Source organism: Rutidosis leptorrhynchoides, chromosome 1, assembly GCF_046630445.1.
Source record: "Rutidosis leptorrhynchoides isolate AG116_Rl617_1_P2 chromosome 1, CSIRO_AGI_Rlap_v1, whole genome shotgun sequence".
Taxonomy (NCBI): domain Eukaryota; kingdom Viridiplantae; phylum Streptophyta; class Magnoliopsida; order Asterales; family Asteraceae; genus Rutidosis; species Rutidosis leptorrhynchoides.
Window position 1 is genome coordinate 525969022 of NC_092333.1, and position 72089 is coordinate 526041110.

The following is a 72089-nucleotide window of genomic DNA, read 5'->3' on the forward strand; positions in this document are numbered from 1 at the left end:
ATGATACATGGCATTGGAGATGGTCCCGTATTCCTCCTTGTTCATGCAACTTACTTCTCCTGCTTCAAGATTTGAGAGGTGTTTCTCTTAATGACTCACCTTATTTTTGGAAATGGATGATTGAAGACGATGGTCTTTTTTTCAATTTGTGGCACTCGTAAACACCTCGACGATCATTATCTTCCCACATCTTCGACTTCTACAAGATGGAATAAGCTCCTTCCCAGTTCCCATTAAAGTTAACGTCTTTATTTGGCATTTGCTTTTGGATCGTCTTCCAACACGGGTTAACCTCATCTTTCGTGTCATAGATATTGACTCAATTATATGTTTAAATTGTGGTGTTGCTGGTGATTCTAATGATCACATCTTCTTATTTTATCATACTACCGCTCTCTCTGGAGGCGAATAGGTACATGGATCAATATTGATTTCCCTATCTTCGTTACGGTCAGCGATCTTATGGAATGAGTTGATAATTATCGCGCATCGACTTCAAGCAAGAACATTCTGTATTGCATTGTGGCAACAACTCTTTAGTGCCTTTGGAGGCTTAACAACAATATCTTAAATGATTAGTTTCTTTTTCATAAATTTGATTTATTTGATAACATTAGATTTTTTATTTTTTCTTGGATTACGGCTAAGAGGTAAAATTGGCCTTAGCTGAAAATCTTGGCTCGCTAATCCTTTATAAATTTTTGTTAGTAGATTAAGCTTCTTGCTTGGCCCTTTTATTTAATAAATTTTACCGTTAAAAAAAACTAATATTAATAAATATAAAGACCTAAAGGGAGGTGATTCGCATACATCACTTATTGATTTATGTACACTTGTCACATAAATTTTCAGTTATGCACTTAGATTAATCTAGGGAATTGATCTTATATTATTATTGTAATTGTAATTAAGGATAAAATAGTTAAGTTTACATGAATAGGTGTGTGAGAATCACTTACGAATGCTAAATAAATAATAATAAATAATAAATAAAAGAACAATAATCCATTTTTGACATTTAATACCATTCCAACAAATAGAAAATAGACACCTGCATAATCTTTTCACCTCCTATGCTCACCTCCACCTTCACCTCCGACAAAGATTCATTAGATCACGGCAACTTTATTTATAAACATCAAAATCCCAACATAAATCCTCAATAGATCCGACTCCAAATCCAAATATTTTTTTTCTCACTTCCCTAGTGACCCATCTTCCTTAACAGATCCAAATAAAAAACCCCACAAAAAAAGATGTCATTTTTATCATCCTTTACATCATCAGAATTTTTATTTATTTCATCACTTATATTCTTATGGTACTCATCAAACATTGGTGTTATTCTTCTCAACAAATTATTACTCTCAAACTATGAATTCAAATTCCCAATTTTTTTAACAATGTGTCATATGTCAGCATGTGCAATCTTGAGCTACATATCAATTGTTTGGCTTAAAGTTGCGCCTTTACAAAAGATCAAATCAAAAGGACAGTTTTTAAGGATTGCTACTCTTAGTTTTGTGTTTTGTGGGTCTGTTGTTGGTGGGAATATTTCATTAAGATATTTGCCTGTTTCTTTTAATCAAGCTGTTGGTGCAACGACACCGTTTTTCACTGCAATGTTTGCTTACTTCATGACTTTAAAAAGAGAAGCTTGGGTTACTTATGCTGCTCTTATTCCTGTTGTTACTGGTGTTATGATTGCCAGTGGGGTATGTTTCTTATTGATTTATTTACTTTTTTTTCCTTTAAAAAGTTAAGATTAGATTTAAGGCTCTACATTTATTGATATTAATTTTGTTGTACTTTTTGTAATTAAGTGAGAAATCATGAATTTTGATTGAAATATTTATGTTAGAAGTTACCTATTTGCACATTGGTGTCCATAAATAGTATTGATGTTATTGGTTTATATTGATTTGATAAAGGGTAACTTAATGTGAAATCCTTCAAACAAGGTCTGGCAATTCGTGTCTGGTTTGGGTGTATGGGTCGATATGTTCAGAGGTTCATATATCCCAACCCTAACCCAATTCGATTCGTTTATGTTTTGAGAATCCAACCCTGACCCCATTAAACCGTAAACTACATCTGTATGTCTACTCATGTTTGTTCATAATTGCTATGTTTATTAAGTTTTGATGTTAATTAAATAAAGGAGAACTAAATAGTTATATGATCTGTGTGTCAGGGTGAGCCGAGTTTTCATTTATTTGGATTTATTATGTGTATAAGTGCGACTGCTGCTAGAGCTTTCAAGTCGGTTCTTCAAGGCGTCTTACTTTCTTCGGAAGGGTAATATCACAACTCTTACTCTAAAGGAAAAACGCATCGTTCATTATGCAATTTAACGTTCGCATCTTACAGATATATACAACATATACTTTTATTATCCATACAACACAGGATCATTTAATGCAAGATCTTATTTAGGAAAGAACTGCTTTAATACAATGACCTATCAAATTTGTTACAAACATATAGATTTGTATTAATGTATTCATTTTACTCTGACAATATCATTGTGTTTGCTTATTATTAACATATAGCATGTGACTTAAAATGTATTGCAGGGAAAAATTGAATTCCATGAACCTGTTGCTATATATGTCCCCGATTGCCATTGTTTTTTTATTACCGGCTGCACTCATGATGGAACCAGATGTGATAGATGTTACTGTTTCTCTGACGTTGAAACATAGGTACATGTGGTTGTTGTTGTTGATTAATTCAACAATGGCTTATGCAGCCAACTTGACCAACTTCTTGGTGACCAAGAACACGAGTGCGTTGACTCTCCAGGTCTGTGTTTCACACTCTCGAATCTTTTTGCACTTTCTGATATTAGAGTTGGCAAACTTGTGGGTTGGGTAATGGATCAGAATGGGTAAATTTGTGCCGGTCAAAATGGGTAATTAATGAGGTAAAATATGGCCACGAATACGATAATTGAGCTTGATCAAATTGTTGAAATAAATTAAAAACACTTGACTTGACTTTTGACCTTGATCTTTTTCGGTGTATTTGACCTGTTTCTTGTGGCAATTTTTTCTCTTTTGCTCATATGACCTCTTTTTGATATTATAAACCCAGAAATGACCCATTTTGGTGTTAATGAGTTGAAATAGTCACTTACACTCAGATCTATATCGCTTGGATGATTAACTTCCTTAATTGCAAAATTAGGCCTTCCTATCAATGTATTCTCATAATTGAAACCTGAAACCTCTTAAATCAAAGAAAGGATATGAAATGTAGTAACTTTTAAAGGTCAAACCTAGAATATATATGGATTTTGATTGAAAACATTTTTTTAGGGCAAATTCCATAAAAAGGTAACATATTTATCTATTTTCCTATTTTCGGTAATCTATTTCATTTGGGTATAAAAAAAGGAGTCTTTTTCAAAAGTTAATCAAAAAGAGGGGTGTCGTTAATTTTGTTTGTTAACTTGTATCATGTGCCATACATGTGAGGGTATTTTCGTCTTTATATCACCTCTTTTATGTGCACAAACAGATCCTGAATCAGATGCAGTTCATATTCATCTTTGTTCTTCACTAAAAAATTTGGGGTTTTTGATTCTGTGAAGGAAACGAGTTCCGAGACCAGATTTAAACTCCTAAACATAAATCTAATTCTCGTCAACAATCAGATCCGTTTAACAATTGCAAAATCATCTTAGATCTGAGGTCAAACTTTATGCTCATATGGTCAACAGATCAATTTAGACGAATCTGTGAGCTTCAGTTATTTATACCGGTTGTCGAGTGTTAATATAGTGATTTCGAGCAACTTACTTGTTAAAATCACCAACTGAAGTGGCCTGAATCACGAATTAAGATTTGAAGTTCATGAAAAAACCCCTTGCTGTTCATCATCGATTATGAAAGTTGGTGCTGTTTTGATGCTCAATTTCACAAAAGTGGTTTAATTCTATTGAATATCATATGTTTTACGTATAATGGATTTATGATTAATCATAAATTTGTGTTAAAGTTGGAAATTTGTGGCTAGATTTTACGAAGCATTTTTCTTTCCAACCCTATTCAATCTTGTCGAGTGTCAATTGGTCATATGAACTAACTAGTGAAGATAATATGTTAAATTTGTTAACTAACTAATCCTATGATGTTACTTGAAAGATTATGTACTTAATTGAATTAAATGTAATACTGTGTAAAACAAATCAAGTAATATTATGTAACGGAAATGGAACATTACACCTGGTGTGGGAAATTAATTTTGTTTGTGTTTTTGTATTTTTGGTGAAAGAAAGAGAAAGATGAAGGAAAATAGTAAAATGACGAAAATACCCTCACATGTATACCACATGATATAACTTAACAAAAAAAGTTAACGACACTCCTCTTTTTAATTAACTTTTGAAAAAGACTCCTTTTTTTTTATACCCGAATAAAATAGATTACCGAAAATAGGAAAACATGTAAAATAGGTCACCTTTTAATGTAATTTGCCCTTTTTTTTCATGAAGCTTGACTCATGTTCAAAGTTTTTTGTTAAAGTGTATGAGCATCTTGTTTTGTTTGAAGTTGAATCATTAGTCCAGTTGACCCAAAACCACCAAATTCAATAAATTTACCAACCTTGTTAAAGTGCATTTGTATATTTCATTTAAGAACCAAACAATGAAGAAATTGTTTTCTTTAACTTGGTTTAAGGTTTATTAAAAGGAAATGTAAGCTCCCATGCATGATCAGATTGTATCATGTATAAGGATTTGACACACACACAGAATTACAGGAGCGAACACTTAATAATAACATAGCCTTAGGGCTATGCTTAAGGTTTTAGGACATGCATTATTTATTTGTACTTTGTTAATAACTAACTCGCTAACTTCAGTGTACCATTCTTAATGCTTAAACTATTTTCTATAAATAAGTAGTTTGTTTGACTAAAAGGTCAACTGTTTACAAAAGCACTTTAATTAGTAAAACGCTTTACAAAAGCACCATATTTGCCTATCGACTGAACTTCGTAAATATTGATCAGGTACTCGGAAATGCAAAAGGGGCCGTAGCTGTTGTCATCTCGATACTTCTTTTTAGAAACCCTGTAACATTTATAGGTATAGCTGGTTACACGATGACTGTTATGGGAGTGGTTGCTTATGGAGAATCGAAGCGCAGATACCAATAATGTTTGCCCGCACGCACTCTACTTATGAACCAAATATTAGAAGTGGCATTTTGAGGAAATCATATTTTTTTAATCAGATTTAATTAATGATCATATAAGAGAAAAAGTATGTCTACACGCAGCTTCCACGCCACTATCAGATGTAACCATAGATCGCCTCTGGGTTAAGGTTTGAATTCGTTTTGTGCCATGTAGTCGTTTACTATTAACTTGGATTGTTTTAAATTTGATATTGTTACAAAGTACATGAATCGTTCCTGTTCTTAGATTTAAGCTGCAGAATCATGTGTTCACTTCTATTCGATCTTCTATTACAAACCAGCTATTTTTTAAATAATTTTAATATATTGTGTGGCCATATCACAAGAGGTTCACAAGGAACCAACATAAGTCTGCCATTACCCGTCTACTTTAGGCCATGTGTACCGCTAAAAGATTGTGTATCTTCGTCGCCCAAAGTATCCATAATCAGATTGACCCAAAGCAATTGCACAGCCGTAAGAGGGGCATACCCTGATGTTTTTTCATAAAAAAAAAGGTGTAAACTTTTTCGTATAATCTTGACAAACATTGTATATGTACATACAATTAGACCAACGCACCTTTGATGCATGCAGAAACAAAGTTAATCGTCAGCGCTACAATATTGACTGTTAACTGGAACTGTACGCAGCTCGACCCCATCTGGCAACTTTTACTATTGTTGCAAAATCGTCATCCATCACAGTGACATCAGCTTGTTCTTTGGGGACCTGCAAAATTGCTAGAAATTAAGGTACGACAAACATATACACAAATTCTTGATTCCAAGATTGTGGTAAAATATTTAAAAAAATATATATACCGAGAGTTACACACCTCTGTTCCCGCGATACCCATGGCAAATCCAATATCAGACTCATGCAAAGCAGGAGCGTCATTTGTGCCATCACCCGTAACTGCAACAACTTCACCCATGCCTCTCAGAAGCTTTACAAGATCATGCTCATCTGTCGGGAATGATCAAGCTCAGATTCATCAGAGACTTCGTCCACTAGGTCGGATGCTCGTAGTCATGCTAGTCGTTAATTACTCGTGTGTTTCTTTAATAGTTTCGCCCACTATGTCGGATGCTCGTAGTTGAAATGTTTATTTAATAATTCTCATAACTATGTATTACATTCGATGCTTTTATCGAATATGTTATAATTAAAATAAATTTGTTAGAAAAATAAATTTGTTAGAAATGAAATAAACTTAACGTTTTCATTCAACTAATAGCAAATACAACATTGCACAAACGGAAACTGAAAATAGCTTAACAATTCCATTCATGTATGTTGTTCTAAATAATATAGAATCTGTAAATGACCTTTTGCGGAGCACTATTTGCGGCGACATGCTTCGATACGGGCAATTACAGAGGGAAAAACTAGCGGGAACTAGATTGGAGGGTAAATTTTAGCGCGCAAAATACTACGGCGTCTATTTGCGGCGACATAAGGCGTCGCAAATGCATTTTCAATGTTTGACCAGAATTTAACGAGAAATAAAATGAAAAAGAAAATACATTATTCTATTTGCGGGGACATGGTAAAAAAGTATGGCCGCAATTGTGTGGTGGACCCAGTTGCTAGTCAAAAGGTGAAATATTTTTCGTGTAGCGAACCTATTTGCGGCGAGGTAGCGTCGCCGCAAATGCCATCGTCATCCGTTCTCTATTTTCTTGTAGTGCGTTTTGTTGTATATTGTTTCAGCTCCTCTTGTACTTGATGCTACTAGTACTTCAAGCGACTAAAGTTTACCCTATTAAAGTTATCCAAATGTAATGAGACAAAGTATATTTACTTATATGTCTTACGTCCCAACTGTATTACCCCTTAGGGTATCAGATGACAACCAACCATCCATCTTGTGATAGTTTGCTAATAAGACCATACACATCGGGGTGTGAATTGGATCCGGCGACGGTGAAGTGGAGATTTTAACGCCCGAAGACGCATGTAGCGGCGCATCAAATGAAACGCCGGGAAGGCGTCAGTTAGGAAAGCAACGCGCGGAGGAGAGAAGTTTGGTTATATGGCGTTTGGGATTGCTTTTGAGACAGTTGTTTTTTCAAAAATGATATTCTTAGAGAATGTGTTCAAATTTATTATTTTTAAACTCCGTTTAATGACAAAATACACACAATCACTTTTATAGAAAACATTTTTATTGAAGATATACATACACAATAATTAGATAATCGTATGCATATCACGTTTAGACCTGGAAGATGGTGGCATGATCCGTCCAGGCGTGTAAATCTGAATAAAAAGTATTTGTCCTCCACAGATAACTCGAATAGAAAAACTTCATGTGTTCCATTAAAAAAAAAAATCTCTGAGTTTAAGTTAATCAATCCTTTAACCAATTTAGTTGAGACCAAGTACCAATAAAACACACATAAATGATAAATTAAAGGGTTAACACTTCTCAAGAAATAACTAAAAATTACAATCTTAACTTTAAGGTATAGCAAATTAGCAATATGCAAGTTATTATTCAATACATCATATATCATATCATATAGGCATATAGATGTTTAGGGATGCATACATAAAAATAAAACAATCCTTTAGGAGAATGCTCACAATACAGAACAATTTAGAATTCACACGCTAACACAATAAAGACTGCTTATCCTACAAGTATTTAAAAAGAACTCAACTATGCATTCTAATCTCCAACAACCATTTTGTTGCTGCTTCATTGTTCCCATATGAGCATATATCAAAACTATTAACAGATTACAGGTTTAGAGGAAAAAAAGGTCGGAGTTTTAGTATCACGTTTCACTTATCTAATCAATACATAAATTTCTAGTAGCAAGATTTTTTAAGTGTTGAGGCACAAAGTGCTGCTTTATGAAAAAGATCATGATAAAACGCCTGGGAATCGCTACCAGTATCAGTTACTTAACTTATACAACAAAGTAGTGCACGTTTGACTTTTGAGGTCAAATATGCTGACCAATTTTTGAAAATTCCAAAACTTGCATGAAAGCATTATTAGTACCATCAGTCTATAATACAACTTAATGTAGAACTAACTCGTCTTTGTCATCAATATATTTATTAGTAATTAAGAAAAAGAGATTGAATATCGGAATACGCTAGACAGCTATATCAAGATAAACCAAAATTCCAACTTTCATTTTTGTATTAATGACAGCAAAATATGTACGTTCTTATTCGGGTTTATTTTTATTTTTTTACAAACCTGTAGAGAACCTATCACAAAGTAATTTTCAATGTAACCTGTAGAGACATATACAAAAAGAAACAATTTTTTTAGCAAACTATTCGCAATATAAAAATCTTAAACTCTTCATCTACTATGGAAAAGTATTGTAGCTCGTTCCAACCTTCACATGCTAAGAGTCCTGCAAATGGTTTATTTGTACTCTGATTAAGTCCTTCCTCCGGTTCATGATCAACTTCTTCCCAACATTCATTATCTTTAAGTAGATTTTCTGGTGGGAACTCGATTTCTTCAAATTGCTCAACATAATCTTGGTCCTTTTCTTGACCTTTTGATTTAACGGGTGACGCTTTGCTGACTTTTTGATCTTAATCTGCTTTAACCGGTGATTCCGTGTTGACAACATAACCTTCTGAACTAGCAGCTAACTCTTCCTTGATATCATGACCTTTTGATTCAACGGTAATTCTAGTGGCTTCGTGGGTTCAACTTTTGTTTTGCTAATGTTTTCGGACATACTTGATGTACCTTTGTTTGTAACTTTCGTGCTTACTAAAGGCCCTGAACTTCTTCTGACTAGATTCGCGCGTATCGGACCAGTGGGTGGTTTGGTTTCTACAGATGAAAGATAAAACGTGAGAAAAAAAAAGAAAAGATTGTTACTGATGTATGAGACATAATGGAAATTTTGATAGATAATATAATTCACCGTTGTGCCATTAGAATCAGAGATTAAAGCCAAACAGATAGCACATCTAAGTAAGAAACACTGAGCTCGTTATTGATACTCAATAGAGTGACTTTTATACATCCATTTCCAATTAAGTTTCGAGATAAGATGAAGTTTAATGGCACATTTAGTTGCATAAACTCTGATTTATACTTTTCAACTAGTTTATTTTCTAAGGATAGAATACTTACACGATCTGTTTTCTAAACTGGAAAATAAAAGAATTTGAGCAAGCTTTCAAGAACTTAAGGTTTTCAGATATTAAAAACAAACACATCGCGTTTGGTAGAAAAATGTAGATGGTAAATAACTGACTAATCCCCCACTAGACACTTTTACAACCTTAATTAAGCACACTATAAGGTTTTGGCTATCAATATCAAGTTACGTCGAATAAAACACATTAACCTCAAAAGTCAAACATAAGATTAAATTTCAAAATTCATAAGATACCTTGATATATGGTACCAATTTGGTCGTAGGCTCGTTGTTAAACTCTGAGAATAACAAAGCTTTAAACACCAAATTTTTCTTAAAAACTCAAGCTCTGCTATATGTCTTTCCCGAATTTGTACACCAAATAATAAAAATCAAAACCTTAAGATGATAAAAGTTTCAATTTTCAAATGACTGGACAAAATTAAGATCTAACACCACTTTCTATGTGCGGCTTTTTCCTCTAACTGAGAATAAAACTCCTTTCTCTTTTTCAGCACAATTAGAAGAAAAACTAGAAAATGATGAACTGTGAGGCCTACTTTTAACTAAATTAGTGTTCTTTGAATGTGGTTCTTGAGTAAGAACCATTTTCCCCTATTTTTTTCGCATTCGTATATTTATTTGCAACACCACGTTTAGGACTCTCATTTCGAACCATCGTAATTAATCAATCAATGAACAAACTAAACACAAATTTAACTAAATCTGGGCCAAGAAACTTATTAGTCATGTCATAACAGTCATATACAATGTATGATCTCTTAGCTCTTGGACTTCAGTTCCAAAAAAAAAAAGAAAATACTAACAAAAAAAGTTTATCAAACAATACCCAGATTAGAATTTCACATTTTAAAAATGTGAATTTTAATTAACTCCGAAAAATGAATAACATAACCGAAATAACAGCATATAAGCATTTAAAGAACTTAATAAAGTTACAAGATTGAACCAAACCCATATGTCAAAACCGTCAAAAATGATGAAATTGAAGACTTTTTCTTGAAAATCTGAAGACATTAGAGAACCTTTCTAGAAGAATGATGAACTAGAAAGGAATAACAGGTGTACATGTGAGTTTCTGGTTTACTAAGCGTCGTAAAGAATGATTTTTTGTGATAGAAATTTAAATGAGAGAAAACTTTTCTCAGACTAAAAAGGAGCGTGGAAGACGAGTCTGAAAGGGAAAATATATATACAGTGGCCTTAGGCCTATTTTGAGGGGGATTATCACCAAAAAAAACCCATTTTTTTGAACTTGTTTGCGTGAGAGCCCATAAAAAAAAAGTTTGACAATTTGCCCTCGCAAGGAGCAAGAAGCCTCTTGCTCCCTTGCGCCTTGCGTCCTTGCGACCTTAGTCACACTTGAGAGCAAGGAGCAAGGAGCAAGGTGCCTCTTGCTCCCTTGCTCCCAGGTGGACGCAAGGTGCATCTTGCTCCCTTGCTCCCAGGTGGAAGCAAGGACGCAAGGTGCCTCTTGCTCCCTTGCTCCCAGATGGAAGCAAGGACGCAAGGTGCATCTTGCTCCCTTGCTTCCACCTGGGAGCAAGGGAGCAAGAGGCACCTTGCTCCCAGGTGGAAGCAAGGGAGCAAGATGCATCTTGCGTCCTTGCTTCCACCTGGGAACAAGGGAGCAAGAGGCACCTTGCTCCTTGCTCTCAAGTGTGACTAAGGTCGCAAGGACGCAAGGCGCAAGGGAGCAAGATGCATCTTGCTCCTTGCGAGGGCAAATTGTCAAACTTTTTTTTTATGGGCTCTCACGCAAATAAGTTCAAAAAAATGGGCTTTTTGGTGATAATCCCCTATTTGAGGTGTGCCTTGCACAAGGCCCAATATTCATCAAGACCCATAACATCTAACCCAGCAGTATATACACTATAGTCCATTGATAGCTTTAATATGATTAAAAATGCAAGCAGTCGCGTATCATTAATCATTAATTTAAGTAATAAAATTAAAATAAACCGTAATAGTATAGAATAAATATAGTCTGACACATGTCACATACTTATCTCAATAAGCTCACGTGCGGCACTTAGTCTCTACTAAGTCAGCCTTCATATAAGGATTCAAGTAATCAAAAGAGAAAATAATATAGAACACGTGGAATTGAAGAAAATACTTATATTGTTTGAGAATGTTTTACAAAAGAGAATATAAGATTTTTGAGATGTGTTGTGCTAAATGAGACCACCCCTATTTATAGTACACCTCCTACAAAATGAATGGCTATGATTACATTATATCAATGGCTAAGATTAATCTACTAATCCTTCAAGTATGTACATCATTCTAGAGTTATCCATGGAGCTTGAAATGCCCCGTTCATATTGATTATAAACGTTCCATATTAATTGATTTCGTTGCGAGGTTTTGACCTCTATATGAGACGTTTTTCAAAGACTGCATTCGTTTTTAAAAACAAACCATAACCTTTATTTTATCGACAAGGTTAAAAGGACACCACTTAGATTATCAGAAATGATAATCTAAAAAATATCACAATTACACACTACCAATACATATTGGTTTACAATATTAATATGTTACAACAAAGTAAATTTCGAATGCAGTTTTAAACAATATTATACAAGCATGCTGACTCCAAATCTTGTCCATATATTAGCATGCAACAGCGGAAGCTCTTAATAATCACCTGAGAATAAACATGCTTTAAACGTCAACAAAAATGTTGGTGAGTTATAGGTTTAACCTATATATTTATCAAATCGTAATAATAGACCACAAGATTTCATATTTCAATATACATCCCATACATAGAGATAAAAATCATTCATATGGTGAACACCTGGTAACCGACATTAACAAGATGCATATAAGAATATCCCCATCATTCCGGGACATCCATCGGACATGATATAAAACTCGAAGTACTAAAGCATCCGGTACTTTGGATGGGGTTCGTTAGGCCCAATAGATCTATCTTTAGGATTCGCGTCAATTAGGCGTGCACTAATTCTCAAAATTAGTGATGTTCCCTAATTCTTAGGCTACCAAGCAAAAGGGGCATATTCGGCTTCGATCATTCAACCATAGAAAGTAGTTTCATGTACTTGTGTCTATTTTGTAAAATATTTATAAAGCTGCATGTATTCAAATCCCAAAAATATTAGATTTTAAAAGTGGGACTGTAACTCACTTTCACATATTTTTACTTCGTCGGGAAGTAAGACTTGGCCACTGGTCGATTCACGAACCTATAACAAATATGTACATATATATCAAAGTATGTTCAAAATATATTTACAACATTTTTAATACGTTTTAATGTTTTAAATATTTTCAGTCAGCTGTCCTCGTTATTAACCTACAACTAGTTGTCCATAGTTAGATGTACAGAAATAAATTGATATATATTATCTTGACCCAATCCACGACCCAGTGTATACACGTCTCAGACTAGATCACAACTCAAAGTATATATATTTTTAGAATCAACCTCAACCCTGTATAGCTAACTCCAACATTACTGCATATAGAGTGTCTATGGTTGTTCCAAATAATATATATATATATATATATATATATATATATATATATATATATATATATATATATATATATATATATATATATATATATATATATATATATATATATATATATATATATATATATATGGGTCGATATGATATGTCAAAACATTTGCATACGTGTCTATGGTATCCCAAGATTACATAATATATTAGAATACATGTATAATACAATATAAGTTAGCTAGGATATGATTTGTATAGAATTGTTACAATATTTTCCGTAGCTACAACAATAAAAAAATATCCAATCTTGTTTTACCCATAACTTCTTCGTTTTAAATCCGTTTTGAGTGAATCAAATTGCTATGGTTTCATATTGAACTCTATTTTATGAATCTAAACAGAAAAAGTATAGGTTTATAGTCGAAAATATAAGTTACAAGTCGTTTTTGTAAGAGGTAGTCATTTCAGTCGAAAGAACGACGTCTTGATGACCATTTTGAAAAACATACTTCCACTTTGAGTTTAACCATGATTTTTGGATATAGTTTCATGTTCATAAGAAAAATCATTTTCCCAGAAGAACAACTTTTAAATCAAAGTTTATCATAGTTTTTAATTATCAAACCCAAAACAGCCCGCGATGTTACTACGACGGTGTATGTCCGGTTTTACAGTGTTTTTCGTGTTTCCAGGTTTTAAATCATTAAGTTAGCATATCATATAGATATAGAACATGTGTTTAGTTGATTTTAAAAGTCAAGTTAGAAGGATTAACTTTTGTTTGCGAACAAGTTTAGAATTAACTAAACTATGTTCTAGTGGTTCCAAGTTTAAACCTTCGAATAAGGTAGTTTTATATATATGAATCGAATGATGTTATGAACATCATTACTACCTCAGGTTTTGTGGATAAACCTACTGGAAATGAGAAAAATAGATCTAGCTTCAAAGGATCCTTGGATGGCTTGAAAGTTCTTGAAGCAGAATCATGACACGAAAACAAGTTCAAGTAAGATTTTCACTCGAAATATGATTGTTATAGTTATAGAAATTGAATCAAAGTTTGAATATGAGTATTACCTTGTATTAGAAAGATATCTTACTGTAAATAAGAAGGATTTCTTGAGGTTGGATGATCACTTTACAAGATTGGAAGTAAGCTAGCAAACTTGGAAGTATTCATGATTTTATGAAACTAGAACTTATAGAATTTATGAAGAACACTTAGAACTTGAAGATAGAACTTGAGAGAGATCAATTAGATGAAGAAAATTGAAGAATGAAAGTGTTTGTATGTGTTTTTGGTCGTTGGTATATGGATTAGATATAAAAGATGTGTAATTTTGTTTACATGTAAATAAGTCATGAATGATTACTAATATTTTTGTAATTTTATGAGATATTTCATGCTAGTTGTCAAATGATGGTTCCCACATGTGTTAGGTGACTCACATGGACTGCTAAGAGCTGATCATTGGAGTGTATATACCAATAGTACATACATCTAAAAGCTGTGTATTGTACGAGTACAAATACGGGTGCATACGAGTAGAATTGTTGATGAAACTGAACGAGAATGTAATTGTAAGCATTTGTGTTAAGTAGAAGTATTTTGATAAGTGTCTTGAAGTCTTTCAAAAGTGTATGAATACATATTAAAACATTACATGTATATACATTTTAACTGAGTCGTTAAGTCATCGTTAGTCGTTACATGTAAATGTTGTTTTGAAACCTTTAGGTTAACGATCTTGTTAAATGTTGTTAACCCATTGTTTATTATATCTAAAGAGATGTTAAATTATTACATTACCATGATATTATGATATATTAATATATCTTAGTATGATATATATACAGTTAAATGTTGTTACAACGATAATCGTTACATATATGTCTCGTTTCGAAATCATTAAGTTAGTAGTCTTGTTTTTACATATGTAGTTCATTGTTAATACACTTAATGACATGCTTACTTATCATTTATCATGATTAAACATAGTGTATCAATATCTTAATATGATTCATATGTATTTAGTAAGACGTTGTTATAACGATAATCGTTATATATATCGTTTCGAGTTTCTTAATTCAATAAACTCAATTTTATGTATATAACACATTGTTAAAATATCTAATGAGATACTTACTTATCATAATATCATGTTAACTATATATATAATCATATATATGTCATCATATAGTTTTTACAAGTTTTAACGTTCGTGAATCACCGGTCAACTTGGGTGGTCAATTGTCTATATGAAACCTATTTAAATTAATCAAGTCTTAACAAGTTTGATTGCTTAACATGTTGGAAACACTTAATCATGTAAATAACAATTTCATTTAATATATATAAACATAGAAAAGTTCGGGTCACTACAGAGCTTCCATACCATTCTAAGGAAGAAAGTTCTAGAAAGCTTCCATGAAATTCTTGGGTCTACCTTAATCTTGGGTTGAAATCTCCAATTTGGGCCACAAGCTTTGGTGGGTTGGGTCATTAAAATTAATGGGTTGTGACATTCTTCCCCACCTAAGCTCGCGACGTCCCCGTCGTGACATTTTCATGATACCTCTTGATCTTGTCTGCGAACTGCTACAACAAGTCTTCAGCCTCCCAACTTGCCTCACTGTCGAACAAGTTGTGCCACTTTATCAAGTATTGCTTGTAGCTCGGTATACCTTGTCTTCGCACTGTCCAATGCAGCAAGATATCTTCTACCTCACGGTCGAACGGAGTCACTACTGCCATTGGTTCTCTCTTTGATACTCCTCGTTTCGGGTCTTCCGCGTCTTCATAATATGGTTTTAGAAAACTCGCGTAAAAGACGGGATGTATCTTTAACGTGGGCGGCAGTTCAAATCGATATGACACCTTTCCAACACGTCCAATCACCAGGAAGGGTCCTTCGTATATCCGGATTAGTCCCTTGTGCACCTTCCTAAATGTTTTGAAATGTTGCGGTAGAAGCTTTACCATTACTTTATCCCCAACGTTGAATTCGACGTGTCGTATTTTCTCTTCTGCCCACTTCTTCATTTTCTTGGCCTCTTTATCTAGTGATTATAAAGCCCTTAAACTCACTCAATACAATCGGTGATTTTTTTGAATTGCGCGGCGGACACATAGTAGGTGCGCGGGCACACCTGGGCTGCCAAATTTCTGTTCGAATTTCCTTTGTATGTGTGTGGCGCACACATCGCCCTGACCAATTTTTCACCCTTTTCAAGCAACTTTGACCCATTTAAGTTACACAACATAAATTTCGAAACACACCATAATCGTAACTTGAGTTTAAACAAAAACATAACATTTTCCATCATAAACATCCTTAACACATGTCCTGGCCATGTAAGACCCAATTCACATCCTAACATTCAATTTGTCCCATAACATGAGTTTGTTCCAAATCATACAAAATACATGTTTAATCATGGCGTCAGTACTCAGTTATCATTGCTAGATTAAAAGGGACTTGCACTACCACTTACTAAGTGCCGAAATGCTTCTCTAATCACGGTTTGGTTCTTTATCTTCGCAATGACCTTTAGAACCTATCAAAACATAAACATCACAACGGGGTAAGCTATATTACGGGGTAAGCTATATTGCTTAGTGAGTTATAGGCAAGTAAAAGGAATATACCATTCATGACATAACATTAACTCAACTTTTCAACCCTAAGGTTGTATATGCTTAACGGATCCGAATTAAAACGTACCATGGACATAACTTACTAGGGGTGATCTAGTAATTATGTCTAAGCTAACAATCACCATAGACATTCGCTTATGTCTAAGCTCATATTATTCATTAAACATACTTACATAGACACCCAAAGTGTCTAAGCTAGAACATACCATAGATCATTAAGCGAACCTAATGACTATGCCTATGTTATCATCAACCATAGACATCACTATTAGGCAAGCCTATTAGTAGTGTCTAAGCTAGCAACCTAGTGACCTTAGTCGTCACCCTCTTGCACGGATGCAATCTGGGTGCACTAAGTCACTCTTGACCCACCCAAATTACCCCCTATAAACATACTTACATAGTCTCATTAATTAGCTCCCGAAACGAGGAGTATCAAAGAGACTACCACTTTCCTTTCATCAAAATACAAACTTTTCTTTCTTTTAGGCATTTCAACAAACACTTGGTGTGCACAAGTTCAATTAAGCTTTCAACAAGGTCAAATTTATCATTTTCTTCACGTCTTGTTCTTGCACAAGTTTGTGCACAATCTAGACCTCACCCATCATACAAATCCAATTTAAATGTAATATACCCAAAAATTCATGTTAGACAAAACCCCATAAACACAAGCATTCAAAATCAACTAGAACTTGCACATGAACTCTTAATTTCGGAATTAAACTTTCAATAAGTATGAACTTCATGTTAAATCATGATCTAAACACATTTAAGCTTACATTTAGTACAATTTTAAGTATAAAATTCATACCTTAAGCTTTGATAATTTAGGAACCCTAATTGCATACAAGAGGGAGAAATTAGAGATTTCTCAGCTTCTATGAGAGGCTACACACTCTTAATTACTCGAATTTGTGTTTGCATGAGGTTTAATCTTCCCATTTTTGAAGAGTATTCTCTCCTGGCCTTGTTCTTGGTCAACACCCAACACACACACACACACACACACATCCTTTGTTTTTCTACTTAAATTGATAAAACTTCGGCCTTTTAGCACTTTCTACACTCCCCACCAAAACTATGTTAAAGGAGGTCCTTATCTAACTTTACATGCATAGTCCTTGATAATATTTAACTAACAACATTAAGCACTTCCATTTCTATCACTAGAAAATTACTAAAATATAACAATTCAAATTTTAAATACTTATAAAATATTACCTTAGAATTTCGGGATGTCACAACTCTCCCACCGTTAGACCGTTCGTGTCTTCGCAAACCATTCTTGATGTAAAGATGGATAATATTTCATTAGTCATTAATACCCCGCTAACCTAAGAAAACTTCTAACTTCGGTAGGATTCATAGGCGGTTCCCATCTCAACACCGCATCAACCTTAGCTGGATCAGCGTGAATACCCTTCTTGTTAATGACATGACCTAAAAATTGAACTTCACGAAGCCAAAATTCACACTTCGAAAATTTAGCATAAAGTTTGTCTCTCCTTAAAGTTTCTAACACTTGTCTTAAATGTTTAATGCGTTCCTCTTCACCCTTTGAATACACCAAAATATCATCGGTGAATACTATTACAAACTTATCGAGCATTGGACGAAACTCTATTCATTAAATCCATAAACTCGTTAACTTCACAATAGACTAATCAACTAGATTATCTTTAAACTAGTTAACCTCTTACACTTTCATCCAAGCTATTTCATAATAACAACAAGTTTAGCCTCATTAATTAGCTCACCTCATTCATACATTTTAACACTTTCAACTCTCTTACACCTCTTATACCCTATTATTTAACTTAACATTTCAATTTCATACAACAAGTATTAATCATTTTCACTATATGTTTAAAACATTAAACTACCACTTTCCTTTCATAAAAATACAAACTTTTCTTTCTTTTAGGCATTTCAACAAACACTTGTTGTGCACAAGTTCAATTAAGCTTTCAACAAGGTCAAATTTATCATTTTCTTCACAAGTCTTGTTCTTGCACAAGTTTGTGCACAATCTATATGTCACTCATCATACAAATCCAATTTAAATGTAATATACCCAAAAAATTCATGTTAGACAAAACCCCATAAACACAAGCATTCAAAATCAACTAGAACTTGCACATGAAGTCTTAAATTCGGAATTAAACTTTCAATAAGTATGAACTTCATGTTAAATCATGATCTAAACACATTTAAACTTACATTTAGTACAATTTCAAGTATAAAATTCATACCTTAAGCTTTGAGAATTTAGGAACCCTAATTGCACACAAGAGGGAGAAATTAGAGATTTCTCAGCTTCTATGAGAGGCTACACACTCTTAATTACTCGAATTTGTGTTTGCATGAGGTTTAATCTTCCCATTTTTGAAGAGTATTCTCTCCTGGCCTTGTTCTTGGTCAACACCCAACACACACACACACACACACACCCTTTGTTTTTCTAATTAAATTGATAAAACTTTGGCCTTTTAGCACTTTCTACACTCCCCACCAAAACTATGTTAAAGGAGGTCCTTATCTAACTTTACATGTATAGTCGTTGATAATATTTAACTAACAACATTAAGCACTTCCATTTCTGTCACTAGAAAATTACTAAAATATAACAATTCAAATTTTAAATACTTATAAAATATTACCTTAAAATTTTGGGATGTCACAGTGATGCTCGTGCCAAGTCCGCTTGTTCGTGCAACTCCTCCATCGTCTTATAAGTGGTTGGACTATTTCCATCATATGAAGCAGCTAAGGCATTTGGAGTTAATGGTTGACGCCCCGTCACCAATTCGAAAGGACTCTTTCTCGTGGACTCGCTATAGCTATCACGCTATAGCTATAGCTATAGCTATAGCTACCAGATGTCTACAAGCAGCTAAGGCATTTAAGAGAAAAGGATGTCTACACGCAGCTTCCACATTATAGCTATCAGATGTAATGTAACCACATATTGCATGTGTGAAATGTTTGAGTTCGCTTTGTGGTGTGTAGTCGCTTACTAGTAAATCGGATTCTCTAAGTTGATATTATTACATGCTTTGTTCCTTTTATAACTGTTGATAGTTCGATCTCCAGGACCTCACTAAACGATAGTGTGTATTTTTCGCATCATATCTCCGCTAGGCCAATCATCATTGTCGATGAATTTATGCTTCTCTAGTGCATAATCCACCTCTATGTACCAATGTACCATATTCATTCAAATAAACAAGTAAACAACACTCCAATGTTTAAATGCGACAATGTCATTTAAACTTTTTGGCTATATTAAAAACATTGACCTGATAATCTGCAATAACAAAATAACACACACGTAGGAACAGAGTATCCACCATTTTTCTAGAATAACCAAAAAAAATTATTTGGACAGGTATTATACTTGCATATCCGCTTTATCAATAAACTAAGAACTAAGAAAATAAGACGATGCATTCCACGCGCAATTAGAACTCTCGAATTATCACTTTTAAACACCAGGAAACTTCTAAAAACCAGGAGGATGATGCTTTATTATTCCGAAGATCGTTTGAAACCTGTCAGTAGAAACAAAAAAGAAGGGAAAATGTGTTTACTGAGTCAGCTTTTCTTTAAACTTGTTCAGGGCCCGCCGGTAGAATCTCATAACCATCATGGTGTTCGTTAACACGAGTCTTCTCAACAGGAATACACTTTAAAACAGCTGCAATCGGCATGCTAACCAACCCAATCACGATACTAAGTAACCATAGTTGCCAGTCTAGTGGGACCGTGCTTGCAAATGTTCCAAGAAATTCGACGATGATAACTTGAAATACAACTGTCGCTATCATCACAGCCATGAATATCCAACTGCTAAAAATGCCACGGAAAATGTTGATCTTATCTATGTCACGGCTGTTTATTTCATTAAACACCTGCAAAAAAAAGAAAAAAGAAAGCTTTAGTTGATGAGCTTGCATTGGAGAAAGTAAGAAATTAAGAACATGTATAACCTGACAGAAGACAAAGGTATTGAATATGAAAGTATTAAGAATTGCGGTTGCATTTGCTCCATGTAAATTCAAAATTGGCTTCCCAGCAAAATTTAGAACAAATAGAACAACCATTTGGTATACACTCTGACCAATGATGTTCCGCCACATCGTCTTGGTAATGAAACTGTCAGTACGTTTAACAGGAGACCTTTGCATCAAACCGTCATTTGGTGGTTCAGTGGCTAGCGCTAGTGCACCCAATGTGTCCATAATTAGGTTGACCCAAAGCAATTGCACAGCCGTAAGAGGTGCAGACCCTGACGTTTTTTAAAAAAAAAAAGGTTTAAAATCTGTGGTATAATCTTGACAAAAATTGTATATGTACAGATCATTAGACAAACGCACCTGTGATGCACGCAGAAACAAAGTTGATCATCAGTGCAACAATATTGACTGTTAACTGGAACTGAACAAACTTTTGAATGTTAATGTACACAGCTCGACCCCATTTGGCTACTTTAACGATTGTTGCAAAATCGTCGTCCATCACAATGACATCAGCTTGTTCTTTGGCGACCTGCAAAATTGTTAGTAATTAAGGTGCAACAAACATATGCACAAGTTCTCGATTCGGTAAAATATAAAAAATATATAAAGTCAAAAGAAAGAGAAATACAAACCTCGGTTCCCGCAATACCCATGGCAAACCCAATATCGGACTCATGCAAAGCAGGAGCGTCATTTGTGCCATCACCCGTAACTGCAACAACTTCACCCATGCCTCTCAGATGATTTACAAGATTATGCTTATCTGTAGGGGATGATCTAGCCATAACCTGTATTTATCAACAAGTTTAAAGTCTGAGTTTCACAATATATGCAAAATTTGAAATTGCAATGTAATACGAGTAATACCTTAGGTGGTAATTTCGACCTACTTTATTGGGTCAAATCAGTTAAAGCTAAGAAGATTTAACGAGAAAGAGTAGAGAACATTAACTATTTAAATAATGAATGTGTTGCAAATTGGCCTTAACAAGACCCGTTCTGACCCATACTATACTACCCATTTTAATGCAGGCCCTTTTTACCATTTTGCCTAACCCACCCATTTAGACACCCTTATAATACCTGAATTCTGGGAGCTATTTCATTTAATTCCTCAGCAGTTTTGGTTCGAAATTCAGGACCATCAATGGCCAAGCCACCTTCAGTGAGTATACCACATTCCTTAGCAATGGCTTTAGCCGTGTTGATATTATCACCAGTAACCATACGAACAGTAATACCAGCTGCCAAACAAGTTTCAACAGCTTCCTTAACACCTGGCCTAAGCGGGTCCTTGATTCCAACAACCGCAACCAACGTATAACCATTTTCAGGTATACTATTTTCACTATCACCTTCAACATCCAAATAAGCCACACAAAGTGTTCTCAAAGCATCCACTGCAAATTCATGAATCACACCTGTAATAAGTTTGACTTTCTCTTCGGTCAACAAAACCGCTTCTCCACTACCATCAATAATCTTGTCACATAAACCTAACACTATTTCCGATGCACCTTTACAAAACGCACGTGTTTGACTATCAGGGAGAGCTACAATTACAGACATTTTCTTCTTGGCAGAATTAAAAGGTTCCATTTTTAATATTTTAATATCTTTGCGTGTGGCATCAAAATCACCACCTGCATCTAACCCGTATTGTAATATTGCAGATTCGGTTGGAGTACCCAAAATGGAAGTTTTACCGTCTTTGTCCTTAACCACCTCCGAACCTGTACATTCAAATATACCTTGCAATAGAATTGTTAACACACTTTCTGACAATTTCGAAGATATAACTCTACCTTCGCTGTCTCTAACGTCTTTTATTTCACCAGATACCCAAATTTTATCAACAACCATATGATTAGTTGTTAAAGTTCCCGTTTTATCAGTACATATACAAGTAGCAGAACCCATTGTCTCACAAGCAGACAAATGTCTGACAAGTGCCTTATCGTTCATTAATTTCTTCATTGCAAACGCAAGACTCAGCGTAACAGCAAGAGGTAAACCTTCTGGTACTGCAACGACAATAATAGTTACTGCAGTCGCAAAATAATCCAACATGCTTAACGCATCACTCGAAGACCAACTTGAAAAGTCACCACGCATTGCTTTTTCCACAAGAAATCTCACGGTCAACACAAGAAAAGTCAACACGGCAAACACTAACCCGATTTTACCAATGATTGTAGCAACACCGTTTAATTTCACTTGTAACGGGGTCTCGTCTTCACCTTCTTCACTTAACGTTTCCATTAACTTTCCCCATTCGGTTTTCATCCCAACCGCTGTAACAATCATCTTAGCTGACCCATCTTGCACTTTGGTACCCGCAAGTAAAAACGGTTTATTTTCATCTATATGGACATAATCACTTTCACCTGTTAAGCTAGATTCATCTATTAACAGGTTGTATCCCGATATGAATATCCCATCAGCAGGTACTTGATCACCGATTGACAAGTGGACAATATCTCCAACAACTAAATCATAAATCGAGACCTTTTTCCTACACCCGTCTCTCGTCACATGAGACGAGATCTTTTTCTTTTCTTTATCAAGATCCTGAAATTGTAACGACTGTTTGTAGTCACTCACAGCAGTAACGGTAACCACTAACATAATACTAAGTAAAATTCCCAACCCATCGTATATACCATTCGGCCAGCCTTCAGTTGCGAGCCCCACGCCTATTGAAACGATAGCGCAAACTATAAGGATTATGAGAGTCAGATCATGAAGTGCGTCCCATACAAACATTAGGAAACTTTTAGAAGGTTTTTCGGTGTATTTATTGAATCCATAAGTCTCTTGTCTTGTTGACAAATCACTTGATTTTACTCCTTCGTTAATCGAGACATCTACTGCTTCTGCAATTCCATTAACTCCCTGAAGGGATCGTAATGTCTTCATGTCGTAATTACGGACCATAGATGAGAGTTTTTCTGGATTTTTTCTGAATTCTGAAGGTGTTACATCTTTTGGTTGAGGATGTTCATGAGAATTTTTAGGGTGAGCACCAGCTGTACATGAATGGAAAATGAGAAAATAAAATCAAAATTTAAAAAAGCACCTAGCTTTATAAAAATCAAGTACATTTCAGGTTTGCAAAAACTCTATAGATTAAGAAAGAATAAAAGGTTTGAACAATGTACCGTCTATAAAGCGCATTGCGGCCCTCATGGCAATAAAAGTAACACGCAGATCTTCCTGTCAAAGGTGAAAACAAAATACTTTTAAAAAACATCTTATATAAACATCAACACATGAATTTACTGTATAACTAAGAGTCATGATTCCAGAACTACAGCTACACTAAAAGTCAAATAAAAGCGAAAGTCGCGCAATAATTTCCCTCCGAAATGGGAAGAAGTGAAGATTCAAATGACGAACAAAGATGAAATAGTCAAGTAATTTCCCCAACTTCATGAATGAATCTAAACTCAAATTTCTGAGGGTAATTAAGGCCTAGACTATTGCACAAGTGACATCTTAGCATGCAATTTTCTAAGCAAAATACGTACTTTTAATGTTCATTTTAGGTATATAGGGAACTATTTTTTGAGTATGTTAACATGTGTAAAGTACACAACTTTTTATGCTATATTGTAAAAGGTTCAAATTGTGTATAGTATCATGAGAATTACAGATTAAGGCATGCATGTTGATTATAATGTATAATTCTTTGAAGAAAGACAATATATTGAATTGGACATGTCATATGAATACAATGAAACCTAACATGTTGACTATTTTAATCCCAGAGAAACATGATTTTAACCCATACTTTTCAAATTAAAACTCTGAATTAGAGGCTTGATGTTTAAGTTCCTATGAGACCAGAATTGCTCAAATCTGGTACTAAGATACCAACTTTCCATACAATAGATATGCTGCATGAGCCAAAAGCCAATATTTTTGAAAGAACTAGCTAAGCACAAAATAATTAAACGTTATTTTGATAGATCCTATATCCTATATATACATATATATATATATATATATATGAAATATAATATGAGGTGTATAATATATATACATATACATATACATATATATGATTTCAAGTTGATAATAAAAGGAGTTAATTGTTTAATGGAAGAATACATTTTATGTTCTGATATACTTGTACGGCTGTATCTTTCATATTGTAATATACTCCGTATAAGACAATTATAGATGGGCCAATCTTTGGTGTGGTATCAGAGTCTCTCATAGCAGGAGGAAAGTTCTAGGAAATTTCTATGTTATCCAAATTGTGGTACGGATGTCTTTGCCAAAGTCGAGGTCTAAATGACCAAAAGCCTCTTAAAGTTTGTATTTTAATCAGACAAAATAAATTAAAATACATACACGTAAAATCATATACAAGGTTGTATGTGCAAAATTGAAGAAAATCTAGCTACAAAATAATATCTCGACATCAAGAACCACTTTGGAGAGAAATTGATTAAACAAAATGGCTAAAGTTTTCAAGTAAAATTAAAGAACAATTTATAACACTTGAAACCAACCATTAAATGAGATATCATCAAATTTCCTTCAAAAATTTTTATTATATTTAGGGGTATATTCAAGTCGAGACAACTCACATCGAGAAATTATTAATATTTTACTAGCAAGTCGAATTGAGCTTGAACAGTAGGCGATTAACCTTACTTTCTGATAACTTCAACTCGAACTGAGCGCCTCAAGAATGAATTTTTCAAGTTAGGGATTTAAATGTTCGGGAGAATGGAGGGGAATACATTGGTCGTGAATTTAAATACTATTGTGCAAAGTTAGGGATTAAAATGTTGAAAACAATGTCGGAGACAGCGCAACACAATGGAGTCGCCGAACGTATAAATTGTGCGTTGAATTAGAGGGCAAATAGTATGAGGTTACATGCAGGCTTGCCTAAGATGTTTTGGGCCGATGCGGTCAATAAGGAGACTTATTTGATCAACAAGGGACCCTCAACACCTTTGGGATTCCGAATCCCCGAGGAGGAATGTCGAGATAAGGAGGCGACTTATGATCACCTTCGGTCTTCGGTCTTTAGGTGTAATGCGTATGTGAAAACCAAAGATGCTAATAGAGACAAGCTTGATGCGAAATCAAAGAGGTGTACGCTTATTGGTTATGGGACGGATGAAATAGGTTAACGATGTTGGGATACGAGGATAGGAAGGTGATTCGCAGTCGCGATGTCACATTTAATGAAGACTCGCGATGTAACTGAATTATGTTACTTTTGATGATGGTTCTATTGATGATCTTGCACGTGCTAGTGGGAGTTCGAATAATCATGAATTTGCGATTAACAGTGAGGAAGAAATGCTAGTCATGGGGATGCTTCGGAGAACAGTGATAATTTCGATCATAGCAAAGTACTAGTGATGAGGATGTTGTTGATGATACCGGATCACCCATTCTGGTTGTTCCTACACTAAGACACTTGGCTAGAACGCCCAAGTCTAATCCTAGGTATTCTCCGTCAACAAACTACTTGCTAACCCAAGAGTTATTTTGAGGCAAGGAAATCCAAAGAATCCAGACAGTGGGAGCTAGCCATGAAAGAAGAAATGGGATCACTTGAGAAGAATGAGACATGGACACTTGTGAAGCTACCTCGATAATTGCAAAACAAATGGGTATATCATATTAAGAATGAGTTGGTTGGTGGTTAAAGGCTTTCAACAAAAGGACGGAGTTGACTACAACGAGATATTTTGAAAGGTCATAAAAATGACAACTATATGATTTTTGCTTTGTATGGTCGCTACTGAGGACTTACATCTTGAACAATTAGATGTAAAGACAGCATTCTTTCATGGAGATCTTGATGAGGAGATCTATATGGTGCAACCTGAGGGCTTTAAGGTAAAGGGTAAAGAGAAATGTAAGCTACAAGAAAGCCTGTATGGACTGAAGTAAGCACATCAGCAATGGTACTTAAAGTTTGATGATTTTATGAAGAAGAGTGGATTCATGAGATGCAAGATGGATTATTGTTGTTACTTGAAGAAATTCAAGTCCTCTTTTATCATATTATTATTGTTATGTTATATGTTGATGAGATGTTACTCACGGGTTCAGACATGTCCGAGATCAACAAGTTGAAGAGATTGGTATCTCTTGAGTTCAGGATGAAGGATCTTGGTGGTGCTAAGCAAATACTTGGTATGAGTATTGTGCGTGATCGTGTGAAAGGTACTCTAAACTTGTCTCAATCAAAATATATCGAGAAAATTGTAGAGAAGTTCAACATAGATAAAGCAAATGCTCGTTCAATGCCTTTGGATAGAACGACGAGATTATCGAAGAGTCAATCACCTAAAACGGATGAAGACAAAGCGGAGATGGATAAGGTACTGTATGCTTCGGCCGTGGATAGTGTTATGTATATCATGGTTTGTACGAGATCGGATATTGCCCATGCAGTGGGAGTTATTAGCCATTATATGACGAATCTGGGGAAAGAGCATTGGGAAGCGGTTTAAATAGTTGCTTCGCTACTTAAAGAGAAATTCAAGTATGAGATTGTGCTTCTCTAAAAGCAATGTCAGAATTAGAGGTTACGCATATGCTAATTTGGGTGGATGTGATGATTCAGGTAAAAGCACTACGGGTTTTCTGTTTACAGTGGGGAAGACGACGGTTAGTTGGATGTCTCGACTACAAAAGAGTGTTGCTTTGCAGACCACCAAGGCCGAATATATGGCCGTGTGAAAGCTGCTAAAGCGCTTATTTAGTTGAAGAACTTCTTGGGTGAGTTAGGCAAGAAACAAGACTATTGTGTATTATACTATGACAACGAAAGTGTGCTTCATCTGGGAAGAATCTGGTGTTTCATAGTCGTATGAAACACATTAACTTAAGTTATCATTTTATTCATGAACTCATAAATGACGGTACTTTGATTTTGGAGAAAGTCCTTGGTACGAAGAATCATGCTGATATGTATACGAAGTTGGTAACAACTGAGAAGTTGAGGTTTTTTATAGCCTCAACCGGTCTTCGACTTGATGAGAGAAGACGCCGACTAGAGAGTTAGGGTGTTATAATTTCAATTCTAACAAGTATGGTTGAGTGATTATTCTGGATCATTTGCGCTATTTGGGTCCTAAAAACTTACCAAGGATCATTGCCATCGCTTACACCAAGGGCTCGCCTTTGCTCACGCCAATTTTTAGCATCATATTATCGGCTACCCAAAGGTTATTCAAGCTTGTTACATCCTTCATTTCGCCAATTTGTGCCATTTTTCATCATGAAGCTTGGGCTGTTTTTTGTTTTACAATACATATTAAAAGAGACACTTTGTATTATTTAATCAATTGAGGTAGTCCATCCGTCCACGTGATGGTGAAAAACGTGTCATGGATGGGAGTGAAATGTGATGCGTTAGTGATGAGAAGAAAATGCGGAAGTGACGCTGATATGACGATGTGTTAATTTGAGAAAGAATGTAATGAGAATAGTCTAACAAATTACTCCTTGAATTGTTACATCAACGCCACATTAGCACGAGAATATTATAAGTAACTCAAAACTACACACCACCTATCATAACAAAACAATACTCATAATTACGAATTTGTATTATACACATTGTATGTGAATTTTATCAAAATTTATGGTGAATATAAACAAAACCCTTTTACTTATGCATTTAACACATCTTTTGTAAACCATCCCTTTGCCATTACCGTCACGTCATCTATAAACCCATAGTCTTTAACCTGGGCCACTTGTACACCTTTCCAGACTAGTGGACATACGAATGACTAATGGTGGGGAGTTTCAAAGTTAAATGAAGGTTCTAAGAAATTTCTTTGCAATCCAATAAGTTGCCCAATCACAAATCTAAATCGAAATTTCTTTTACAAAGTTGATATCGACATGTGCAAAAACTCTTGAACGTGCTGTTTCATTCATAGAAACATATACATATTTAGATAACTTATTTCATTTTATTATTACCATATAAGTGATAAGTGATTATTTGAAGATGGAGTAAAATTAATTTTCCAAACAAAAAATATTTTTTATAAATATTACTTATTACTATCTACGAGTTTCTAGCCATTTAACATTAAATAATTTATGTTTGACCCTTTCGAGTCATACAAGGGTCGTCAACCTTTCCATTTCTGGAAGATATCGAAATATACTTGACCTCTTGCATGTGTTGGATGTGTTCTTTGTATGAATGAGCTGTTTTTTAGGTTCATCGTCAAAATATTTCATTTTAAATAATGAATATACATATATTTATAGTACTTTCTGTACATAATTTGTTTGAAGAATTTATCAAGGTAGAAAATTTGATGTCCTATAAATCACATATATATATATATATATATATATATATATATATATATATATATATATATATATATATATATATATATATATATATATATATATATATATATATAATATATGAATATTAATATATGAATATGATAGTATTATACTTTTCAAAATTTCTCAAAATAAATAGAATGCTTTCTTTTAGCAAGCAACTTTGTAAGTTATATTACCCAAAATGTCATAAAGATTCATGGTAAATTAGTAACTAAAGAAGAATCTAACAAGATACAAGGAAAAATACATTTTACCAAAATAGCAATCTTCATCATCTAATTTAATCTAATTTTAATGTTAATTTGACCTCAAATTCAAAAATGCTCTCTTTATTTAATTTATTATATTCACGATATTATTTTATAATATGGTTGGTGCTATTTTGATGTCAAAAGGTAATGTCCGGATATACATGTTTGTTTTTATCGATGGATAATAGACACGTATATTTAACGATAAAATAAGTTAGTCGTCTCGAAGTGTTTAATTTTAAAAAATATACATATAAATATTTTGGGCGTGGCGGAGTTCTAGAAGACACGTTCGTATCTACCAAAGACTATAAACTATAAATAAATATTTGTATTATTAGTGTAAAATATATATATATATATATTTAAAATATCTACATATTTGTTCATCGGTCTTATGGTTTAAACTATATCGGGCAATTGAGACCCAAACAATCAAATTCGAGTCAAATGGGCTTAGCTTTCGGGTGAATTGGTCTTGAGAAAAATTAGGCTTAACAATGTAAATCAAAACTCAAAAAGAGATTCAAATGAGTTTGTCTCCAACATATTGAGTCCTATACAAAAAATGAATGAACGGGTCTAATGTGTATCAATACTCAAAGATCAATAAATAGAAATAGGTCTAATAAGTTTTGTGAATGGGTCAAAGGAGTCGAGCATAAAAAGTTTCATCTGTTAAAATTTATAAAGCATTCATGTTTATATCATTTATTATTACGTATGTATTTATGAATGTTAATGTTTCTTATGTATATTTAATAAATAAGAATAACTAAAATAATGTAATAAATGTAAAAAAGCGATGTAACCCGTTTGACCCATTTGACCAATTAACCTGTGACCCGTTTCGACCCGTTACCCAAACCGACCCATTTGACCCGTTTAAAAAATTGATCCGTTTGACCTATGACCCATTTCAACCCAAAACCATTTTGATCCGTTACCCAAACCGACCCAAACTGACCCGTTTGCCATGCATAGTTTAAACTTAAATGAAACCACCAGGCTGATGAACTTTTAGTATATTCGCTTAAGAATCGGTAAGAACCATAAAAAAACAAAGAATATTTTCAGACTTAAAATAAAGGTGTATCATGCTTTTCATAAATATAAAAGTACAATTTACCTTCCTATATAAATATAAATTACATTTATTAAAAAATAATGGTAAACATAGTTAATTTTTTTTAGAACAACACTGTTAATTAATTGTACAACATAAATATTCCTCTCTTTATATCAACTTTCCTTAAATCATTTTCTATTATTAAATGAAAGTTTTTGATAAGATATATATATACTATATACTATACTATATATACATATACATTTTTTTCATACATATACATGCATAAGTGGTGTCTCCATTATACCCCTATTCAACACAATTCCGTAACATTAGGTGCACATATATCTATAACTCAGAAAAAACTTATACCAACTAATAAAAATTGTGACTGTAAATACGGCAAAATATTGAAAACTATTCGCAAAAACTACAGGGGGGGCATCCTGAGTCAACAGAACCAAAAGGGGTGTCCTGGATCTACTGCCAAAATTGAAGTCAAAGCTTGCCGGCTAGTGCCTACAGCCTAGGCGGTAATGGAGTCACAATTAAAGTACAGGGGGATTTATTGCAACTTTTTACTTATCTTTTTTCTTAGATTAGCTTTCTTTATTTAATTGATTGATATATATTTGAATTCCACCAAATTTGCAGGCCCACTATGGCATGTCGCACATCTTCTTTGGGAAATGCGCGTTAACTCAACGCCATGTGATCGTATCAATGTTTATTACTATTGATAGAATTATTTAACCCAACGACGGAACCTCCATTTTCATGTATAACATTAAATATTAATACCGTCATCAAATTGACCAAATACATTTTACTTTCACAAATATACAAATTTTTAGATGTTTAATTTTCTCTATTATTTAATTTAATCTATATTACTCTCAAAAGTATCTCATATAACTGTGCACAAAGTTTAAGAGATATACATGATGTGGGGTAGGGGCCATTTCGTTGTGCCATAATTAGTGGATACTAAAATTGTTGAGACCTATTTATTGTTGAGACCTAAAATTGTTCACTAACTTTAGTTTACGATTTTTTTTTTTACGAGCCTCATTGATTTCATCATTGTATCTTTGGTTGAAGAGGTTTTTTATTTTAAAAAACGTTTTCGTTTCTATATGAGTTTTCGTTTTTTGGCCGAAATAAAAAATTAGTTTATTTAAATAATAAAAAAGAAGTTGGAATAATAAATATGGTAAAGGTAAAAAGGTAAAGGATCTAAAACTTTGGTAAAAAGGAGGTTTGAAGAAAAAATGAATATCGCAAGCTCGGTTTCCATGATTATTGGAATACTCACCACATATTCATATGCTTGTTTTTTCCTCCAAAAAAGGGATTCATACTCGTTTCCAAGTTGTAAAGCTACGTCATGCTATATTTTTTAGTACATATATATATGATGTATGATATATATTATATAAACAACAAAAAAACTAGAATTAGAATCCAAACTAACAACAAATTAGTATCCCTTGCTCTACTTTTAGCAAATGAGAGGGTTACCTATCATAAGCATAATACCAAAGGCTAAAGTTTTGTAAGAGCGAATCATCCACAACTTTTTAGGTATATAAATATAAAGATACGTAGAAACTAAAAAAACTGACTGCATACATTTCAAAAGGTTGAAATACTATTTAGACCAAGAGATTTAATTTGCCCGATATTATTTTGGCATTTCATCCGCATGTACAATATGGCTAATAATATTCTCATCAAAGTTTCTAGAAAATATTATATATATATATATATATATAGTAATAGTTACTCCATTAGATTTGATTTTGATTTGACTTTTGACAATATAATGTCTCAAAAATAGATGAAAATGTATGCTTATCAAAGGGAAAAGGAGTGGGGCACGGTAACAAAAATGTCTATCAAAGTGTGACAAAGTGATACGCAATATTATAGCCACTTCGTCCAGCATCAAACACGGTTAAATTGTTAAAATGCTTTAAACGTCGTAACTTTAAGTACTTTATCTCTTAATCCCAGCTTTTACATTTACGTAAGTGATCATAGAACCTGATATCTGATGCGAACAATCAGTCAAAGGAGCGGAGCTTAGAGTCTTAGACTTTCTATATTAGTCAAGCGCACGGCTAGATGCTCCGCTCTAGAAAGAGCTCAGGGGGGATAATTGAGCGGGGCTTTAAGTGTGTTGTTCAATGTTTCGACGAAGAAAGTTTTAGTTATTTGGCTTGTGGTCAGTAGGTCAAGAGTGATGGTTTTACTTTAATTTCCCTGATGAAGTCGAGAGATGGTAGATTTTCGCGGTCCGTTTGGTTGGAAGTGCTTGTATCCCAGTGGATTATGTTGCCGAGTATAGTATTCGTGACGTGGTCTGTGACTTTAGGGAAGTGTTGAGAGCGGCCAAGTCTTCTTGTGAGCTTTCTCAGCTTAGGTCTTCGTTTGTGTTCCTTGAAACAACTTCGTGGAGTCCTATATGAAGGTAAGGCCTATTTGTCGTATTTTGGATCAAGCATAAAAGAATGTGAAATCAGTTGATCGGTTACTTGAAGTCAGGGCGCCGAAGAATCTTGCATTTATTGCATGTTCGAATAGAGACGTTTGGGGAGTGCGTGAGGCGGCTACGAGCTTTGTGATGTTAATGATAATGATGGTGAGGATGGTCCAAGCCGGTGGACGGTTCAAGTTTTTTATTCTAGTCATTTCGATACGGTCACGTTAGCTCTTAATAAGATCGATGTTGGCGTGAATTTTGCACAGCCAACTAAGTAAAATGCCTTTAAGGCATTGGCATTCGGTGAGGGTTGATGGTGTTAATCGTGTTGTTTTAGGCCTTGTTTTAGATGGTTATAATCATAGCATTGTTAATGAATTGGTCTTCTCTAAGTTGGATATCCATTGTTTAGCCGCTGATTGATCCTGCAGTGGATGGTCTTGTTGGTTTGTTGGCTTCGGGTTCATATTTAATAAGGAATGTTCTTGTTGTGATTCTTTTATGAAAAAAACATATGTGTTCATAAGAAGCATTTGCTTTCAGTTAATGGCATTAGTGATGCAGATCATGTATATGTTTCTCATAAGAAGGTGATGAAGAAGAAAGTTAGCGAGGGGAAGAGGCGCAAAAGAGTTTTGATGCTTCATCTTCTGTGTCGGTATTGAATTTTTGTTTTCTCTTAGGTTGAGGAAGGCCATTCAGTTAACCAAAGTCGAAGGAAAACTCATTAAACCGGGATAAAGAGTAGGAAATGTAGTTTTTCCGCGGAAGAATTCGATTTCTTAATAGATAGATTTGTAGATTCGGAGGCTTGAATGGTTAGTCCACCTCATTGTTGTGCCGTATTAATTATTGTTTTGGCACTTTTTCTTGTTGTTTACCGGTTTATTTTGTTTATCTTTGTTAGTTTTACATTCAGTAGTTTGATCAGTTTTTTTGTTGTGTTTGCTTCTGTTTATTAGAACGTTTTCTTTAGTTTGTTTTGCTCTTGTTTGTTGTGTTTGCTCCTTATTTTGTTTCGTTTGTGCTCTTTCATTCTCGGATGAAGTCTCTGTTTTCGTTGTTTTTTGTATCAAATAGTTTTTTATTTTTTTAAAAATATTTCAATTACTTCTGCACTCCTATTTTTCAAACACTAATCAACAATAAAAACATATAAATCTAAAATAAAAAATAAAAAAATATATATAAAAAACTTATTATGTAAAAATTCATGTATTTACAAATCAATTTATTCAACTAAATTTTAAGCAAGAAATTTAATTTCATATTTCTAATATAAACATAGATTCATATTTTTAATATAAACATAGATGAGAAATAAGAATAAGATTTTTACTCAGAAAAAGATATTCCGTAGTAATTTCAATGTATCTTATCCATATTTGTTCCCTTCATATTTGCGAAAAGTACTACGAGTGGAAATGTCATACACCGGATAAAACGCAATCCCCAAAAAATGGCATTCGCATTTTACAGTCTTTTATTAAAGACGAAATAATTGAAATTTCAATATTCGTCTTTTTCAAAGAGAAAATCTTCAACTGTCGTTATTCGTTAACCATAAAATTTACAAATTTAATTACCTTCGTTACGTTTTTGACTCTTACGTTTTCTATTATTTAATTCAACAATTATACCGAGTAACATTTAAGAATTTATTTCAATTAATTACTTCGTAATGAAATGTAAGATAAAATAAGAAAAGAAATAGGGATTTATGTGAACTATAAACTAAGACGATTAAAAGTGAAGGATTATAACCTTGATTTTATTTAACCGGTTCTGATGAATAGATCGCTTTGCAAGGTCGGCAACATGACGGAAACGGCGCCGAGGATTTTTGACGAGAGACACAGCGTTGCGCCACTTCTGCAGAGCGGCTGGCGACGGATGTTTCGCCGGAACATCGAAATCCTTCAAATAATCGTTCATATTAGCACCACCGGTGCACAGATCAACAAGTGAGAGAGTGAAGTTAGAGCTGTAACTTGATTAATTGAAAATTATTAAGGTAGCATCGTTGTTTTCTGTGAACCGGGACGTCGTTACTGAAGTTTATTTTTATTTTTTTATAGAATATATGTTATGTGAAATATAGAATACGAACTCGTAACATATACTATGAGTTTATATATCGGGAGTATTTTAGAAGGGAAAATTGACAAAATAGGGTTAGACTTGGGCATCTAGTGTACAGCGGGGGTGAGTTATTGGCCCACTCAAACACCTTGTTTTTATGAAGAGGCCAGCCCGATTGAGTACACAATAAAATTAACGACTTTGTTAACAACTACGAGTATTTAAGACTTCATCAACATGTTAAAAATATTGTTAAGTTGACAGTTCAATTTAAATTTATGAATGTGTTAAGGTTGTCCATACAAAAGTTATACTGTAATTTAAAGTGTGAGGTTGTCCTTTTTTTCACAAAAAGCAGGGCAGTATATTTATTCACGAGAAGAGCTCAAAGGGAGCTAACCTTTTACAATGAGTTCGCGAACATAAACGAAAAAGACACGAAGACAATGAGACACGAAGCACACGAAAGATCAAGATTACAAGTTGGTGAGGATGCAACTAATAGCTACATACACAACATTAAACAAAACACGACCAATGATCCGTGATCAAGAGAAGCCAATCCAATCTCCAATTTTTTATTCGACCCGAAATTCATTCAAATGATTTGAGTTGTATCTCCATTAAACTCGTAGGACCGTTCCAACTAGTGTTTGTGAATACTTTATTATTACGATTATTCCATATCATATAAGCACACGTGCACTCGATTGATTGTCAAATACTTATCCATAGTGGAGTTAAGGTGGTTACAATTACCCCGAAAGGCCTCGTTGAAAAGTGTGAGGTTGTCCTTACAAAAATTCTAAATTTAATGACTTCTTTCCTACTTATTTAACAATTCAGTTTTTAGTTTTGAATTATCTCATATTAGATTAGATGTCCATTTTCATAATAAATAAATAAAATAATAATAATTTAAATTTCTTTTATACCTTTACTTTTTGCATGTAAAACTAAAATACACGTAAAAAGTAATGAGTTTGTAAGTAAATAAAAATTACGTTGTAATAATGAAATTTCTTAAATTGTGTGTTTTTGTCTTTTTGAACTATCAAATTAGGATGCACAGAATATTTTCTTTGACTTACAAATATATTTGCAAAAAATATAGCTTGGTAAAATCAGTTAATAACATCTCTTGGGGAGCATTTACAATAAAATCATTTAGTAAATTTAGCCTCGTTCTTGTAGAGTTTACGGGTTTTTAGCGTTGTTTTATTCTTTAAGTAGTTCTTAATCTTTCGATGCCGTCGTATTGATTGGGCACCCTCTATGGTGGGTTTTTTCGTTTTGTCGTCCTTAACTTCTCTAGTTTGTTTTGATGTTTCTCGTTTGTTAGTTGTGAGCTCTAGTTATTAGTTTGGTAAGAAAGTCGTTGAGTGCGTTAGCCCCTTTATATATAGGGGCTACTTTCTTGCGTTCTAGTATGTCCATTAGTTGCCATGAATCACTTTGGGGATCTCCCTCAATGGTTACACGAAGAGGGTCGGCTTGTATAATTGTAGCACTACCCGTCAGTGCTTGGAGTCAAGTGTGTATTGATCGAAATAAAGACCACCAAGGACTTTTACCATGAATTCTGAAGAGAAAAAAATGATAGGTTGGGTTCAGATGTTTTCGATTGTATGTTGATCGAGGTATCATCTTTTAGATGACGTTTTTTCCGTTTCTTATAATATTTCCATATATAATAATTTATAGTTTTGTCGAAAAACAATAATTCTTGTGTAATTAACCTTCACGTGAACTCCAGACAAACCCTTATCATTTTTTCTATCGTTGTTTTCATCGCATGCCCCTCTCGAGTAGAGAACTCTATGACGAGTACTCCATCAGGAGTTAGGACTTTAAATTTGATTAGAACCACACGAGCCCTAGAGGAAACCTCAAATGTTACCTTTATGAATGGCTTTCCATTTATTTTTGAATGGCTTGACTAGTCACTCGTTCTCTGTATGACTCGATAATTCGCACTAGTAGCAAAAATAAGCAATTGCTACTATTTGAATAAACTAAAAATTTGGTATTGTTAAGATTAGGAACTGTTGGTGCATTTATTGTAATCCTCAGTTCTATGTACGAGACATGTTTATTTCAGTCATTTCGTGTATGAACAATTACATTTGATTGTTGGTTATTACGTATTAATGTTTATCTTGTTAAACCAATTCCTTAGGATGAGGATCATCAGCCGATGATCAAGACCATCGCCCGATGGTCACTACATACTAATATAAATAGAGATGGCGGGTTACATTGTTAGGTTACACATCCTAATCAACCTAGCCGTCTCTCTGGTGTCTGCTATTGTAACACCCTGATTATGGGTCTTGATAAAATAGATTATTTTATAATCATTTTATTATATAATTTAAATATGATATTTAAATTATGAGTAATTTATATGATTTAATTATAAGGAGTGAAATAATAAATTATGTGTTGATAATTTATTATGTGAACGTATGAGTGCATTTTGTGACGATGATCACGGAAAATATATGTTTGTATGATTTGGGTTGTGTTAGGGCTGCCTAACGGAAGCATTGTGTTTAAAATTATGGATAAAATACCAGTTTAATATAATTATAATGAAATGGGGGCTGTGGGCTTTTGTGTTGTAAACACGTTGGTTCCAGGTGGCTTTTACCCCCTTGTTTCATTTTATTTTTATAACATCACACACACATATACATCTACGCACATCAACATTCTCTTAATTAAATTATGATCTTGAATTGTTAAGATTTGATCAAGAGGGTATTGATGTTTTCTAGTTCATGCGAAACCTACCTAGAGGGACCGTCTGACTTATTTGCTCCATTTCTTAATACAACAACAAATATATACTCCTTTAACCTTCACCTTTTGATTAATTAATTCAAGCAAATCCTTGTGGTTGTTCATGCGAATTAGCGAAGTTAAAGCAAGGTAACTATGTGCTTTAATTCTTGTTAATTTATCTTGATTTATATTTAGTTCTTTATTAGTTATAATAACTAATAGGGTAGTGATTAATTTAGCTATATGTTATTTATATGCTTAAATTGATAGTGATTATAATTTGGTTATGACATATACATGATTCAGGTACGCTTGATTTGTGTTAAATATGTATAAATGGTGATTTAGGGTTTAAACACATTTGAACTGCTGATGATGTTCTTCAGGTTCCACACGAGTGACTTGTCACTCGTGCGGTTGAGCCCGAAAAATGGTACGAGTGAGACCCACTCGTGCGAGTGAGGTCCCACGTCATGCGAGTGAACTAGTGGATTGTTGACGACTCTTTCGTACGGCTGACCCTCACTCATGCGAGTGAGTTGGTCAACCGTGTATATCTTATTGCTACTCGTACGAGTAAATGTTGTAATGTGTTATTGCTTAATTGTCGATCACTCATGCGAGTGAGGTGACCACTCGTGTATATTTTTGGTTACTCGTACGAGTCAATATATGTTTGTGATGGATGTTTAAGTTTGGTTCACACGCACGAGTCATATGTCACCCGTGCGGATGAAGTGACCCACTCGTGCGTGTGACGACCCGGCAATTTCTGACCAAATTTAAACTTAATCTTATTATAATTCCGACACGTTAAGCAAAGTCTGAAAGGTTGAGTCTCAAAATTTTTGAACTGTTTCATATATGCAATTGACCTTCGACTGCTCTCGACGATTCACGAACAATTAATTGTAAATAGATATGTGTGTATGTATATATATATATATATATATATATATATATATATATATATATATATATATATATATATATATATATAATAATTCGAAATATAATTTGAAGTATTATATGTTGTTGCTATTAAAATTAACAAAATAAAAATAGGATATTATAATAATTATTATTAAAATATATCTCTATATATAAATAATGTATATTAAAAATAAATATTAAATGATTGTAATACTCGTTTGATGTTTCGATTGATATTAAGCAAGTTAAATTCGAACTTATGTAATTTTAAAATAAAAGATGATCCGAAAATGAGTTATATAAATTATAGGCTTATTAAAAGTATATTTAGGATCTAATTATTTAATTTTAACACTTTTTATATTTTACCCATAAATGAGAGGGACAGTTGATGTAATTTTTAATTATTAAATTAATGATAAAATTTTATACCATAATGATCAAAATAAATAAATATAGTTAATCTAAAAATATGATATTTTTCTGAACACTTTTATCCGTCACTGAATCATCAACGGGATAAAAAAAATTGTAATCCGTGTCGGTACTAAAAGACATTCGGTGGCTGTTGAACTAGTACATTCACAAGCTTAATTACTGTATCTTCTTTGAAATTTTAAGTTCATTATTATATTAAATTATTATTATTATTAATTATTATTAATATTATAATTATAATTTATATATATGTGTATGAAGGCAGAAGAGTGATATATCCATTCACCCATATCTTCTTCTCCTTCCTGTGTTCGACTATCACTCAACCAAGATCACCTCACCGCCGGCTACCACCTCTCCACCGCCGGAACAACCATGCTATCACCACCTTACACTACCATCACACTCCCTCTCCTCTCTTTCTTTCTTGATGAAAACACTCTAACCGCCATCACCATCTTATGAGTTATATAAAGGAGGCTGCTGCACTCCTGTTTATATTCGGACCATGAGCAACCACCCAAGAACCCACCACCTCGATCATATTCTATCAACACCATCATCGTAATCTTGTCTCTTGATTGACTACCATTACTACCACCACCAAGTCACCTTATACCACCTTTTAACACCACCATAGAACGATCGGGAACTGAAATGTCCCGTTCATATTGATTATAAACGTTCCATATTAATTGATTTCGTTGCGAGGTTTTGACCTCTATATGAGACGTTTTTCAAAGACTGCATTCATTTTTAAAACAACCATAACCTTTATTTTATCTATAAAGGTTTAAAAAGCATTACGTAGATTATCAAATAATGATAATCTAAAATATACCGTTTACACACGACCATTACATAATGGTTTACAATAAGAATATATTACATCAAAAATAAGTTTCTTGAATGAAGTTTTTACATAATATCATACAAGCATGAACTCCAAATCTTGTCCTTATTTTAGTATGCAACAGCGGAAGCTCTTAATAATGACCTGAGAATAAACATGCTTAAAACGTCAACAAAAATGTTGGTGAATTATAGGTTTAACCTATATATTATCAAATCATAATAATAGACCACAAGATTTCATATTTCAATATACATCCCATACATAGAGATAAAAAATCATTCATATGGTGAACACCTGGTAACCGACATTAACAAGATGCATATAAGAATATCCCCTATCATTCCGGGAAATCCTTCGGACATGATAAAAACGAATTCGAAGTACTAAAGCATCCGGTACTTTGGATGGGGTTCGTTAGGCCCAATAGATCTATCTTTAGGATTCGCGTCAATTAGTAGGTCGGTTTACTAATTCTTAGGCTACCAAGCAAAAGGGGCATATTCGGCTTCGATCATTCACCCATATAATGTAGTTTCATTTACTTGTGTCTATTTCGTAAAACATTTATAAAACTGCATGTATTCTCATCCCAAAATATTAGATTTTAAAAGTGGGACTATAACTCACTTTCACATATTTTTACTTCGTCGGGAGTAAGACTTGGCCACTGGTCGATTCACGAACCTATAACAAATATATACATATATATATCAAAGTATGTTCAAAATATATTTACAACATTTTTAATACATTTTGATGTTTTAAGTTTATTAAGTCAGCTGTCCTCGTTAGTAAACCTACAACTAGTTGTCCATAGTTTGATGTACAGAAATAAATTGATATATATTATCTTGAATCAATCCACGACCCAGTGTATACACGTCTCAGGCTAGATCACAACTCAAAGTATATATATTTTTGGAATCAACCTCAACCCTATATAGCTAACTCAAACATTACTGCATATAGAGTGTCTATGGTTGTTCCAAATAATATATATACATGGGTCGATATGATATGTCAAAATATTTTCATACGTGTCTATGGTATCCCAAGATTACATAATATATTAGAATACATGTATAATACAATATAAGTTAGCTAGAATATGATTTGTATAGAATTGTTACAATATTTCTCATAGCTACAACAATCAAAAAATATCCAATCTTGTTTTACCCATAACTTCTTCGTTTTAAATCCGTTTTGAGTGAATCAAATTGCTATGGTTTCATATTGAACTCTATATTATGAATCTAAATAGAAAAAGTATAGGTTTATAGTCGGAAATATAAGTTACAAGTCATTTTTGTAAGAGGTAGTCATTTCAGTCGAAAGAACGACGTCTTGATGACCATTTTGAAAATACATACTTCCACTTTGAGTTTAACCATGATTTTTGGATATAGTTTCATGTTCATAAGAAAAATAATTTTCCCAGAAGAACAACTTTTAAATCAAAGTTTATCATAGTTTTTAATTATCAAACCCAAAACAGCCCGCAGTGTTACTACGACGGCGTATGTCCGGTTTTATGGTGTTTTTCGTGTTTTCAGGTTTTAAATCATTAAGTTAGCATATAATATAGATATAGAACATGTGTTTAGTTAATTTTAAAAGTCAAGTTAGAAGGATTAACTTTTGTTTGCGAACAAGTTTAGAATTAACTAAACTATGTTCTAGTGATTTCAAGTTTAAACCTTCGAATAAGGTAGTTTTATATATATGAATCGAATGATGTTATGAACATCATTACTACCTCGGATTTTATGGATAAACCTACTGGAAATGAGAAAAATAGATCTAGCTTCAAAGGATCCTTGGATGGCTTGAAAGTTCTTGAAGCAGAATCATGACACGAAAACAAGATCAAGTAAGATTTCCACTCGAAATAAGATTGTTTTAGTTATAGAAATTGAATCAAAGTTTGAATATGAGTATTACCTTGTATTAGAAAGATATATTACTGTAAATAAGAAAGATTTCATGAGGTTGGATGATCACTTTACAAGATTGGAAGTAAGCTAGCAAACTTGGAAGTATTCTTGATTTTATGAAACTAGAACTTATAGAATTTATGAAGAACACTTAGAACTTGAAGATAGAACTCGAGAGAGATCAATTATATGAAGAAAATTGAATAATGAAAGTGTTTGTAGGTGTTTTTGGTCGTTGGTATATGGATTAGATATAAAGGATGTGTAATTTTGTTTACATGTAAATAAGTCATGAATGATTACTAATATTTTTGTAATTTTATGAGATATTTCATGCTAGTTGCCAAATGATGATTCCCACATGTGTTAGGTGACTCACATGAGCTGTTAAAAGCTGATCATTGGAGTGTATATATCAATAGTACATACATCTAAAAGCTGTGTATTGTACGAGTACGAATACGGGTGCATACGAATAGAATTGTTGATGAAACTGAACGAGGATGTAATTGTAAGCATTTTTGTTAAGTAGAAGTATTTTGATAAGTATTTTGAAGTCTTTCAAAAGTGTATGAATACATATTAAAATACTACATGTATATACATTTTAACTTAGTCGTTAAGTCATCGTTAGTCGTTACATGTAAATGTTGTTTTGAAACCTTTAGGTTAATGATCTTGTTAAATATTGTTAACCCATTGTTTATTATATCTAAAGAGATGTTAAATTATTACATTATCATGATATTATAATATATTAATATATCTTAGTATGATATATATACAGTTAAATGTTGTTACAACGATAATCGTTACATATATGTCTCGTTTCGAAATCATTAAGTTAGTAGTCTTGTTTTTACATATGTAGTTCATTGTTAATACACTTAATGACATATTTACTTATCATTTATCATGATTAAACATAGTGTATCAATATCTTTATATGATTCATATGTATTTAGTAAGACGTTGTTATAACGATAATCGTTATATATATCGTTTCGAGTTTTGAATTCAATAAACTCAATTTTATGTATATAACTCATTATTAAAATACCTAATGAGATACTTACTTATCATAATATCATGTTAACTATATATATAATCATATATATGTCATCATATAGTTTTTACAAGTTTTAACGTTCGTGAATCACAACTTGGGTGGTCAATTGTCTATATGAAACCTATTTCAATTAATCAAGTCTTAACAAGTTTGATTGCTTAACATGTTAGAAACACTTAATCATGTAAATAACAATTTCATTTAATATATATAAACATGGAAAAGTTCGGGTCACTACAGGAACCACCATCATCGTCTTTAATTTTGTTGTTGTTCAAACCCAAACCCATTTAATACATCACACCTTGATCACAAAACCATCACATTCATTATCATTTTATATATATTTTTTTTCTTTACTTTATATCTGAGAACACCTCACAATCCACACTCACACCACCACACCACACCAACAAGCCTGCAGATGCACTTGATGTTTTTCTGTTTACGGTGCAATATAAGATGATAAAGGAAAGAAGACGGGCTATTGTACTTCTGTTTTAGGTTATTTTTTTATCGAGTCCCGAAAACAAATCGAATCCATTGTTGTGCTAATGATTGCTGCTGTTTAACGAATATAAAAGTAATGAAGATTACGGTTTAGGATGAAGATGATTGAGATGACAACAAGAATGATGGTGTACAGTGAGATAAAAGATAACGGTGATGGTGAAGTAAAAGTGACGATGAACAGTGGAAAAGATGAAGATTAACGATGATTAAGTGCTGCTGTTATTTCTTCTTTCTCGTTTACTGTTATAGCAAGATGATGAAACGAACAAATTTTCCTGTTGCTCCACTACGGCTATTACTAGTTTAGGATAAAAAATTTTACTGGATCAATAATCGATGGATCACTTAACAAGTTGGGTTGGTTTCTATTTCTGTTTCCATTGGGCTGTTATGATTGGGCCGAGGTTGGATTGGGCTCTAAAACTGACGATTGACATGGGTTAAAAGAATTTAATTACAAACAAAATCAGATTGAAATGGATGGAGTGATGGTTTAAGGGTGTTGAGTGTATCCAGGAGGTCGCGAGTTCAAGCCCGGTCCAGGGCATTTATTTTTAGGAAAAGCTTTTATGAGGGTATACACTTTTAATTTTTTTTCTATCATTATTATTATTAGTTATTATTATTGTTATTATTATGATCATTATTGTTATTTTTATTATTAGTAATATAATTATTATTAAAATTAATATTTTTTTTATTGAAAATATCATCTTTATTAAAATTATCATTATTATCAAAATAATCATTTTTATTAAAACTATCATTTTTATTTATCATTATTAGTACTATTATCATTATTATTATAATTATTATCATTATTAAAATCTTTAATATTATTATTACCATTATTATTATTATTATTATTATTATTATTATTATTATTATTATTATTATTATTATTATTATTATTATTATTAGCGTTATTATTACTATTAATTTTATTATTAACACGATTTTTATTATTATTTTTAGTAACATTACTTTATCAAATAAATATTAGATACATACAAATATATTTAATACATAATATTATTAATACTGTAGTACATAAAATTATAGAATAAACATATTAAACGTTAATCATATAAATATTACATATAACCAATTACTGATTTTTGATGTAATACTAATTATTTATGTACATATATTAATATAACTATATATATAAATATTAATTATTTCACAAAATAAATATATGTAACATATAATTTAAAATACAATATATAAATAAAGTATATATATATTAATTGGAATTTAGTTATATAACTACAACATTAAATACATAAAAATTATATAATTAATAGATGAAATTATTTGATTATGATTATATGTTTTAATATATATACTTGATATAGGTTCGTGAATTCGAGGCCAACCCTGCATTGTTCAGTTTCGTCGTATGAATATTTTTACTACAAAATATTGTAGAGTGAGTTTCATTACTCCCTTTTTAAATGCTTTTGCAATATATATTTTTGGGACTGAGAATACATGCGCTGCTTTTATAACTGTTTTACGAAATAGACACAAGTAATCGAAAATACATTATATGGTTGAATGATTGAAGCCTAATATGTCCCTTTTGCTTGGTAGCCTAAGAATTAGAAAACCAGTCTACTAATTGACGCGAATCCTAAAGATAGATCTATTTGGCCTAACAAACCCCATCCGTTGTAGCGAATGCTTTAGTACTTCGATGTTGTTTTATCATGTTCGATGGATGTCCCAGAATGATAGGGATATTCTTATATACATCTTGTTAATATCGGTTACCAGGTGTTCACCATATGAATGATTATTTTTGTCTCTATGCATGGGACGTTTATTTATGAGAAATGAAAATCTTGTGGTCTATTAAAATGATGGAAATGAATGTTTATGATAAACTAATGAACTCACCAACCTTTTGGTTGACACTTGAAAGAATTTTTATTCTCAGGTATGAAAGAAATCTTCCGCTGTGCATTTGCTCATATTAGAGATATTACTTGGAGTCATTCATGACATATTTCAAAAGAAGTTGCATTCGAGTCGTCGAGTTCATCAAGATTATTACTAAGTCAATTATAGTCGGTTATATTATGAAATGGTATGCATGCCATCAACTATCGATGTAATGAAAGTTTGTCTTTTAAAAACGAATGCAATGTTTGTAAAATGTATCATATATAGGTCAAGTACCTCGCGATGTAACCAAATGTAATGTATTCGTCCAGATGGATTAGGATGGGTCATTTCAGTTGGTATCAGAGCGGTGGTCTTAGCGAACCAGGTCTTGCATTAGTGTGTCTAACTGATAGTTGTTTAGATGCATTAGTGGGTCTGGACTTCGACCATGTCTGCATGTCAAAAGTTTTGCTTATCATTTCGTGTCGAAAACTATCTGCTTATCATCCTTAAAGTCTAGACACATCTTATTGCCTCTATTGCATAGACAGTGTATAGATAAATTCATATCTTAGCGTATCTGTTATTGTTACCTTTGCCTGACAGCTTCCGTAGATTCCTCCGTAACTTATGGGATTTTAGTATTATATATGCATATGTAAATTATGTATTGCAGGGTACTAATCTACATCCTATAATCTATTTCCTATCGAAAATCCTTCATCTGATCGTACAAGATGAATCCCTCAACCAGTTCGAATTCCTCGGATTCCGACAGCTATTCTGACATGGATGTTCACCTAAGCTCCGGAAGCAGCGTCACTAGAATGAATCAACCAATTTATCTGATGGGTTCGTAGTCGACTTAATCAATGGAGACGCGAAGAAGGCGATCCCTTCCATCAACAAAATTCACCTCTTAGTGAGAACCTGAAGCACTTACCGGCGAACCTGTTCGAAACACCATCTTCACTTTAATTTCTCGAGTATCTCGCCACGACTATATCATATTTACAATTCTAAACCTTATTCACCCACTTGTTCCAACTGACAATCATCCCGGAGTAATCGAAGAAGTCACGAGCTTCGCGCTCGAGTAATCAATTTAGAAAACATGGTGCAAAACTTACCAGCTTCAGCAACATCACCGGCATCAACAGTACAACCAACAACCACATCCGCATCACATGCCTCAACATCACAATCTATACCTCAATCATAATCATCATTATACATGACGTTCTACATCATTTATCTTCGTTCGACATGGAAATTATGTAATCACTAATGTTTTAGAGATTATATATTCTTGTTCTAACGGTATATCAAATGAGTTTAATATCATATTGACTCATTAAATCCATGATTACATCTGAAGAAAATATATATGTATATATGTTTTCATAAAGATTGCAATTAAAAATTCTTTCGTACAAACTGTTAATGGTGAACATATTTTAACAGGTAGGTAATACCCGAGGAATATTTAGTTTTCACATTAGTAAGTTACACTGTACATTCTTCGAATCTGATTCGACAGTCATTTACTATCCTACTTACACCCACAGCTATACGAATCCGTTCACCACAGAATAACCATTTTTATTCAATTTCATATTTGGATTTTGACCTATCAGAATCCAACAAGTGGCATAATGAAGAAAATATTGGACAAAATAAAATTTGTTAAAAACAAACAAATTAACTATGAGAAAATTTTTGTTAAGAATCCACGCTAACTGTTCCTAGCTAACTGTTCCTAGCTAACTGATTACATTTATTTATCGCAATTTATTTATCACAATTTTAATTCTCGTAATTTTATTTATTGTCATTTAATTTCTGTTATTTATTTTACGCACTTTAAATATCGGGACACGTATACAAGGTTTTGACATATCATATCGACACATCTATATATATTATTTGGAATCACCATAGACACTCTATATGTAGTAATGCTTGAGTTAGCTATACAGGGTTGAGTTGATTCTATAATAATATATATACTTTGAGTTGTGATCGAGTCTGAGACATGTACACGGGTCACGAGACGTATTAATTAATTCGAATATTATATATTAAACTATATATGAATTATTGGACTGTTAACTGTGGACTGTCGACTGTGGACTAATAACATTGGACAATTAAAATGAATTAAAATATTGATTATAACATATGAAACTAAACATTTCTTCAAGTTTGCCACTTGATTTCATCTTAAACCTCATTTGTATCTTGACAATTACAATCTGCGATTCAAACCTTTCATAATTCTTGAAAACACTTCAATTGATAGGAATGAACCAACTGCATTTCATTTATGGAAGGAAAGATTTATGCATATAGTTATGCACCTGAAAACACTCGGAACCTGAGTAAACGTTTAACACGTATCTGTTCTAGCTCCTTTGGCGTTGTTATTACCAAAAATAACTTTGCAAACCTTTTCCAAATTAGCCAATTTTGTCACAGCTCCAGCAAATCAACTTTGACTTTCATTCGGATTAGCCTTATTATAACTTTGATATATAAGTTTGTCTTTCGTCGTCGTTAACCGGGGAAACCGTTTATATCTCACCACATTAGCAGTAAACTTACCAACAACTTCGTTGATCTTTGACTTTCCGAAAAATCATTATATTTATCAAAACCCTATTCGAATCTTGTAATGAGAATTGTCATACCAATTACCGAGAATTAGCAATCAGTATTTTGAATCTCGCAATGATTCTACGCCAACAGTTATATATATACATATAACATCTACCTCCAAGACTTACATACTTTGAATGTGAAGTTTCTGAAAAACGCCCTAAGATGCGAATTAGTACTTCGAATTTGGAAAAAGCTGAATGAAGCAGCAAAAACTATAGATGACTTTAACAGTCAAAAGTTTGATGATAAAGAAGGATACGTTGGAAAAGCTCAAAAGAAAATTTGATACTGGAAAACGGATTGAGCAAACCATGAAGGAGGCTGTGGATAAATCACAAAGACTAAACCTGTCTTCAAAGAGTTCAAATGATTCAGTATCTGCTGAAGTCGTTAACAAATACCTTGCTCGTGACTCTAAACTTTTACGGACAAATCTTCATCATCATCCATCTATATTAGAAATTATAAAATATCATCGTATCTTTCATTATAAATATCTTCAATATTTCTGAAGATATTTTCATAACTATTCTTATCTAAAACCATTTATTATCTCTTCGCGATATCTGTGTTATATCAGAGAGGAAACTATTTTAGTTTCTAAATTCTGAAAAATTCAAATTTAAAATATGAATGTTTTTGAAGTAGTGTTGGGAGCTGAAGCATGAGTTAGTATAATATAATGACGCTTGATCAACGTGATTATATTACAGTAAGTCATGCTGAGTTTCTAATGGAATGTGATGATTCACAGATCATAACGTCATCACGTGCCAAGTTACATAACTCTTTCATTCTGCTTAACTTCTGAACATATCAAGAAAATATATTCTTGATAGTTCTATTCTCAGTGATTCAGGAAATTTGACAAATCAAATCGTGCTATTACGATCATTCTTGTTTAGAACATTAAGTTCATTCGAAACTCCATACTTACGAAATTCTGGACCATTATTCGCTTGATTTAAAGTCGAGAAGAGAAAAACTGTGACGACCCAGAAATTTCCGACCAAATTTAAACTTAATCTTTATATGATTCCGACACGGTAAGCAAAGTCTGTAATGATGAGTCTCAGAAATTTTGAACTATTTTATATATTCAATTACCCTTCGACTGCTCTCGACGATTCACGAACAACTATTTGTAAATAGATACATATATATTTAAGAATACAAATATAAATATTGTTATAATTATTATAAATATTATTATTAACAATATAATCAAAAATTATTATCATTATCATTAATAATAATAATAATAATAATTATTAATATTATATTTATTAATGCAACTTATTTAGTAATATTATTAATACAATTAATATTATTATTAACTGTATTATTATTAAGATATTTATGTTTATTTATTAGTAATATTAATATAAATATATGAAAACAGAATCCTATTTTACATTACTATCTGATTCGTTTTTTTTTTTCGTTTTTCCTTCCTACTCCTGATCCTTCTGTCGAAAGTCTGGACTACAAATCAAAAGAATATAATCTATGTTAAACAGAACGCCAACGTATACAAACAAATCAATATCACAAGAATATATATATTTGTATGTTTTTACTTTTATGTTGGGTCAAATAATTAGAGTGTGATGATATGTGTTGGTTGATATAACTCACTAGCTTATTATACGATTTACACATTCATGCATCTCTTCTTAAAATCAATACCCACCAACTTGTCAAGATTGCATAACCCACTTGACCAACTTCACAAAATTTGATAATCACCATCGTCCACCTACTACTTTTATCAATTATCTTCATTTTTTTTGTGTAAGCTTAACACTTTCCATCACCTTTGACATCACTGTATTTTTGGCTACTGTAAACCGAGGTTCAAACACCCTATCTGCTTGTTTACGATTGTCATTCGATTAAGACTCAACCCCGCCACTCGATCAACACCAACGCAAGCACTATGGAAGTTGCTGTCATTCGCTACTATCTTGATATTTCTATCTTTAACTCATCAAACACTACAACACAATCACCCATGTGATCCTATCTGTTGCTGTTTCGAATACTTTATCACCATCATCGATTACTCTAATTGAACCTTCATCAAACAACTATCACTTTTAAATGATGCCATCTTCTTTTGTTTTATGGTTCCCACGAAGACCACCCTTGAAACCATTAATCACCACACCTTAAATACCATTGTGAATCACCTATAATCACCAAGACCACTCGACCACCATACTCACTGCTGTAGCTTTCCGTCTGTCTCATTTTCTATTTTTTTTCTGTTCAACACCACAAACCGGTATAAAATGCTGCTATTCTATTTCTGTTTTAATGTAAACTGAAACCCACTTTGTTATACTATATATATATATATAAAAAAAAGCGAGTTGACAACAAGCAAGTGGGAGTAAGTAGTCTTTCATGGTCGACATCTACTCACCCAATAACCCCACTTGATTAAAAAGAAATCCATTAAATTAGTTCTTGGACCACATGATGATATTTTATCGAGTACCTATTTGTTTATATGGTACTCATACAACTCGTATTAAAAAAAAAAAACAGCGAGTTTCTCTTTTCCTTGTGCCACGAGACCCACACCAACTCCAATAACTAAACTAATCAATTGTTCTTTGGATCCCTTTTGCTTTTAATATGCGTTGAACAACAAGACATTATGGGATTGGAGGATAACAACAGAAGAGAGGATAACAAGTTAGGATGATGTCGGCCAATACTTTTTGTTTTGTGTTTTTTTTTACTGCCGTTCGAAAGTTTGTGTTACCAAACCAACAGCCGAAGGTCACAAAATGTTAGATTGTTTTGAGTGTTACCATGGCCCAATGAAAACTACTCAAGCCCAATTATCATTTTCTTAACCAACAACAAATTTCAAATATCCTAATCAATCTACATCTATTTTGATTTCCTGCCTACTCGATTTCCAATTCTATTTCGGCTTCTGTATATAAATGAGGAGTAAATGAGTTCGATGATGATAGCTTATGATGATTAAGTTGATGATGATGGATAATAAAAATAGTGATGATGGTATGATAATGATATATAAGTAATGATGGTGATCGAGATATATGATGTTGATATAGATAATGATGCTCGATGATGATGATCATGGAGAATGATTATGTTAACAATTATGAGTTAAAAGTAGACGATGATGATAATGGATTTCAGATTTTAGAAGAAGCGGAAGAGCACAGGAGACTAGTTAAACGAATTCAAAGTGTAATTTAAAATAGAAATATAGAAACATAAAAATGGTTTGGGAGTGTTTATGGGTTAGCAGAAGGTCGCGGTTCGAGTCTTGCTCGAGGCATTTTATTTCTAGGAAAGCTTTAAAGGTAGTTATTATTAATAATAATAATATTATTATTATTATTATTATTATTATTATTATTATTAAAAGTATTTTATTAACATTATCATTTTTATTATTATAAATAGTATCATTAAAAATATAATTATCATTATTATCATTATTTTTAACATTGTTATTATTATTATGATCATTATTATTATAATTACTAGTATTATTATTATTATCATGATTATTATTATTGTAATTATTTTCATTATTGAAAATTATTATTATTATTATAAGCTAATACAACTTTTTATTAATATTAATTTACCAGATAACAAATAGTTACATAAAATTCTATTTAATACATATAACATATAATTTACTAAAATAATAAATATATCACTAATGATATAAAACTTCGTTCAATTTCAATTATATGTGTTAATATAAATATAAATGATATAGGTTCGTGAATCCGAGGTCAACTCTACACTTGTTAAATGAAGGCATATGTATTTTTACTACAAAATACATTAGGTGAGTTTCATTTGCTCCCTTTTTAATTGCTTTTGCAATATATATTTTTGGGCTGAGAATACATGCGTTGTTTTATAAATGTTTTACGAAGTAGGCACAAGTACTAAAACTAATTCTATGTGGGTTTAAACTAGAAATATACCCTTAGCTTGGTAACATTAAACTACTTGTCTATGTACGGTAGGCGCGAATTCTAAAGATAGATCTATTGGGCCTGACAAACCCCATCCTGACTATGGGATGCTTTAGTACTTCGAGGTTATTTTAAACACACCTAATCTGGTGTACTTCAGAGGGTAAAACATGAACGTTAAGGCTTGTTACCGGGTGCCTACAACTCATAGAATACTTTTATACACTTGCGAGTGTACATATATTTATGAACGGAAATCTTGTGGTCTATTAATATATTGAAATAATTGTTATGATAAACTTATGAACTCACCAACCTTTTGGTTGACACTTTTAAGCATGTTTATTCTCAGGTACGAATTAAGTCTTCCGCTGTGCATTTGCTCATTTTAAGGATATTACTTGGAGTCGATCATCGCAATGGGACCAAATGTTGATGACTTCGTCCAGGTGGATAAGGACGGGTTGTTACAAAAACAAAAGAATGAAGATCTGAAATAAAAAATGGGAGTATAAATCACAGTAAATTGGAGAGAGTATTAACTGTGGATGTCAATGATTACAGAAGGACAGAAGCAGAGACATCGAAATATAAGGGAAGATATAAAATCCAACAACAACTCAGAAATTACAAACCATGGATATTAATACGAATAGCAATATAAAGACACGGTATAATTAAGAATAGTATCACCCCAAATAGTAGAAGTAAATAGATTTTTTTTCTGGTGGAAGATTGAAAAGAAGGATGACAGAAATGATAATTAGGAAAATATCAAGGATTAGAACTGGATTAAGCATTTTTACAATCTTTTGGATGTATGAACTAAGATAGAAAGTATAGGAATGGTGAGAATAATGGAACGGAAGAGTTTAATTTATAATGGAGATATCAGACAGAGTAATCGAGGCAGATCACCATATTTAATTATAGAGATCTTAATTTCCTTATTAGCCGAAGAATCAAATCTTTTAGATTTCAAAGATTTTCTTTAAATCCATTGAATTCCGGAATTCAACCATGACTAGTGAAAAGTTATGATGAAACTTATCTATCTCATTTCACTATTTAGTGATAGTTTCAGTCGTACGCTTAGAGTAATCAAATCGTTTTATCTATATTACTCAATAATGATAAAACTCTATTTATCAACTAATATTCGTCATGAAAACATTCTTATTGTTAGATATGATGACCTCACTCAAATTTTGGGACGAAATTTCTTTTAACGGGTAGGTACTGTGACGACCCGGCAATTTCCGACCAAATTTAAACTTAATCTTATTATAATTCAAACACTTTAAACAAAGTCTGTAAGGTTGAGTCTCAAAAATTTTGAACTGTTTCATATATGCAATTGACCTTCGACTGCTCTCGACGATTCACGAACAATTAATTGTAAATAGATATGTGTGTATGTATGTATGTATATATATATATATATATATATATATATATATATATATATATATATATATATATATATATATAATAATTTGAAATATAATTTGAAGTATTATATGTTGTTGCTATTAAAAATTAATAAAATAAAAATAGGATATTATAATAATTATTATTTAAAATATATCTCTATATATAAATAATGTATATTAAAAATAAATATTAAATGATTGTAATACTCGTTTGATGTTTCGATTGATATTAAGCAAGTTAAATTCGAACTTATGTAATTTTAAAATAAAAGATGATCCGATAATGAGTTATATAAATTATAGGCTTATTAAAAGTATATTTAGGATCTAATTATTTAATTTTAACACTTTTTATATTTTACCCATAAATGAGAGGGACAGTTGATGTAATTTTTAATTATTAAATTAATGACCAAATTTAATACCATAATGACCAAAATAAATAAATATAGTTAGTCTAAAAATATGAGATTTTTCTGAACACTTTTATCCGCCACTGAATCATCAACGGGATAAAAAAAAATGTAATCTGTGTCGGTACTAAAAGACATTCGGTGGCTGTTGAACTAGTACATTCACAAGCTTAATTACTGTATCTTCTTTGAAATTTTAAGTTCATTATTATATTAAATTATTATTATTATTATTATTATTAATTATTATTAATATAATAATTATAATTTATATATATGTGTATGAAGGCAGAAGAGTGATATATCCATTCACCTATATCTTCCTCTCCTTCCTGTGTTCGACTATCACTCAACCAAGATCACCTCACCGCCGGCTACCACCTCTCCACCGTCGGAACAACCATGCTATCACCACCTTACACTACCATCACACTCCCTCTCCTCTCTTTCTTTCTTGATGAAAACACTCTAACCACCATCGCCATCTTATGAGTTATATAAAGGAGGCTGCTGCACTCCTGTTTATATTCGTACCATGAGCAACCACCCAAGAACCCACCACCTCGATCGTCTTCTATCAACACCATCATCGTAATCTTGTCTCTTGATTGACTACCATTACTACCACCACCAAGTCACCTTATACCACCTTTTAACACCACCATAGAACGACTGGGAACCACCATCATCGTCTTTAATTTTGTTGTTGTTCAAACCCACACCCATTTAATACATCACACCTTAATCACAAAACCATCACATTCATTATCGTTTTATATATATATATTTCTTTTCTTTCTATCCGAGAACACCTCACAATCCACACTCACGTCACCACACCAAAAAGCCTGCTGTTGCACTTGATGTTTTTCTGTTTACGGTGCAATATAAGATGATAAAGGAAAGAAGACGGGCTACTGTACTTCTGTTTTAGGTTATTTTTTTATCGAGTCCCGAAAACAAATCGAATCCATTGTTGTGCTAATGATTGCTGCTGTTTAACTAATATAAAAGTAATGAAGATTACGGTTTAGGATGAAGATGATTGAGATGACAACAAGAATGATGGTGTACAGCGAGATAAATGATAACGGTGATGGTGAAGTAAAAGTGACGATGAACAGTGGAAAAGATGAAGATTAATGATGATTAAGTGTTGCTGTTATTTCTTCTTTCTCGTTTACTGTTATAGCAAGATGATGAAACGAACAAATTTTCCTGTTGCTCCTCGACGGCTATTACTAGTTTAGGATATATTTTTTTTACTGGATCAATAATCGATGGATCACTTAACAAGTTGGGTTGGTTTCTATTTCTGTTTCCATTGGGCTGTTATGATTGGGCCGAGGTTGGATTGGGCTTTAAAACAGACGATTAACATGGGTTAAAAGAATTTAATTACAAACAAAATCAGATTGAAACGGATGGAGTGATGGTTTAAGGGTGTTGAGTGTATCTAGGAGGTCGCGAGTTCGAGGCCAGTCCAGGGCGTTTATTTTTAGGAAAAGCTTTTATGAGGGTATACACTTTTTTTTTTTTTTTTTCTTTCTATCATTATTATTATTAGTTATTATTATGTTATTATTATTGTTATTATTATGATTATTATTGTTATTGTTATTATTAGTAATATAATTATTATTAAAATTAATTTTTTTTATTGAAAATATCATCTTTATTAGAATTATCATTATTATCAAAATAATCATTTTTATTAAAACTATCATTTTTATTTATCATTATTAGTACTATTATCATTATTATTATAATTATTATCATTATTAAAATCTTTAATATTATTATTACCATTATTATTTTTATTATTATTATTATTATTATTATTATTATTATTATTATTATTATTATTATTATTATTATTATTATTATTATTATTATTAGCGTTATTATTACTATTAATTTTATTATTAACACGCTTTTTATTATTATTTTTATTAACATTACTTTATCAAATAAATATTAGATATATAAAAATATATTTAATACATAATATTATTAATACTGTAGTACATAAAATTATAGAATAAACATATTAAACGTTAATCATATAAATATTACATATAACCAATTACTGATTTTTGATGTAATACTAATTATTTATGTACATATATTAATATAACTATATATATAAATATTAATTATTTCACAAAATAAATATATGTAACATATAAATTAAAATACAATATATAAATAAAGTATATATATTAATTGGAATTAAGTTATATAACTACAACATTAAATATATAAAAATTATATAATTAATAGATGAAATTATTTGATTATGATTATATGTGTTAATATATATAATTGATATAGGTTCGTGAATCCGAGGCCAACCCTGCATTGTTCAGTTTCGTCGTATGAATATTTTTACTACAAAATATTGTAGAGTGAGTTTCATTACTCCTTTTTAAATGCTTTTGCAATATATATTTTTGGGACTGAGAATACATGCGCTGCTTTTATAACTGTTTTACGAAATAGACACAAGTAATCGAAACTACATTATATGGTTGAATGATCGAAGCCGAATATGCCCCTTTTGCTTGGTAGCCTAAGAATTAGTAAACCAGTCTACTAATTGACGCGAATCCTAAAGATAGATCTATTGGGCCTTGATAATGCTAAAAACGAACATATATTTCATAGCATTATCCCTCAAGAAAGACAAGCTTTTAGTTGCAATTGTTCTATTTACAAGTGATATTCGTTTAAATAATAAAAGGTGAAGACAAAAGATAGATTCGACGAATTGAAGATGCAAACGACCAAAAAGCTCAAAAGTACAAAGTACAATCAAAGTGGTTCCAATTATTGATGAGAAACGTCTAAAAATTACAAGAGTACAAGATGCAAAACGCAAAGTACAAGATATTAAATTATACGCAAGGACGTTCGAAAATCCGGAACCGGGACCAAAGTCAACTCTCAATACGCGACGCAACGGACTAAAAATTACAAGTCAACTATGCACAAGAATAAAATATAATATTTAAATAATTATATAAATTATTTATATATTATATATTATAATAAAAACCGTCGGCAGAATGCAAACAAAGACATGTGAGCTGGATTCCAGGGCCATGTGATCGCATGGCCAGCATGACCATTTTCCATGCGATCGCATGGCTAACAGTATTAGGTCAGGTCCTATAAAGTTCGCGAGTTTTGGACGAATTTTTACATAATATATATCTATCTCTCACTCGTACACACACATATATATATATATTATATTTTAATTTTAATTTTAAATTCTAATAATAAGGGTATGTTAGCGAATGTTGTAAGGGTGTAAGTTGAGATTCTGTCCGTGTAACGCTACGCTATTTTTAATCACTGTAAGTTATGGTTAATGTTATTTTTAAATTAATGTCTCGTAGCTAAGTTATTATTATGCTTATTTAATGCCGAAGTAATCATAATGTTGGGCTAAATATTAAAATTGGGTAATTGGGCTTTGTACCATAATTGGGGTTTGGATAAAAGAACTACACTTGTAGAAATTAGACTATGGGCTATTAATGGGTTTTATATTAACTAAATGATACCTCGTTGATTTAATATATAGACTTATAATTTGACGTATTTATGTATAACCACATACGCTTGACTGGGCACAGTGGGCGGGATATCTATAAATACCAATAATTGTTCATTTTACCGGATACGGAACTGGATTAATAGTTAATAGATTTGTTGAAACAGGGGTGGATTACATTCATGGGTAATTGGTGTAATTGTTAACAAAGTAGAAAAACCTTGGACTACACGCAGTCGATAACCTGGTGTATTCATTAAACAAAGTATTAAGACTGATAATGCTAAAAACGAACATATATTTCATAGCATTATTCCTCAAGAAAGACAAGCTTTTAGTTGCAATTGTTCTATTTACAAGTGATATTCGTTTAAATAATAAAAGGTGAAGACAAAAGACAGATTCGACGAATTGAAGACGCAAACGACCAAAAAGCTCAAAAGAACAAAAGACAATCAAAAAGGTTCCAATTATTGATAAGAAACGTCTCGAAATCACAAGAGTACAAGATTCAAAACGCAAAGTACAAGATATTAAATTGTACGCGAGGACGTTCGAAAATCCGGAACCGGGACCAGAGTCAACTCTTAACGCTCGACGCAACGGACTAAAAATTACAAGTTAACTATGTATATAAATATAATATAATATATAATTAATTATATTAATTATATATATATTATATATATATATTAAAAACCGTCGGCAGCCAGAAACTCCAAGGGTGTGAACTGTAAATACCTCTCCGCGACTCGCGGAGTTTTAAGGCCATTTTGCCGCGAGTCGCGGAGCCTCAAATTTCACTTCTGGCTATAAAGCCAACCGAATTCTGATCGAATTTATCATCTTATTTCTCAATCTCTCTCTCAATATATACGTAATATATTTATATTTATAATTTATATTTTAATTTTAATTATAATTCTAATAATAAGGGTATGTTAGCGAATGTTGTAAGGGTGTAAGTCGAAATTCTGTCCGTGTAACGCTACGCTATTTTTAATCATTGTAAGTTATGTTCAACCTTTTTATATTAATGTCTCGTAGCTAAGTTATTATTATGCTTGTTTAAAACGAAGTAATCATGATGTTGGGCTAATTACTAAAATTGGGTAATTGGGCTTTGTACCATAATTGGGGTTTGGACAAAAAAAAACGACACTTGTGGAAACTAGACTATGGGCTATTAATGGGCTTTATATTTGTTTAACTAAATGAAAGTTTGTTAATGTTAATATAAAGATTTACAATTGGGCGTCCCTATAAATTACCATATACACTCGATCGGACACGATGGGCGGGGTATTTATATGTACGAATAATCGTTCATTTAACCGGACACGGGAATGGATTAATAGCCACTAGAATAATTAAAACAGGGGTGAAATTACATTCAAGGGTAATTGGTGTAATTGTTAACAAAGTAGTAAAACCTTGGTTTACACGCAGTCGATAACCTGGTGTATTCATTAAACAAAGTATTAAAACCTTGTTACAATTCGAATCCCCAATTAGTTGGAATATTTATCTTCGGGTATAATAATAATTTGACAAGGACACTTGCAATTTATATTTATGACTGATGGACTGTTATGGACAAAAACCAGACGGACATATTAAATAATCCAGGACAAAGGACAATTAACCCATGGGCATAAAACTAAAATCAACACGTCAAACATCATGATTACGGAAGTTTAAATAAGCATAATTCTTTTATTTCATATTTTATTTCCTTTATTTTATATTTAATTGCACTTCTAATTATCGCACTTTTATTGTTATTTAATCGCACTTTTAATTATCGTACTTTTAATTATCGCAATTTAATTTTATCGCATTTTTATTATTCGCAATTTCATTATCGTTATTTACTTTACGTTTTAATTTAAAGTCTTGTATTTATTTTATATTTTACATTAGGTTTTAACTGCGACTAAAGTTTTAAAATCGACAAACCGGTCATTAAACGGTAAAAACCCCCCTTTATAATAATAATATTACTTATATATATATTTGCATTTTTATAAAAGTAAACTAATATAGCGTTGAGCTTTGTTTAAAGATTTCCCTGTGGAACGAACCGGACTTACTAAAAACTACACTACTGTACGATTAGGTACACTGCCTATAAGTGTTGTAGCAAGGTTTAAGTATATCCATTCTATAAATAAATAAATATCTTGTGTAAAATTGTATCGTATTTAATAGTATTTTCTAGTAAAATAATAACTATTTTATATACACCTCGCTGCACATCAAGTATTTTTGGCGCCGCTGCCGGGGAGTAACTCTTAAAAGCCGGAAGCGCAACGCTAATATAAAAAAAAAAAAAAAAAAAAAAAAAAAGATTTTTATCTACTTTTATTAAAAGTCGTTTTTGTAAAATTACGTTTTAAAAATTCGAAAAATATAAAAAGAAAGAAAAAAAAAAACAAAAATATTAGTACTTTTAAGATTTTGTTAAATAGTTAAGTTTTATAAGTTCCTTTATTTCTATTTTAGTTTATAAAAATATAACTTTTGTTTTAAACATCTTTTATTTATATAAAAAAAAAACAGAAAACATAAAAAAAGAAAAAAAAAAAAAATAAAGAAAACGCGTAAAAAAGTAAAACCTGTCAACTGAATTTCTGATCCCCGCGACTCGCGGGGTTTTCTTCTTTATTTGCCGCGACTCGCGGAGGGTTTCTGACACACGGACAAAAACCCTAATTTCGCATTGATTACGGGTTTTAATTTATTATTATTATTATTAAAACTTAATTATTATTATTATTATTATTAGTTTTATTTTTACTTTTACTTTTTATTTATATATTTTAGTTTTATTAAATTGTAAAATTAGTAATTTTATAAAATAAATAATATAAAAATAATATTTTTATAAAAATTGTACTTTTTACAACTTTTTGTATATTTTTATATTTTGTCCCTTTTTAATCGTTGTAACGTAATATTTGTATTTTTTTTAGCTCATATTTAATTTTAAACTTAGTTTTTGCTATAATTATTTTTACTCCTAGATTTTTAGGCTTTGCCGTAGAATTCCTTAAGTACTTTTTCTTTAGACTAAGATTTAGGTGCTTTAGAATTTTGCGACGCCTTTTTAAGTTTTAGTTTCTTTTTAAGTTATTTCCATTTGGGATTTAGTTTTTTCTTGTAAGCTTTAATATTTTTAGACCTTTTACTATGTATCAATTATCATTCCAATTAGTAATTTCAATTTGCGATTATAATTTTAAGTTAGTTGTAATAATAAGGTTAAATTAGTTAAGTATTTTTAAGTTTTTATAAGTTTCTTTTATTTTTCCGTCGTCTTTTATTTTTCAACCATTTTTTTTCTTTTTCAACCTTTATCGACAAACTCTTTTTCTCTCTTATTTCTCGCTATTCTAGTTTTAGGACTTAGAATTTTTTCTACTTCTTATCTAAATTTCTAAAAATTACGAAAATTTATTTTAAGTGGTTAAATTGATAGACATCAAAATTTTCTGGTTCGTAGTAATAGTTGGATTTGTACGTGGACCGGGTTATTGGAGCCAAACAGTCCTCAATTATATTGAGACCAAACGAATCCTGCCCCTCTGCTGTATCTTTTGGCTATTCGAAACGTGGGCAAAATCAGAAAAGTCTATTGATTGGATAACTTATTATAATTTTTCTTTCCTTTTTAAAACTAATAGGATATTCAGTGAATGCACCGAGCAAGACGTTCATCACCTTTTGTACGTTCACCACCTGTAACTAGATCAAGACATCGTTTAACAAATATAACCGCCGTTGATTTTTCTTTAGAATCGTCATCCAGTCGACCAAGTACTTCAGTTCAAATTTCCGATAATCCATTTTTTGAACCCGACCTCACAATTGAGAATCCAGAAAATATTCAGGAACGGTTCGTAGATCCTGAACCATTAAACTTTCCTCCGGAACCACCAATCATTCAAACAGAGATTGTTGAGGAACGAACCATTAAATCTGAAGCATCTAGTGATACCGAGTCAACAAATTCAATTATGGAGAATCTGGAACCTTTAAGTATGGAAGACCGAATGAGAGCTAAACGCACTGGCCAAGGTCACGCAATTACTCATCCAGACATTAATGCGCCAGATTATGAAATCAAAGGACAAATTCTACACATGGTGACTAATCAATGCCAATTTAGTGGTGCGCCGAAGGAAGATCCAAATGAACATCTACGTACCTTTAATAGGATCTGCACACTATTTAAAATCCGAGAAGTGGAGGATGAACAGATATATCTCATGTTATTTCCCTGGACTTTAAAGGGAGAAGCCAAAGATTGGTTGGAATCGTTACCTGAAGGGGCGATCGATACATGGGATGTTTTAATTGATAAATTTCTTAAACAATTTTTTCCTGCATCTAAAGCCGTAAGACTTCAAGCAGAAATTGTTACGTTCACACAGAAGCCAAATGAAACTCTATATGAGGCGTGGACAAGATATGGAAAGTTGTTAAGAGGATGTCCGCAACATGGTTTAGACACCTGTCAAATAGTACAAATATTTTACCAAGGATGCGACATCACTACAAGAAAAGACATAGATATAGCAGCTGGTGGTTCTATTATGAAGAAAACCGAAACTGATGCTTACAAAATTATTGATAACACTGCTTCCCACTCACATGAGTGGCACCAAGAAAAAGACATCATTAGATCATCTAAAGCAGCTAGAGCCGATTCTAGTCATGACTTAGATTCCATTTCCGCAAAGATAGATGCTTTCGAGAGACGAATGGAAAAGATGACTAAAGATATTCACTCAATACGAATTAGTTGTGAGCAATGTGGAGGACCACATTTGACAAAAGATTGTCTAAGTATTGAATTAACAATGGAACAAAGAGAGAATATTTCATACATAAACCAAAGGCCTGGAAATAATTATCAGAATAATTATCAACCGCCAAGACCGATTTACAATCAAAACCAGAATTATAACCGAAATATTCCATACAACAACCAACAAGGTCCTAGCAATCAACAAGTATCCAATAATGCTTACAATCAGCAAAGACCGAATTTTCAAAACAAACCACCACAACAAACCGATGATAAAAAGCCGAATTTAGAAGATATGATGACGAAGCTAGTTGAAACTCAAACGCAGTTTTTCACATCTCAAAAACAAACAAATGAACAAAATGCTCAAGCATTTAGAAATCAACAAGCTTCTATTCAAAATCTAGAACAAGAAGTAAGTAACCTAGCAAGGTTAATAGGTGAAAGAAAACCGGGAAGTTTACCTAGTGATACAAATGCTAACCCCCGGAATGAAACAGCTAAAGCTATTACCACAAGAAGTGGTACAACACTTAAAACACCTGAAATACCTGTAACTTCTGATGAAACTATTCCTACTACACAAGAACCACAACCTGATCAAGATAAGGAACAAGAACCGGTAGTTGAAAAGGTTAATGAAAATAACAAAGTTAAGGATAAACCTTATGTTAAACCATATCAACCACCACTTCCTTATCCAAGTAAAATGAAGAAAGAAAAACTTGAAGCCGAGCAATCCAAATTCTTGGATATGTTTAAACAGATAAATGTAAATCTTCCTTTCATTGATGTGATTTCAGGAATGCCAAGATATGCTAAATTCTTGAAAGATCTGATCACGAATAGAAAGAAAATGGAAGAACTCTCGGCTGTTACTATGAATGCTAATTGTTCAGCAGTGCTGTTGAATAAGATACCAGAAAAACTATCTGATCCAGGAAGTTTCACAATTCCATGTTTTCTGGGTAGTCTTAGTTCAATAGAAGCATTGGCAGACTTAGGTGCTAGTATAAATCTAATGCCGTATTCACTATACGCTAAACTAGACCTTGGAGAATTGAAACCAACCAGAATAAGCATACAACTAGCCGATAGATCAATAAAATATCCTAGAGGGATAATGGAAAACATGCTAGTTAAAGTTGGTACTTTAGTATTCCCAGTAGATTTTGTTGTTTTGGACATGGAAGAAGATTCTCAAGTTCCTCTGATATTAGGAAGACCATTCTTAAACACGGCTAAAGCAATGATAGACGTGTTCGGTAAGAAACTGACCCTAAGTATAGAGGATGAGAGTGTTACCTTTTCAGTTGATAGAGCAATGCAACAACCACAATCTGCAGATGATACATGTTATTATATTCAAACTATAGATGCACATGCAGAATTATTAGAAGAATTTCCAGAATTACAAGGAACAGGAGAATGTTCTTTAGGAGAAAGTAATGAACCAATTGATGAAGCTGAAATGTTAGCTACACTTATAGCTAATGGATATGAACCAACAACAGAAGAAATTCAAATGCTAAAAGAAGAAGACAGATATCGATATAAATCATCGATAGAAGAACCTCCGAAATTAGAGTTAAAGCCACTTCCAAACCATTTGGAATACGCTTATTTACATGGTGAATCTGAATTACCTGTAATAATATCGTCTTCTCTTACTGAAAATGAGAAATCACAACTCATTTCTGTGTTGAAAGCTCATAAACCAGCCATTGCATGGAAGATTCATGATATTAAAGGAATAAGTCCTTCGTATTGCACACATAAAATCCTTATGGAAGAAGGTCATAAAACATATGTGCAACGCCAACGAAGACTAAATCCTAATATGCAAGATGTAGTTAAGAAAGAGATTATTAAACTGCTAGATGCAGGTTTGATATATCCAATTTCTGATAGTCCATGGGTAAGCCCAGTTCAATGCGTGCCTAAGAAGGGTGGCATGACTGTCATCACAAATGAGAAAAATGAGCTTATTCCTACTAGGACTGTAACAGGATGGCGTGTATGTATTGATTATAGAAAATTAAATGACGCCACCAGAAAAGATCACTTTCCCTTACCTTTCATAGATCAAATGTTGGAAAGATTAGCCGGAAATAGTTACTATTGTTTTCTAGATAGATTTTTCGGATATTTTCAAATTCCAATAGCACCCGAGGACCAAGAGAAAACCACATTCACGTGCCCTTATGGTACTTTTGCTTACAAACGCATGCCATTTGGACTTTGCAACGCCCCTGCAACCTTTCAAAGGTGCATGATGGCGATTTTTCACGACATGATAGAAGAATGCATGGAAGTATTCATGGATGACTTTTCAGTCTTCGGTGATACATTTAAATCATGTCTAGTAAATCTGGAACGAATGCTAATTAGATGCGAAAAATCAAATCTAGTACTTAATTGGGAGAAATGCCATTTCATGGTTAAAGAAGGCATCGTTCTTGGACATAAAATTTCAAAAGAAGGAATTGAAGTGGATAGAGCTAAAGTAGATGTAATTGCTAAACTTCCACATCCCACCAATGTTAGAGGAGTTAGGAGTTTTCTAGGGCATGCCGGTTTTTACCGACGTTTCATAAAAGATTTTTCTAAAATTGCCACTCCTATGAATAAACTCCTAGAAAAGGATAAGCCATTCATCTTTTCAGATGAATGTATCAAATCTTTTAATATTCTTAAAGAAAAACTCACTAATGCACCGATCATGATAACACCAAATTGGAATCTACCATTTGAACTAATGTGCGATGCAAGTGATTTTGCAATGGGAGCCGTTTTAGGACAAAGGATTGAAAAACGATTTCAACCTATATATTATGCTAGTAAGACATTACAAGGAGCACAAACGAACTATACAACTACTGAAAAAGAACTCCTTGCTATTATCTTTGCTTTTGACAAATTTCGATCATATCTCGTTCTAGCAAAAACGGTGGTCTATACCGACCATTCTGCTCTTAGATACCTATTTTCAAAACAAGATGCTAAACCAAGATTAATCCGTTGGATCTTACTCTTACAAGAGTTTGATATTGAAATCCGAGATAAAAAAGGAGCAGAAAATCTCGCCGCTGATCATCTTTCTCGTCTTGAAAATCCTGAATTAGAAGTTCTAAATGAATCGGCCATACAAGACAACTTTCCTGATGAATATCTATTGAAGATAGATTATAAAGAAATCCCATGGTTTGCAGACTATGCAAACTACTTAGTTTGTGGATTCCTTGAAAAAGGATTATCGTACCAAAGACGAAAGAAATTCTTCAGTGATATAAAACACTATTTCTGGGAAGATCCACATCTGTTTAAAAGTTGTCCCGATGGAATAATACGCCGATGTGTATTTGGAGATGAAGCTAGTAAAATTTTAAACCATTGTCACACAGGACCAACAGGAGGGCATTATGGGCCTCAACTAACAGCAAGAAAAGTTTATGAAGCTGGATTCTATTGGCCTACAATTTACAAAGACTCACACCTTCTTTGCAAATCCTGTGATGCATGTCAAAGGGCCGGAAAAATAAGTCAACGTGATGAAATGCCACAAAATGTCATCCAAGTATGTGAAGTATTTGACATTTGGGGTATTGACTTTATGGGTCCATTTCCAAAATCTCATAATAATTTATATATACTCGTAGCCATTGATTATGTATCTAAATGGGCGGAAGCACAAGCTCTCCCAACTAACGATGCACGAGTTGTAGTCAACTTTTTAAAACGTCTTTTTGCAAGGTTTGGAACACCGAAAGCTTTAATAAGTGATCGGGGAACTCATTTTTGTAATAATCAACTTGAGAAAGTTCTTAAAAGATATGGAGTAACTCATAAAATCTCCACCGCATATCATCCACAAACAAGTGGACAAGTTGAAAATACCAACCGAGCTTTAAAACGTATTCTAGAGAAAACCGTAGGATCAAATCCGAAGGAATGGTCCATTAAATTGGAGGATGCACTCTGGGCTTTTAGAACAGCCTACAAAACTCCAATTGGAACCACACCTTTTAGACTTGTTTATGGAAAAGCATGTCATCTTCCAGTAGAAATTGAACACAAAGCATTTTGGGCTTTGAAGACATGTAATCTTGATTTACATGAAGCCGGACGTCTACGATTAAGTCAACTAAACGAATTAGAAGAATTAAGACATGAAGCATACGAAAATTCGTTAATCTATAAAGAAAGAACGAAGAAATGGCATGATAAAAGAATCAGAAGTTCAAAAGAATTTAAAGAAGGAGACAGAGTTCTTCTTTTCAATTCACGATTCAAGCTATTTCCTGGAAAATTGAAATCAAGATGGTCTGGACCATTCATAGTCAAAAGAGTTTTCCCATACGGAACGATAGAATTAATAAATTCAAATGGGATTGAATTTAAAGTTAATGGTCACAGAGTTAAACATTACATACATGGTCCGGTGGAAGTCGACAACGAAGTTAATCACAATTTCGACACCACAGCTAACTAAGTGTGGGGAGAATCAAGTCTTTAAAGGATAATATGTATTTCTGTTAGAGTTAGATTGTCTGTTTTCGTGTAGTTCTCGAAAATGGAACCCGAATGGTCTTTCCCTAGCAGACCCTAAAGAACTAGTCTTCTCCCCCCATTCTGAATTTTTATTTTTTTTTAGGTTTTTACAAAATGAAGACTGCCTGTGAACTAAACCATGGTCTAATGCTACACGCTTTGATCACTAAACGTAATAATGACATACTACCAAGTGAAATAGTATCAGTAATCAGAGAAAGAATGGACGGAGTTAGAAAAGGATCCAGATGCGAAGATAATAAGTTACAATTTGGTAAAGGAAAATCAAAATCCGCAGCGAAAAGAAGAGCACGACACCTAGAAAAATGTCACAAATGCGGAAAATGGTCACATGGAGGTAAATGTTCAAATAATCAAACCTATTCAAATACCGAATTTGTTACTTTATGCAGAGACGGACCGTTCATATGTTTAGAAGAAAAGACAATGAATGCCCGAGGTTACGCCTATGCAGCCATGGAAAACCAATTAAACCGACTATCTTATGAATATAATAGATCATATAACTAAGAAATCTATTTCACAGGTATGTCTGTACAGTTTTTATTTTTATTTTTATTTTTAACCTTTTGATAATAAACGCTAATTTGTTCGCTAAAAAGTATTAAATTGGTATTGAATAAAATTAGGTTTGGCGACCGAAATTATTGATATCATTCAAAAATTTATTACATCACTGCGAAATTTAACGTTTATTCTTAAGGTATAAATATCTTTAAACAATCAAACCAAAATATTTCAAAAATTCGTCATGAGTTAAATTAGGTCTTGGAACCGAAATTACTTTACCGAAAAGAGGGGCGCATATTTTTGATAATATTTGATTGATTAAAGTGGGATAAAAAGACAAAAAGATTTTCAATTTTATTTTTACCATGTTTTAAAAAAATTAATATTTAAATCTTAAATTAATATTGAAAACTTTGTAAAAACAATATTTTTAAAAATTGTAAATATTTGAAAAATTAATATAAGTTTGGTGTGAATTTATAATATGAATTTTTAAATTAAGTTTGGTGTGAATTTTTAATTTTTAAAATATGAATTTTAATTTTATGCATTTTAAATTTTGAGTTTGGTATGAATTTTTAATTTTAATTTTGAATTTTATAATTATGTTGTGTGAATTTAAAAACAAAAATTTACTTTATCTCATTAAGTTAAGAATATGATTTTTAAAATTCGTCGTAAGTTGAAGACTAGGTCTTTGAACCGAAATTGCTTTACCCGAGGGAGGGACAAGAACTTTTATTATCATTATTTTTAATCTTATTGATTTAAAGTATGCCAAAAACATTAAAAAACCCAAAAATCTTAGCTTTTAAAACAATCGCTACAAAAAGACAAATTTTAAAATTTTGTCGAGGGACGGACTAGGACATCGATCCGAAACGACCTCGTCCTAAATAACAAGGGAAACAAAATTTTAAAATTAATTTCTTAATTGTTTTATAAGTTAAAGATAAAAAAAAAAAAAAAAAAAAAAAAAAAAAGGGTAAACTCCGCGACTCGCGGAGTTTTCAGTACAAAACCTCCGCGACTCGCGGAGGGACAAAATTACAGAAAAAAAATATAACCAGCTGCACGATCAGTTCACTCACCCACACACATAAACACCCAAATACTGCGAAAAAAGACCCCGAAATACTGCGAAAATCACCCCCAAAAATCTCAATTTTTAACCGTTAATCACCAAATTTTTTTTGCTAAAATCATGTTGAGAAGGATGATATCTAAGAACTACTCAAGAAAAACGGTAAATTTCTACACCTAAACACCATTTAATTCGAATTTTAGTGTTCTTGAGCTATTTTTCCCCAATTTGATTTTGATGCTTTTTAGTGTAATTAGACTTAAATTGTTTATGTATTATGCTTGTATAACCTAGATTGATGCTGTTTAACATGATTAGAAGCCTTAAACTTCAAATTTTGAATAATCTAGGGTTTGTGTTCTTGAGCAATTTGGGGCTTTTTGATATAAACAGGTTATGGCCGATTTTTGTCATGAATTGTTGCTAAATTGAGTAGTGTAACATGTCTAGGTAGTTAAATGATCCAAACTTTGAGCCTAAACATGATTTTGAGAATTAAAGTGGACTTTTTCAAGTCCAAAATTCATGAACTTGATTTTTGAAAGATAATGCCATTTGAGACTTGTTTATTTGCTAGTAATGATTATTTTGACATGTTATTTGAGTTGAATGCTTATGAACTTGGCGAAAATTTTCGTATATGCTTATTTGAAAAAGTGTAGATTTGATAAAAATGTGAAAATGAGCTTAAGTTTGATGTAAATTGATAATGTCATTGTAATTATTTTGATTGAAGATTTTGCTGACACTAATGCATATTTGGATGCACAAAATTTGTGTTTGATGTGTTTTGCAGAATGAAAGGGGTGAATCTTCATCCCAAGCCCGCCATGCTCCTGCTGAGAACTTGGAACAACAGGAGGTAGATAACTACTACAAGCAGGATGTACCTCATCCAGTCATGACCTTTTCAGATATGCACTTGGAACAGTTGCACCCGAACCTGCGATTTGACAGACTTTGGATAGATTATCCAAAATATCAACGGGGTTTGCATACTCTTCATTCCAAGGTTGTTGAGGTACCGAGGGTCATAGAATGGGGACCCTTGGAAGCTGTAGAATTGGCCGGGCCAATTAGGGAATTACTGGTACAGAGGTATGGTAATTCTTCTTTTAATGACTGGATATGTTTATTCACCATACGCAGACCTGTATATAAAGTATGGTGTGAAGAGTTGTTATGTAGTATAGAGTTGAATGATCGGGTAGCTAGTTTAACCGATCGTTCTTTTATTAGATTTTTGTTAGGCGGTTCGATGCGCCACATGTCTTTACTGGACATGGCTCAGGCTTTACGTATATATACGCCTGAGGAGTTAGCGTCTGCCGATTGTAGAGGATTGATACTAAACGGTAGAAAGATAGATGAGAATTTTGATACACACGGTGTGTGGAGTCAAATGACAAGCCATCACCGTTTCAAAGGGGGAAACTACTCTTATTTGGATATAGATAGAGCCGAATTAAGAGTAATACATAGGTTTTTAGCTAATTCGATTACACAAAGGGGTAAAAACAAAGAAAAGGTAAATGAACAAGATTTGTTTTACCATATGTGTATTCGAGACCCACACAGCGCTGTAAGTATACCATATTGTGTGGGTTATTATTTATCAGCTATGGTTCGGGGGATGCGTCCACATAGCATAATAGGAGGTGGTATTTTTATTACTTTGATTGGTGAATATCTCGGTGTGGATATAAGTCGGGGGGGATTATTAGTAGAAGAGCCGGAACCCCGCGACACTATAGGTTTAAATGTATACCATGGTGCTAAAGTTCTGAAGCGGCGAAATAACGCCGCAGTACGATACAATGGTAGACATCCACAGGTAGAGAGAAACCAGGAACAAGGTAATGTAGGAGGGGGGAATGAGATGCAAGAAATGCATAGGTTTATAGCTTCTCAGGAATACGAAAATGCTAGACAGAGAGCATTTGAAGATTGGCAAGTTCATCAGAACCAGATCATAGCGCATTGCCAACATATAGGTAGAAACTATATTCCTACACCGAAACCCGTCTTCCCTCCTTGGTCGATAGAGATGCAGCCACCATATCCTACGTATGACCCTGCCGAAGCATTCTATAGCACTTATGGTTATGCGTGGAACCCCTATTGGTACCAATATCATCCTTAGTTTACTTATTTTTATTTTTATTTTGTAATTTGTAATTTTTGATATGTTTAATACTTTTGTTAATATTGTAATCATTTTTATAATTATCTAACTTTTATTCTTAGATTTTAATAATTGTTGAATGTGGGGTAATATACCAAACTTCAAAAATATGTATATATGTTTGCAGTTTATCTTATGTACACAACAGGGTAAAACAACGCATTTTCAAAGACTGGCATTAAGTTCAGCAAAAGCAACTAATTTTGACGACAAGATGCAAAATATATGTGAAATAACAACAAGACGGAATGAACAAATGATGTGCACCATTTATCATTCAGCAAACAAACGCCAATATATTTGGAAACTTTGGTAAAAATTTAATCATTTTCACACAAATCACCCTCAATAATTTAAATTGTTACTGATTTCTTGCAAATGAGGGCATTGCAAGATCTTAAGTGTGGGAAGGGGTTAAATTCTTTCGGATTTTAAAAATTTTTATATTAAACACTTGGTTACCATTAAAATACTAGTAAAGCAGTAGTTGTATTAGAATCTAGTGCTCTCTGATAAAAAAAGAACAGCCCTAGTCTTATATACTGACTACCCAATTCTAGTAAAATTTTTCAAAATTTTCAAATAAATGAATTCAAAATCATGTTTATACATATTTATGAACGATAAAACTAGGTTTTAACACCGAAATTATTGTTACCTCGGAAAGGACATAAATTGAGAAACAAACTAAAATGTTAAAATTCATTTAAAATGGAATAGAGGACGATAAAAAGAAAAATAAAAAGCCAAGTGTGGGAAAATTTACCAAGTTATTTTAAACATATGCCACATATATTTGTAACAAATAACTGAAAATACTTTTGCTTTGGACTAAACTAAACTGTTTTACCCGATGAAAGAAAAGAAGAGATGGATCTACACGATGAATCAATTCCATCATTAAAAGGAAGTAAAGTCTTCCGAAAAAGACACGCGCTTCTTGATTTAGGTCATGAAGTTGTCGTCCAGACCAGCTGTAGGTTGACGAAAAATCTAGAAAAGTCATCACTAAAATCAGCTGGAAATCCACGGACCTCAGCATTAAACAGGGTCGCCAAGTGGTCAGATTTATCCTAACCATGAGAAGGATTTATCTCGTACAATGGGGAGGCACCGTGCAAATTAGCTGGATAAGACTAATGAATCAGATCCCCAGAAAGGATAATCTCCTTAAAGATTAAAAATCAGCTTTCAAGACTGATATTACTCAATCCTAGAGATTGACCTTAAAGATTGAGAATTACAAACTCATGGAATTCGATGATATCTAAACTCGAGCTTGAACGAGAAAATATTTTGATCAAAAATACAAACCGATTTGTTTTCTGAAAACCCTATTTTCAATGCGTTCATTACCATTGAACGTAAAATCCTAGGAATTCACCTGGAATTCATTAGGTCACCTGAACTAAATCGGGTGTCAACCGTAAGAACGGTGGTTGCATAGCATGGTCAAAGACAGGACCTTGTGCCAAACCGAAAAATTATAAGGGTGAGCTTTACTATTGCTCCTACCAAGGATAGTAATTGCGTCCGACACGTTATAGACCATAATCAAAAGCATGTCACGGGACATTGCCTTAACAGTTGCTTGTTCAACGCTTTCCTTTACAACCGGACGGTAGTTTACCGAAAGGTAATATACGGAACAAGTAAACTGGACGTGTTGCTTTCCAAATACAAGG

General features: G+C 32.6%; 2 protein-coding genes across 2 annotated transcripts; one reads left to right on the plus strand and one right to left on the minus strand.

Annotated features, from left to right (window-relative positions):
• Window positions 1–1195: 1195 nt before the first annotated feature.
• On the plus strand, window positions 1196–5483 carry LOC139877310 (UDP-URONIC ACID TRANSPORTER 1-like). The gene is made up of 4 exons (XM_071864723.1): window positions 1196–1715; window positions 2195–2298; window positions 2577–2805; window positions 5020–5483. The coding sequence occupies exons 1-4, from the start codon at window positions 1257–1259 to the stop codon at window positions 5164–5166; spliced, it is 939 nt and encodes a 312-aa protein (XP_071720824.1). The 5' UTR covers window positions 1196–1256; the 3' UTR covers window positions 5167–5483.
• A 14355-nt stretch (window positions 5484–19838) lies between these two features.
• On the minus strand, window positions 19839–34778 carry LOC139886653 (calcium-transporting ATPase 4, plasma membrane-type-like). Its single transcript, XM_071870592.1, has 7 exons — window positions 34448–34778; window positions 23679–23733; window positions 21601–23546; window positions 21150–21305; window positions 20875–21046; window positions 20488–20786; window positions 19839–20409 (listed from the first exon to the last, which is right to left on the minus strand). The coding sequence occupies exons 1-7, from the start codon at window positions 34616–34618 to the stop codon at window positions 20104–20106; spliced, it is 3105 nt and encodes a 1034-aa protein (XP_071726693.1). The 5' UTR covers window positions 34619–34778; the 3' UTR covers window positions 19839–20103.
• Between the last annotated feature and the right edge of the window lie 37311 nt (window positions 34779–72089).

Coding starts and splice junctions, on each gene's coding strand:
- LOC139877310 (XM_071864723.1), top strand. CDS start 1,257: ATGTCATTTTTATCATCCTTTACATCATCAGAATTTTTATTTATTTCA. Junction 1,716..2,194: donor GTGTTATGATTGCCAGTGGG/GTATGTTTCTTA, acceptor TCTGTGTGTCAG/GGTGAGCCGAGTTTTCATTT. Junction 2,299..2,576: donor GTCTTACTTTCTTCGGAAGG/GTAATATCACAA, acceptor AATGTATTGCAG/GGAAAAATTGAATTCCATGA.
- LOC139886653 (XM_071870592.1), bottom strand. CDS start 34,618: ATGAACGATTATTTGAAGGATTTCGATGTTCCGGCGAAACATCCGTCG. Junction 23,547..23,678: donor CGCAATGCGCTTTATAGACG/GTACATTGTTCA, acceptor ATTCATGTACAG/CTGGTGCTCACCCTAAAAAT. Junction 20,410..20,487: donor ATACCTTTGTCTTCTGTCAG/GTTATACATGTT, acceptor TTTTTTTTGCAG/GTGTTTAATGAAATAAACAG.